The 51,049-nt window shown below is 39.3% G+C and overlaps 5 protein-coding genes and 1 long non-coding RNA gene across 7 annotated transcripts in view; all 6 read left to right on the forward strand.

Moving 5' to 3' along the window:
* The window catches only part of LOC135461955 (protein dopey-1-like), a 44,843-nt gene extending 40,194 nt beyond the window's left edge, over positions 1 to 4,649 (forward strand). Inside the window, 3 exon segments of the mRNA XM_064739259.1 lie at positions 865 to 1,029; positions 1,534 to 1,657; positions 2,926 to 4,649. Coding sequence (XP_064595329.1) covers positions 865 to 1,029; positions 1,534 to 1,657; positions 2,926 to 3,237 — 601 coding nt within the window. The 3' untranslated portion in view covers positions 3,238 to 4,649.
* Positions 4,650 to 21,237: 16,588 nt separating this feature from the next.
* On the forward strand, positions 21,238 to 23,847 carry LOC135461666 (3-oxoacyl-[acyl-carrier-protein] reductase FabG-like). The gene is made up of 3 exons (XM_064738861.1): positions 21,238 to 21,369; positions 22,280 to 22,403; positions 23,720 to 23,847. The coding sequence occupies exons 1-3, from the start codon at positions 21,277 to 21,279 to the stop codon at positions 23,845 to 23,847; spliced, it is 345 nt and encodes a 114-aa protein (XP_064594931.1). The 5' UTR covers positions 21,238 to 21,276.
* A 455-nt stretch (positions 23,848 to 24,302) lies between these two features.
* Positions 24,303 to 27,047, forward strand: LOC135469065 (15-hydroxyprostaglandin dehydrogenase [NAD(+)]-like). Its single transcript, XM_064747591.1, has 4 exons — positions 24,303 to 24,361; positions 25,249 to 25,337; positions 26,133 to 26,281; positions 26,938 to 27,047. The coding sequence occupies exons 1-4, from the start codon at positions 24,313 to 24,315 to the stop codon at positions 27,038 to 27,040; spliced, it is 390 nt and encodes a 129-aa protein (XP_064603661.1). The 5' UTR covers positions 24,303 to 24,312; the 3' UTR covers positions 27,041 to 27,047.
* Positions 27,048 to 29,896: 2,849 nt separating this feature from the next.
* On the forward strand, positions 29,897 to 35,257 carry LOC135461676 (15-hydroxyprostaglandin dehydrogenase [NAD(+)]-like). The gene is made up of 3 exons (XM_064738871.1): positions 29,897 to 29,989; positions 33,846 to 33,969; positions 35,130 to 35,257. The coding sequence occupies exons 1-3, from the start codon at positions 29,897 to 29,899 to the stop codon at positions 35,255 to 35,257; spliced, it is 345 nt and encodes a 114-aa protein (XP_064594941.1).
* A 1,231-nt stretch (positions 35,258 to 36,488) lies between these two features.
* LOC135475529 (uncharacterized) lies at positions 36,489 to 38,022 on the forward strand. Its single transcript, XR_010445061.1, has 3 exons — positions 36,489 to 36,533; positions 37,468 to 37,556; positions 38,003 to 38,022. It is a non-coding gene; the product is annotated as an uncharacterized LOC135475529 (long non-coding RNA).
* Positions 38,023 to 42,437: 4,415 nt separating this feature from the next.
* Positions 42,438 to 46,708, forward strand: LOC135482037 (15-hydroxyprostaglandin dehydrogenase [NAD(+)]-like). Of its 2 annotated transcripts, XM_064761859.1 has the most exons (7): positions 42,438 to 42,531; positions 42,930 to 43,053; positions 43,869 to 43,975; positions 44,404 to 44,491; positions 45,123 to 45,211; positions 45,850 to 45,995; positions 46,412 to 46,708. In XM_064761859.1, exons 1-7 carry the CDS (start codon positions 42,439 to 42,441, stop codon positions 46,512 to 46,514), a joined length of 750 nt encoding a protein of 249 aa, XP_064617929.1. In that variant the 5' UTR covers position 42,438; the 3' UTR covers positions 46,515 to 46,708. The 2 variants fall into 2 exon arrangements, with proteins under 2 accessions (XP_064617929.1, XP_064617930.1); XM_064761860.1 differs by lacking the exon at positions 45,123 to 45,211.
* The last annotated feature ends 4,341 nt before the right edge of the window (positions 46,709 to 51,049 follow it).

Genomic DNA, 51,049 nt, shown 5'->3' on the forward strand with positions numbered 1-51,049 from the left:
AGAGTGCAGTACTATGTTAACCACCAATCAGATAAATACAAAGCATGGTTAGGTATAAGTGCTAACTTTTTACTACTGCATGAACGTGTACAAGCAGCTGTGTACACCATTCAGTAGGTGTAGGCGGGTCGGTCCAAACTTTAACATCCAAGCCTTTAACATGGGTCATTTACTCTCCAAGAGCACTTAGTTCAAGGCAACATTCTCTTTCTAGCAGATGTCCTGGCTGTTGCAAATTTGCACTTGTTCTATTGTAAAAGTAATGACATCATGACAAGAATTATATCTGTTGTTGCCTTTTTACATGTTTTATTTTTAATATGTTACTAAGTAAAATAGGGTGGACCTGATTGCCTGAATATCGGTAGCTAAGATGGTAACTGCAAAAATAGTGACAGTAGTTTTGATTATTTATAATATCTTTATAATAACGTCACCAAAAAAGGGGATTTGGTTTGGTTTGTTTTTGGTGTTAGAGTAAAAATATCAAACAACTCTTTCTGCATGCCACACTTCTCAGTGTCCCAGAATACTGGCCTTGTTCATTGCGATAAATTGTCTTTCAGCATCTTTTGAAACAGTCACATAAACAGAACAGATTTACCTACAATGCGTACATGATGACAGCTTTACATGTATATTAAAGATCTGAGGTCAGGTGCTCATTCTGATTTTGTTTCAAACGTACAAGTATAAATGTCTTTTAAACTAGTCCCAGGTCTTGATTATCTGCATTATTCTCTGACAAATTGTCAGTTATCAGAGTTGAACCCATGACTCCCGTAGCTTCCACTGTGCTTATCTCTACATCCAAATACATGTATATCTATAAACATGTCAGTGAAGGGGTTCATGTACTTGCAGGGCTCAGTTACAGAGGATAGCAGCCCTGGATTCCACCTGGGCACACCTGGGTAATGGCCTTAACGCCCACAATAACCCCGCCTGGTTACAGCTGTACCTGAGTGCCTGTAAGCTGCTGGACCTGGCCCTGGCTCTGCCTGCTGATGTTATCCCACAGTTCCAACTGTAAGTCAGCAGTTATTTGGAAAATTAAGACTTGGTTCTCACAAAACTTGTTGTGCCCAGTGGGTGTATGAAAACATGGCCACCGGTGAAGTTAAAACGTGTTCAGCTCTCCTGCTCACCACTGGTATGCAATGTAATGAGAAAACTCAAGTCGCTGGGCTCAGTGCACTCAACTGCTGTCCATGGGCAGAGACAAAATTTAAACCAGATATAACTAAATGTACATTTTCAGGCTGTTATCAAATGGATCTGATGTGACTCCTGCATTTGAACCCTAAGGGGCATTGTTACATGAAGTTAAAATGAATTATGTATATCTTTGACAGTTGAAACGTGAGGCCACATATTTGTATGCAACTCTCAAATTTTTGGTTGTAGCTTTCGGTCAGATTTTGAGATTTGTTTGATACCTGAGGAAGGGTCGTGGTTAAAACTGACCAGGGTAATGTATGTGAGTAAGGTCATGAAAAGCAATCAGAAATGTGATGTAATGTTACCCTGTAGGTACCGCTGGGCATTCATCGGCGAGGACTGTAGTGATGAGGATGGCAGTAAGAAGGAAAATGCCTGGACCAAGCCTACCTTTGTCCCACACATTGTTCGTGTGTCAAGGCTTCTCAACACTAAGGTAATAATGTACAGGGTGACTACCACCTGTGGGATGTTATAGGTATCATTCACTAGTAACATGCCTGGGGCCCCCCGTAGTCAAGGTGATTAGTGTGCAGTGACCCAGGAGCCTCTCACCAATGCGGTAGCTGTGAATTCTAGTCCAGCACATGCTGGCTTCCTCTCCAACCATACTCATTGGTTCCTCTGGGCTCTGCCATGTCTTCACACACCATAAAGCTGGCTACCATCATATAAGTGGAATATTCTTCAGTGTGGCATAAAACACGAATCAAATACATAAATTACCATTAGTATGGTGGGAATGAAGGGTACATGAACTGTTCTTGTTGAATGGTGAAACAGTCAAGCAAACCTCTCAACAAAATCTGAGGCACATATGCATGAGGAGAGTTTCCATGGAATTTCCATTGAAAATCAGTTTTTATACTAAAGTATTATCTTAAAGAGAAGTTTGTAAAGTACAGTAAAGATACACAATAGCCTTTATGATTTTGCACAGGGGCCAGTTTCACAAATTGATTTTTTGTGTTTAAACTGAATACGTGGAATATGTAATCTGAAATATACTGTTGAAGTTATGCATTCTCTGTACGCATTAATTTAACAACATTTTAACCACAGATTATTTGATTGGGAATTTAACCCAAAATGGCTTAGTGAAAAAAGTCTTGTGTCTTGATCAGGACCTAATAGCTCCAGAACCCCAGCCTTTGGCATCTTGGTGATTTTCACTTCTTTAGTTGAGATTAGGTTCATAGCTTTGCTACTACCATGTCATGTCTGTATTGAAAGCTCAGTCCAACAGATACACAGCATTTGACTAGAGTTGAATCTTGTAGCTGCTCTTTATACAGGCTTGCTTATTTGTGGGTGAATTTTTAATTAATCAGCTTAATTAAGGCGCTAGAAGTGCTTAAGCCTCACTTGAAGACAGATTGATTTTATATTTGTCTTTACATGTATTTTCAGCTATTTAGTCATAGAAATAAAATAACCTGAACCTTGGGCTACGCACAATAAATATTCATGAAAACAAAATAAATATACCAGAAAACAGAGTAAATATACCTGGAAACATAATAAATATACCTGGAAACAGAATAAATATACCTGGAAACAGAATATATGCATGGCTGTAGTGGAGAAGGGGAAAAAAAAACAAGAAAAAACAACATTATCTGAGCACAAAATCCTGGATATTGGTTAAATGTTTTGCCTGTGTACTGCTAATGTTAGCACATTTATGTCTCTCCCCTCACCCAGGTGCCCAGAGATTGTGGTGTTCTTCAGAAGTTGCCCGGTAGCCCCCTCTTGACTATGACATACCTGCGCTCCCTGGTGGAACTCCAGCCCTTCTTCAACACCTTGGCTTCACTCCAAGAGCAGGAAACCACCCACAAGAAGAAGACCCATCTGGACGTGAGTGGGGCTCTGTCAAAGTCACGCTCCGTGCCTGAGTTTAGCCAGCTGTCCCGTGCCTCAGAGCTCCTTTACTCCACACAGTACCGCTCCTCACACCAGCTCATAGAGGCTTCCGTGGAAAGAGACTTTCTGGAGTTCCTTCCAGCCTCCTGAAGACTCGATTGAGCCGATATCACTGAGTTACACAGATGCACAGCGATGGAGAGCTGATATTGATCAGTTCTGTGGTGGAACGGCTGTGTTATTAAGCTCACTGTCATACAAGTGATTTGATGGGCTCAGTGCTAGAACAGTGCTGCTCAGAAGCTCGGAGTCTAAATTACATGGGAAAAGGTCTGCTAACTGCAGCAAAGGTACATCAGAGTGCAATACTGTCAATGGCCTGAAATGTCACCCCAAATTTTTGCCTTCTCAGAGGCAAATAAATGATATAAAATATTACTCTGTTGAAACTTACATTTTTCTTTTAGGAGACAACCTTACCTTCCAAACAAACTTTGAAACACATTTCTAAAATCAATAGAACTCTAAGAGTAAAACAGAATGAGTAATTTATTTGTCATGTTCAAAATGTTAGGTTAAATACAGTATAGTTTTGTGACTAAAAACAGCTGTATCTTTGAGCTCACAGTCACACAGTTTGTTAGATGTACAGTTAAAACCAAATAAAAAAAAACAGGGGTAGCTGACTTTAGACATGAATTGGATAAGCTTTGGTGATGGCAGCAAGATTCAGCATCCATGTAAACTACATAAGCTCCAAATCATAGTATGACTAAATGGTGAAACTCAACAACACTTGACAACAACTACAGGGAACAAGCTCACTTTGATGAACACGGAGTACAGTATATGTATGCCGATGTCATCACATTTCTGTTGTTTCATAGTAAAACATGCATGCAGGAGACGATACAACATGTACATTTTTGACTAGTATTCAACGTTTGCCATCTGTGGTTGGGCATTTTTCTTTCCAGCAATATTAGGATTACAGGGAGTTGTGATAATTAGGGATATGTTTATGTGAATTCTAATTGCTGATAGTGTCATAAAGCATGTCTTGCGTCTACAGAAGCTGATAAGTTCTCTGGAAGACATTTGTGGCTTAGAAATTGAGTCTTGACTGGTTGATCGACTGGATGTAGTTGGTTATATTTTGTGATATACATGTATATGTATATGTGGCGTTAAAAAATATTTAAGCTTTGCTTATACATATGATCCTTGTTTTCAGTCTGTGAGAAGTCAGGGAAAACAGAAAGGACAGTATTTATAGCTTGATTGGTTTATATTTAACTTGTTTGCACTGAAAACAGACTTCAGCGCAATACGTACTAAATCAGTATTTTTCTGCAAGTCTGTAAGAGCATAAATGTCATCGAATCTTATGGTTGGTTGATTTGTATAGACAGTGTGACTTGTTTGGATTATGGGTTTAAAGAGATTTAACATCTTGCACTTGGATGAAGAGTATTTTCATGTCTGTGAAAAGTAAAACGGAAGAAGAAAAAAAAAGTTCATTACTATTAACAAAATGTTCAACGGAAATTCTATCATAAACTAATCTGACTGGATCTGACTGATTCCGCAAATATTACAATGAACTTGAATTTGATAGATACGTTTCAAAGGCTTGCTAGTACATTTATGCGATGTAGAGGAGAAATTATGAAAAGTCATTCAAATGACCTGATTTATCTATGTAAAATGTTTCTACCCATTGATAATGGAGTATCTCAGACTCTGAAGGAAGCTAATTGTCAATACATTGCTACAGGGCTGCTCATTTTGCTTGAAACAATGGTAATTAGTTTCTTGAAAGTCCATGAAATACTTTTTCATTCACAAACGGGAACCCAGTAGTTTTTATAAGCATTTGTTAGTCTTGGCCATTGGGCTGGGGCAATTTATGAATTTGTTGTAGACCCACGCACATGTACCTTGACATCCTGTGAGGTATCTACGTGTATATTTACATGTTTGAGAACAAATTATAACGTGTGATACAAGATTGTAACTATCTGTTCAGATGTTATAAGACATATTTATGTAACTGCCAGTACGGTACTGTATTCTTTATGAAATGTTTTTTTTTCTCTGTTGGTGCCATCTCTGTTCATGTTGATTTACATGAAGGTTGCATGTGGCCATCCTGATATCGTGCGAACGGATATGAGGAAGGGAGGGAGGGAGGGAAGGAGAAGGGCCCCTTTCTTAGATTCCATTGCCAGAAAACAATTTTGTTTATAGCCAGGTCAATATCATCTCCAAATATTGTCAGATTTTGATAAAATTTTCTATTAATGTTTATTGTATGGAACTTCAGATGAAGTTGGAAAAGCAGCCCGATCTATACAAAAGTTTTGCATAATTAATGATTTCTGTGATTTCAATTGGTGGTTGCTGTAACAAGTCAGGTTAAAAAAAAATAGCTAGAGTTGTGCATTTTTATCGAGTTCTAGGTGAGGTGTAAAATAAGAGGTGGGGCTCCAGGTGTGAAATAAGAGGTGGAGTTCCAGGTGTGAAATAAGAGGTGGAGTTCCAAGTGTGAAATAAGGTGGAGTTCCAGGTGTGAAATGAGAGGTGGAGCTCCAGGTGTGAAATAAGAGGTGCAGAAGAAATTTTAAGTGTGAAGACTTGTTTCAGGTGCAGTGTATATCTTTTAGGTGTTGATTTTATTATAATCTACACACACAGGATTTAATACTTGTTGAAGTTACCATGTTTGATGATACATATGTATTGTATTATCTAATATAAACAGCAAAAACAGGAACGCGATGATGTACATGGATAAGCCATGTGTTTTATAATCATCTATTTTGTGATTCGAAGAAAAAAACTTGAGACCAGTATATTAAAGTTAAGGCAATGTACAGAACATCTCCTCTAATACTCTTCCAGGCCTTAAAAATCTTCATGATTAAAACTGATCACAAGTTAATTTTTGCTGATAACATAGTAAACCGTTACAATTCAAAGTCTGTATTGTTTATTTTCTTGTATTTTCGTCTTTGGCAGTTTGCGGTCCACGATTCAGATTGATGGTTCCATTCGACTACTTACATATATATATTTATTTGGGTGCTTGAGGTAAATGTACAGAGAAAGAATTAAAAGTATGTTGATCGTCTGGAAAAAGGGAAGATTTATTAGACTTACATGATATGTTTTACAATTTTACAAGCAGAGCAGAGGATAGGTATTCCTGCTTTAGTGATGTTTGAGTGCTTAAGACTGATTCATTGTTAACTTTGCGACAAACACAGCATGCTTATTTGTGCCATTCGCTCTCTTGTTTGTTGATAATCTTACTAAATCTACATTGTATGTCGTAAACTCTGCGTGCTAGTAATATTTACGTGTGGTATGTGCAATCTTGATCATGAATAATGGGAGTTGACGGCCAAGTGAAAGAAAACTAACAAAATGTGAACTAGATACATGTGTGTTGGGTTATAAGCTGGCAGCAGACTCTGTGTTGTATAGGTGTGGTAGATATAACGCTGCATGTTCATGTAAGTTTGGTCACCTTTCATGAAACCGCTGGTATGGAAGTTGACCCATATTTTTGCCTCAAGAAATTTCAAAATGGTTAACATTGGTATTGACTACATTCAGATTTCCTGTCGATTTGCAATTTTCACAAAATTATGAAACATTTTTTCTTCGAATCAAGCTGCCCCCCGCTCTTGATATGTACATGTATTCCACCACATAGTGTGTTAACTGTAAGGAGGTTTGTTGTTTTTCTCCTCCCAGGTGCAAATATTGTGTTTCTGTAAGGATATCCCTGTGAATATAATTCAATAGTTGTGTGAATATGAGATGTGAGATATCCCAATTGTCAAAAAATTAACTTATAAGCCTTGAGATAAATATCTATTTTTGATGGTAATGGGCTTAGAATTCGAAATAAATGATTATTCTGTTTCACAAACGAAGTTTGATGCGTACTATGTTTTTGTTAGTTTGTGTCTTGTCGTATAATGGTAATACCTAGGGAATTTGCAGACTCCTTGGCTATTGCTGTTGTTTGTATGTATGCTTAAGGTTTAACGTCCAACTTAACAATTTTTAGTCATATGACCACAGGGAGTCATCAGGTGTGTGTACATATATTTTATTCTTGTGATAGGGCGGGTCCATATCTGCCAAAGTGATGCCACCACTGAAGCATCATGCCGAAGAATGTCGCTGTTTGGTGAAAACAATTGGTATATGACACTAGAATGGCACCGTTTTGCTTTGACGAAGTGCTTGTCTGCGTTTGACCAGTCACATATCCGTCAGTGAAAGTGAGCGGGATCTGACTTTCTCGTCTGGTAATCTGTCTGCATCAAGTTTTCAACGCAGGTGTTCTTTTATGTAATAGTCAGTTAGCGCACTAGCGCAGCGTAATGACCCAGGAGCCTCTCACCAATGCAGTCGCTGTGAGCTCAAGTCCAGCTCATGCTGGCTTCCTCTCCGGCCGTAAGTGGGAAGGTCTGTCAGCAACCTGCGGATGGTCGTGGGTTTCCCCCGGGCTCTGCCCGGTTTCCACCCACCATAATGCTGGCCGCCGTCGTATAAGTGAAATATTCTTGAGTACGGCGTAAAACACCAATCAAAAAAAAAAAAAAAAAAAAAAAAATCTTTTATGTAATGCAGTGTTTACAGTAGGTAGAGTGAAGAAGCGTAGCGCAAAATAAATGCACTGCTCACGTGTTACATATATGTGTTATGGCAAAACAATTTGAAAATCTTTGGCAGTGAACCACGCATCACATGGATGTTTATAAATTTAATTCCAGTCTAAAATTGCTTGGTGGAGTGTTAGGGAATCGTTCAGGATTGAAGCCGAATTGCTCTGGGTGTTTATCGTTACCGGGACAACCTGAAAAGTGACATCTAACCCCAATGAATCAAGTAAACATGCATGCAAGTAAACAGTCTTATACGCCATGAACTTTGACTGAATCTTGTCTTCAGGAAACTTGAAACCTTGCCTGTACCGGTACGTGCCACGTTAAACCCCGCTGTATACCATTGGTTTAAGTTACAACCTTGACCACGATGGAGTGCATGGTCTCTTCGTAGCTGATTTTGCTTCGATAAACCAACTTCTTCATTACCACTGATCGAGGTGGTTGCCGTTGGGTGGATGGCCGGATGTTGTCAGCTTAGAGGTGTGCTGTAGTTTTTCGTGAGATCTGTAGGGTTTCCTTTTTCTATAAAGCTAAATGGCATGATATATGCGTGAAAAATAGAGCTGAATAGACGGCGTGAAACACTGATAACTGTACTATTATCATGGAACTATATGTATATCCTGGACATTTGGAAAATGAGAATGACACAAGATCTGATGAAAGTCAAATGTTTATTGAAAAAATACGATATAAAAGATATACACAATCAATGTATAGTAACAATTTGTGAGCATAGATAAAATAAACAATATAGATATATTTTTAACCACGTGACATGCCAGTTTTCTAAAAATGATCACAGAATCCCTGATTTAAACAATGTGAAGTTGTGATCATGGTAAAACTGAGTTTGTTTTGAGATCTGTTTTACAGTATTTCATTATGGAATGTGATTCATACCAGTCTTTGATATTTAGACCATTAAGTCAGCTTGGTTTTTAGATGGACATGCCTGTTTACATGTCATCAACTCGAATCCCAATCATCTCGTATCGACAATTAGGATTTGACTCTCTCTTCCGGATGTAGCGCACGAATTCATAAACGGTGTCAAAGGTCAAGAGGACTGCAGTTCCTTCCAGGGTCATACGTCCGATTTTGTTGTTACTGTGAGAATCGAAGTAACGAATTCGACCCTGACTGTCTGTAATCACAGCGCCGCTGATGTTGCCGACGGTGAGAATAGCTCCGTCAAAGTTTTCATAAAGGACGTTCTCCAGGGCCTGTTCCATGGGAGTGTCTCCCAGATCCGCACAGTCCATGGGGTTGCTGTGTTTGGCAGGATAAACCGGGCCATAAAACTCCGCAGATTTGGACAGAGTCAGGGACTGGGTGTGGGGATAATCCTGGGAGAACCATTTATCCCCCTGACTGGGGACAGGGACCGTGTAAGTAAAGTCTTTGGCAGCGGGGATCTCGTGCAGGGCCATTCTGGGGTCAGTGGACTTCCGGTTCACTCGTGAGATGAGGTCCTGGTGAAGACGGTCGCCGTAGCGGAGCAGTGCGTCCAAATCGGACGTCTTCCAGGCGCCCACAGGCAGGCTGGTGGAGGTGAGGACAGCGGCCAGAGCCATGGACGTACACTGACTACCTCTGTATTTGGACAGACCTCGCCGGGAGGACTTCTGGTGGAAGCTGGCAGTGACGGTTCGGGCCGGGTCAGGTGAAATACGGTAAACCTGAGCGCCGTCATCTGAAAATAAGGTACGCCGTTAAACCCCTAGAATACTTACATACAAAAAACAACAAGAGATGTACAAATAAATATTTAGAAACCAAAAAAACCAAAAACAAAAAGAAAAAAAAAGAAAAAAAAAAAAAAAAAAAAAGATATAATTATTTATTAATATATCTGTGTAAAACTATAATTGTAGTACGACTTCAGGCTAACGTAGGAATGCTTGTGTAGAGGACAGTTAACTTACCAGGCTTTGTCGGCAGCTTCCGTTTCTTGTCTGAATCAGTTACTTTGTCCCCGCTTTCAGGAGCAGTGATGTAACTACTAACGCTGTTGTTGTTGAGATCTACAGTTTTTGTAGTGGTAGGGGAAGAACTGTAAGTGAAACACCAGACTGATGATTGCAAACAGGAAATATAAGATTGAAGAATGATGTAGCAAGCAATATGAAAAGTTCTGTGCCAATGTTAGGCTAAAGAGAATGGCAATACTTAAGGCTTGAGTATATCTACAGAATATATTGCATATACTTCAATATCACTATATCCACTGGTTGTTATCTAAAGTATACAGCGTTTGTTTTAGGAAAGAAATCGTTGTCTACAGTCTTCATACGATATAAATCGTATTGAAGAACTGCAGGCCACATGTATAATTCAAATGAAAACGGATATACACTATTGGCCGATGAAATTTAACAGAACGGAACAGTCTGTTATAGATAATAGATTCCTTACGTTTCAATTTTCTGTTTCTTGGCACCATCATGATTGGTAGAAACAGCTCTCTGCAATGTTAGATTGTAATATATGATAGAATAGACTCACGGAATAGAGCAATGAGCACATGATTCCACTGGTAATGAGATATAAAAGTTTTCAAGGATACCAAAAAAGGTAATTGATCTGTATTATAATCTGCCTTTGTATCAGCATCTAGTAGATAAATGGCAATATGGCCAAACCTGCAATTCATAGACATAATCGCTACATGACCAAGCGAAAAATGTGGAATCGTCGTATCACATGTGAATGTATATCTGTGTTGTTTTAGCATTTAAATGCTGAGGTACCTTTTATAAATATAATTATGAATAGATATTGTGATCTCAGTGTGAAAAGGCGAAACATTATCAATGCTTTTGTCTCTACATGTCAAAAAATTAAGACTTTGTACATATAATTACCTTCCTTTTCTTACAGATTATTGCCATTTACTGATAACAGAGAACTTACACACAAGATTTCAGCTGTGTACGGCATGAAATATCTTGCGACTGCATGGCGAGATATCAGTTTTGCTTTCCAGTGAAGGAGTCGAATAAGCTCTGGAGCAATTTGTTGTTCCATCTTTGTTGGATTCCAATGTTGGCTTCCTGAGTTGTGTACGTTTATGACGAAACAATAACGCGACGTCAGCATGGAACATTGATCACGTGGTCTGAGCGCAAGCTCGTCAACACTTCCAGCAAAGTCATCTTGGATTTTACATTGTGACGTCCATTTGGGCACGTGGGTTTTACGTCAAATACTCGAGACTTCCCTTGCCAGCACGGTGTGTGCAGTTTGTAGCAGGCCGACATATGTATAGTGATGCCTCATTGTAAGGCCATGCGGAAAACACCAGATAGGACACCCCACCCAGTCATTTTATACTGACACCGGGCAGTTTAGTTGATGTACATGTGCTTGATATATATCTGGTATGTTGAGCGCCAATAGTTACCTATTTTAAAGTGTGATATGAATCCACTGGGTATGTATATTATGTGAAGGTGATACATGGGCGAGTGAGATCCACCATATACATCGTTTTAGTTTGAAATTAACACTATTTTCATGGTGATGTTTAACTTGGTTCTCCTTTCACATAATAATATATTATAAACGTAATTCAAGAGGGGAATGTATATTGTACCACAAAATAACGTGTTTAATTGGGATAAAATCGCATACAAAGGTTTCCCCGTATTTTCCCGAGTGATTGAATGTATCTACATAGTCCGGGAGTACACACATGTAAATGTCAAAATCTTTACACCTCGTGTAATTTTTACATCCTATTAAAAAAGTGTCTGAGATGATAACGTAACAAAACACTGAGTAATGTGAAACATTTGTATTATGGGTTATAACTGGCGAAAATAAGAGAGACAGTAAATGGCGTTTGTTGGAGAATGGAGGAAACGTTCAGGGTTGAAGCCGAATTGCTGTCGGTGTTTACCGTCACCGGGACAAACCTTGAAAGCGACATCTAACCCAAATGAATGAAGTAAACATACATGCGAGTAGACAGTCTAATACATCATAAACTTTGATTGAATCTTGTTTTCAGGAATCTTGAAACGTTGCCTGTACAGGTACGTGCATCTTTACAACCCGCTGTATGCCACTGGTTTAAGTTACAACGTTGACCACGATGTAGTGTATGGTCTCTTAGTGGCTGATTTTGCTTCGATAAACCAACTTCTTAATTACCAATGATCGAGGTGGTTGACGTTGGCTGGATGGCGGAAGGTTGTCAGCTTAGATGTGTGTTGTAGTTTTCCATGAGGTGTGTAGGGTTTCCTTTTTCTATAAAGCCAAATGGCATGATATATGCGTAAAAAATATAGCTGAATAGACGGCGTGAAACATGATAACTGTGCTATTATCATGGAACTGTATGTATATCCAGGACATTTGGAAAATGAGAATGACACAAGATCTGATGAAATAGTTGAATGTTTATTGAAAAATACTATATAAAAGATATACACAGTCAATGTATGGTAACAATTTGTGAGCACTGGCAAAATAAATTAAACAATATAGATATAGTTTTAACCATATCATATATATATATATATATATACATATAACATTTGTATATCTTAAAATGAAGTTATATGTGGTGACTTAGACTTGCCAGTCGTCTAAAAATGATCACAGGATCCCTGATTTAAACAACGTAAGGTTGTGACCAGGGTAAAACGGAGTTTGTTTTGAGATCTGTTTTACAGTATTTCATTATGGAATGTGATTCATACCAGTCTTTGATATTTAGACCATCAAGTCAGCTTGGTTTTTAGATGGACGTGACTGTTTACATGTCATCAACTCGAATCCCAATCATCTCGTATCGACAATTAGGATTTGACTCTCTCTTCCGGATGTAGCGCACGAATTCATAAACGGTGTCAAAGGTCAAGAGGACTGCAGTTCCTTCCAGGGTCATACGTCCGATTTTGTTGTTACTGTGAGAATCGAAGTAACGAATTCGACCCTGACTGTCTGTAATCACAGCGCCGCTGATGTTGCCGACGGTGAGAATAGCTCCGTCAAAGTTTTCATAAAGGACGTTCTCCAGGGCCTGTTCCATGGGCGTGTCTCCCAGATCCGCACAGTCCATGGGGTTGCTGTGTTTGGCAGGATAAACCGGACCATAAAACTCCGCAGATTTGGACAGGGTCAGGGACTGGGTGTGGGGATAATCCTGGGAGAACCATTTATCCCCCTGACTGGGGACAGGGACCGTGTAAGTAAAGTCTTTGGCAGCGGGGATCTCGTGCAGGGCCATTCTGGGGTCAGTGGACTTCCGGTCCACTCGTGAGATGAGGTCCTGATGAAGGCGGTCGCCGTAGCGGAGCAGTGCGTCCAAATCGGACGTCTTCCAGGCGCCCACAGGCAGGCTGGTGGAGGTGAGGACAGCGGCCAGAGCCATGGACGTACACTGAGTACCTCTGTATTTGGACAGACCTCGCCGGGAGGACTTCTGGTGGAAGCTGGCAGTGACGGTTCGGGCCGGGTCAGGTGAAATACGGTAAACCTGAGCGCCGTCATCTGAAAATAAGGTACAGCGTTAAACCCCAAGCATACTAACATACAATAAACAACAAGAGATGTAAAAAATGTCAAAATATATAATAAACATATAATTATTTATTAATATATCTGCGTAAAACTATAATTGTAGTACGACTTCAGGATATCGTAGGAATACTTGTATAGAGGGCAGTTAACTTACCAGGCTTTGTCGGCAGCTTCCGTTTCTTGTCTGAATCAGTTACTTTGTCCCCGCTTTCAAGAGCAGTGGTGTAACTACTAACGCTGTTGTTGTTGAGATCTACAGTTTTTGTAGTGGTAGGGGGAGAACTGTAAGTGAAACACCAGACTGATGATTGCAAGCAGGAAATATAAAATTGAAGAATGGTGTACCAAACAATATGAAAAGTTCTGTGCCAATGTTAGGCTAAAGAGAATGGCATTACTTAAGGCTTGGGTATATCTACATAATATATTGCATATACTTCAATATCACTATATCCACTGGTTGTTATCTAAAGTATACGGCATTTGTTATAGGAAAGAAATCGTTGTGTACAGTCTTCATACGATATAAATCGTATTGAAGAACCATAGGCCACATGTATAATTTAAATGAAAACGGATATAAACTATTGGACGATGAAATTTAACCGAACGGAACAGTCTGTTATAGATAATAGATTCCTTACGTTTCAATTTTCTGTTTCTTGGCACCCTCATAATTTGTAGAAACAGCTCTCTGCAATGTTAGATTGTAATAGATGATAGAATAGTCATAAAATAGAGCAATGAGCACATGATTCCACTGGTAATGAGATATAAAAGTTTTCAAGGATACCAAAAAAGGTAATTGATCTGTATTATAATCTGCCTTTGTATCAGCATCTAGTAGATAAATGGTAATATGGCCAAACCTGCAATCCATTGACATAATCGCTATATGAACAAGCAAAAAATGTGGAATCGTCGTATCCCATGTGAATGTATATCTGTATTGTTTTAGCATTTAAATACCGAGGTGTCTTTTTATAAATATAATTATGAATAGATATTGTGTTTTGAGTGTGAAAAAGCAAAACATTATCAATACTTTTGCCCCTACATGTCAAAAAATTAAGACTTTGTGCATGTGATTACCTTTCTTTTCTTACAGATTATTGCCAGTTACTGATAACAGAGAACTTACACACAAGATTTCAGCTGTGTACGGCATGAAATATCTTGCGACTGCATGGCGGGATATCAGCTTTGCTTTCCAGTGAAGGAGTCGAATAAGCTCTGGAGCAATTTGTTGTTCCATCTTTGTTGGATTCCAATGTTGGCTTCCTGAGTTGTGTACGTTTATGACGAAACAATAACGTGACGTCAGCATGGAACATTGATCACGTGGTCTGAGCGCAAGCTCGTCAACACTTCCAGCAAGGCATCTTGGATTTTACATTGTGACGTCCGTTTGGGCACGTGGGTTTTACGTCAAATACTCGAGACTTGCCTTCCCAGCATGGTGTGTACAGTTTGTAGCAGGCCGACATATGTATAGTGATGCCTCATTGTAAGGCCATGCGGAAAAGGCCATACCACTGGGTATGTATATTATGTGAAGGTGATACATGGGTGACTGAGATCCACCATATGCATCGTTTTAGTTTGAAATTAGCACTATTTTCATACGGATGGTTAACTTGGTTCTCCTTTCACATAATAATCTATTATAAACGTAATTCAAGAGGGGAATGTATATTGCACCACAAAATAACGTGTTTAATTGGGATAAAATCGCATACAAAGGTTTCCCCGTATTTTCCCGAGTGATTGAATGTATCTACATAGTCCGGGAGTACACACATGTAAATGTCAAAGTCTTTACACCTCGTGTAATTTTTACATCCTATTATATGGTTACGAAAAAGTGTCTGAGATGATAACGTAACAAAACACCGAATAATGCTAAACATTTGCATTATGGGTTATAACTGGCGAAAATAAGAGAGACAGTGCATGGCGCTTGCTGGAGAATGAAGGAAACACACAGGTGACTGTGCGATAAAATCCATCACTGCACCTTAAGATTGACTAATAGATTGTTGCTGAACGCCAGGCTCAAGAATTTTTCATTTGTACTATATGACAATCGTTTTGATGGGTGGAGAAAACCAGAGCGCAAGGGGTAAACCAAATTTGGTAAGTTATAATTTTTAAAGAGGTTTTCCACGTCTGACGTAGGCCTAAAGCCTTGGATGCAATATATTTTCGTGGAAGATATTCCACGATCGAAGGACAACGGAAACAGTCGCAGGGGCGCCATTTAGTCACTAAGGTCACTAGATGAACTGAGGTTGTTATATTGTATTATGTCATCGTGTAAGCCAACCGTTGTGCGTTTTCAGGAAACTTGGATGTTTGCAATTAATCAAATGTATGCACATTTTAAAAATAATCTTCAGTAATATATTCAGTTTTCTCACATACAGTTACTCATATATCCCTGCAGACTAAATTGAAACGTTTGAAACTTAATTCTTCATTTTGTTTTCCAAAATTTTGTTTGTAAAATGCATTACGCACTCAGCTGAAAGTACTTCAGGGATTATCTTTTTCAATTGTCCTTGATATAGTAGCCTACACTTTGACTTATTTTTTTATTTGATTTCTAGATTTGCGCCATACTCAAGAATATTTCACATATACTATAACGACAAACATTATATTGTTGGGGGAAATCGACCAGGGCACGGGGTAAACCCACGACCATCAGCACGTCGCTTGCAGGCTTTCCCACGTTGGCCTCCGACCGGAGAGGAAGCCAGCATGAGCTGAACTTGAACGAACAGCGATTACAATGGTGTAAGTTTCCTGGGTCATTGTCCTGGGCAAGCACGCTATACCCAATAAGTCACTTTGGTATTTCACAAGGCCGCCATTTTTTTAACAGAAATGTCGCGGGATCTCGCATAACACGGGAGCTGGGTGCTAATTTTCACTCAACAGCTATGTGTTAACCTAGCAGCAGCATGATTGCTACATTGAATATCTGTTTCATTGAAATTCTGTAGTGGAAATCGTGTCCCCATTCGCAGTAACTTATGGTAAAAACAATGGATAAACTGAAGACGCCACGTAAAAAAATGTGACTTTGAAAGCTTGCCGTTTTATTGGCTGTGAAAAGCAGAAATTTTAAAGGCCACTGTCCACAAATGGGTGCAAATTTGACCACGGCCGCTCTGTTGTGGCGAGTGTAGTGGCGCGAAAAGCGAAAGTCATTTATAAGTCACTCATCAGGCCTATCCTTTGATTTATTTGATTTATTTATTTGATTTGGTGTTTTGCGCCGTACTCATGAATATTTCACTTTTACGACAGCGGCAAGCATTATATAGTTGGATGAAATCGGGCGCATCCCGGGGTGAACCCACGATCATCAGCACGTTGCAGGCGGACCTAGTCACGTACAACGGAAGAGGAATCTAACAAGACTTGAACTAACAGCGACCGCATTGGTGAGTGGCTCCTGGATTATTGTGCTTTGCTAGCACGATATATGCACTAGGCCACTCATTACCTTTTGATTTTATTTTTTCATTTGAGTAGTCTTTTACGCCGTGCTCAGGAATATTTATCAAATACCACGGAGGACAGCATTGCGGTCGGAGGACATTACCCTTTGATTATACCAGACGTTAGCGTGTTGCAAGAAAAAGCGATGCTTTTTTTCTGATGTATTCTCATAAAAATTATTATCCTAGCATAAAAAAAAACATTGAACCAAATACAGATAATGACACGGACGAAATTCTTGGAGAGTCTGTGATTGCGAGGAGCTTAATTGAAGGTGAGAAACTCTCCGGGCGGAGGTGAGACAACCAGTGTTGAAATAAAACCAGTAATGAAGCAGCTCACCAAAAATAACCAGTAGTGAACAAAAAAGACACCCAATGGTGAAATAAAACCATTTATTACCAATAAAAACATGACCAGTACTGACATACCAGCTATGAAACAAAAATCAAACAGTAATGATATTAATCAACCAGAAACGTATCTCTTTCATTAGTGGTTGAATTTTATTTCACTACTGATTCCGGTTTATTACAAGTCCCTTATAGTTTATCATATTACACAGTAGGGCACAACAACATACATGTACAATCGTTTGGATTTCTATCCTTCACTGTAAGAGACGTTGTTTCGACATTGATTACTATTATATAAAGGCTAATATACATTCACGTTATGTACACATTTATAACGTACAGTATATGGACCTACTCAGGCTAAATTAAGTATAACTTATCATAGCTTGTAAATGTTTTATTCTTGTATTGCCAAATTTATCGACAACGTGATTGTTAAAAACTCGGGAAGTCATTTTTCTGCTCAATAGAGTCATCACAATTACAGTGTTGACAACCCTTCAAAATGCGATCTAAACAAACACAACTTTGTCCTAAACCCAAAGTCGTTGATAACGCCTTTTCCAGGCGCAGTGTGTAGTATAAACATTTATATTTCTTGCTGGAACATACAATGCTAGTTAACCTATTCGGATGATAGGCAAAACTTTATATACAGCATGACCAACAGTTTCATGTCGAGTTAGACAAATGACCCAGTTTTTTCTCCACTCGTCAAATAAAACATAAAGAAAATACGTATGCTTCATGTTCCCACAAGCTAAGTGGCGTAATTAGGTAGGGGGTGGGGTGGGGGTGGGGGGGGGGGGTCGTTGGATAGGGGGTGGGAGATGATTTAACTTACCACTGGTTCTTTGAGAATGTCCATTTCAACAGCCACTATAATCGGCACGGTACAAACTCAAATCGATCGCAGAAGGGTAATTAAGGTAACTCGTGGCTATTATGTGAATTACTTTTAGAAAACGTTTCTCATCAGTGTATATTACGCCAATCGCGATTGTTGCTTCGCGTTTTCACCCTTCATTTCATTGCCCATAAACGCAGCAATGGATATACAAACAGCTTTCCAGTGACCTCTCTTTGAATATGTCGGGCCAAATACAAACCCCTCAGTGTCCTCTCGTTTCAAACCTCGATTCAGCAAAACTACTTTTGACATCATGTTGTTCGCCATGTGACAGGTGTCACTAGTATGTTTCAAGTTATTCACACTGCATTCTTTTGTGATTTAGACGACAGATTGGCTATCGAGGGTGTTTTCAGCCAATCACAGACTTCAGTTCCAAGTGCTTATTGATGAAGAAAACGTCTTCATACAAAGACAGTAGGGGCGAAGCCAAAGCAACTGTGCTCCGAGTGAGCAGACATTGATTGACAGGTCACCGACCATGTGACATAACAACGGCCTTTTGGTTGACACACTGACAAGACCAGTGACAGGAAGAGAGGGCGTGGCTACGCTTCGCTCCGCCCCGTCTTTATCGTGAAGACTTTTCATTATGGCCTCAATCATAATACTTGTATTATGCAAGACAATAAACTTTTCAATATACTTCTTTTTGAGATAAGATGAAGCCATTACTTCTCTCGTTGATCATTATTCTCTTGTGTTTGAGATGTTCAACTGCAGGCTTCCGTCCTATAGATGATGACGATGAAATGGTTGGAATCCTTCGGAGTAAGCCATTAGCACCTGTAAAATGTCGTACGCGCGTTCAGACGAAAGCCATACTATTTCAATTGGAACACCACAACAATCTCGTTCTGCACGGCAAGAGAGCCACTTGGGTGTCTGATGACAAAAACTTGATTACACACGCTGTCAAGGAAACGAAAGCAGCTGGCGCAAGTTAACTATAGGCCTAATTATGGTTGGCTGATGACGTGCACGGTATCAGTGAACGAACTGTAGGACAATTTTACGACAAATCAAAAGTATATTCCAGACTAAACGCCCATTTTGTCAACAAGATAAACCTCCAGCCAATTCTTACAAACGCCCCTCTGAAGAGACTACCACTCGATTTAACAGATTTGAAAGCGCCCAAGGTTAAGTATAACAGAGACACATACTTCTATGTGTTGACTCTTATAGATGTATTTTCAAGGTATTCATGGCTGCGTCTCGCCAAATAACTATGTATTTAGAAGATATTTTCAGTGAGCAGGGGCAACCAATAATCCTTCAGTCTGATAACGGCAAAGAATTCAAGGGTACTGTGAGAAAGCTTGCAGAGAAACTTGAAATAAAATGCATTAACTCTAGGCCCTATAGACCCCAAACCAAAGGAAAAGTTGAGCGATCACAACGATCAGAAAAAAAATTACCTTCGATTTCCTCACCATGTCTTCTAAAACTTCAAATTGGGTAGAAAATTTAGGAAGTTACGCGAGAATCCTGCTGACAAGTCCTGTTACTCATGAGGAAATAAATGAGTTTGAAAAAAAAAACAAGAACAAAGTGGAGATCTGCAGTAGGAGCGCCTGATAGACGAATTGCCGCTAGAACTATTACGCGCAATATGGCAAAACATCCACCATCAATTTACAAGATAAACGAGAAAGTTCTTGTCCGACTTAAGGTAAAAGGCAAAACTGCATCGCGCATCAGGGTGGCTGAAACCACGATTTTGGACCGAAATTTACGTATAGCTCGGTACAGGATTCGCCGACCTGATTCGGGGTCTACACAGAGGGTCTCTGTCAAGGAAATTGCCAGTCTAACGTGAATAAAGAGAAAAACCCGAAGAGGCAAAAAAATGCAAAAGTCCCTCCACAAGGCCAAATATTATTTGCCGTTAGAAGAGTCGGACATAATGGATGGATTTCTTGAAATCGGGTTTTCTGTATCATTTAACCCACTGTGGAACGGCGATTGCCAGTTTGCTCCCCATGATGACCAAAACCTGCCAATGTTTGTTCTGGGTTATCTCCCAGAGCAACAAGGTGGTCACTACGTGGTTTTGCAAAGCGGACACCCAAACTTCTGTTCAAGGAATCGACAATAATTCCAGCATTTCGAGTGTTGTCCAATCTGAACCCACACTATGTACTTCAGACTCTGGCCATTCTTAAATTGACTATACACTTTCAAAAGATGACAGAATTCTTCGGTCTCCTAGTCCTTCCAAAGTTCACTGCGAAATACATGATGTCGAGAGTTGTTCGTAGGTACAGTAGCCTGTCTACGGAAATACAATCCTTATTTCACGTCAGTTCGCAATGGTGGAACGGTATCCTTACCAACGTCCCTGAAGGACCCCACCACCCAGGGTGGTATTTAATTGTGGACATAGCGCCAACCACGCGTAACAGGCGATGTTACTAGAAGGTTGGTACAAAGGTGGCCTTTTCATCCTCCATAATGCTGGCTGCCGTCGTATGAGTGAAATATTCTTGAGTACGGCGTAAAATACCAATGAAATAAATAAACAAATAAATAAAGACGAGAAAGATCCCGTCACATGAAAGCAGTCAGAGGGGCAGGTGGCATAGGCCTATATAGGTATATCTGAAAATTCAAAACGAGAGGCTTGCGCGCGGATGCGATCTATAATTTGACACTGGGTTTGACATGGGATTTGACATGAGGATTTAAGGCTGTTTTATTAGAAGTTACAGAGAACTTCCTAACACTACGTCACAACCTGAAATGTCACCTTCAAATGTAGGAGCACAGTGTACACATTTCGCATTATTAACGTTGTCCAGGACCCTGTTTGTATTATCTCAAATTTCACTAGTTTACTAAACCGATGCTTCTGAATATTATCATACATAAATATGCGAACACATGCACGTGGTTTCTAGGTCGAGGTAAAATATGTTTCAATAGGGGTGATATCTGTACGCAACTCCTCGCATGCACCGAGAACCAGAAGCGCGTCCCATATACATACATATATATATATATACATACATATATATATATATATATATATATATATATATATATATATATATATATATATATATATATATATATATATACACTGTCACCGGAACAGTCCGGTTATTTATATACATACATACATACTTATATTCACATTTGAAAAAAGGGGACTGTCCTGAGAGTGTGGCAGTGTTGCCGGTTGGTAGAGATGCGGCTAGCTGGCAAAGTAGCGCTGATCACTGGAGCAGCCAGGGGCATTGGCAAAGCCACTGCAGGCCTCTTCCTGAAAAACTCTGCCAAGGTAAGACATATAGGTTGAAGTGACGGAGATTTTGTCTGTATGGCGGGGTGAACGTGTTAACAAAATTGTGCACGATTATTATTTATTACTATTTACATATTTGATTGAAGTGTCACCCCGTATATTCGGGAAAATTTCATATTATTTGGTTTGTATATATGCCAGACTCTCAGCTAAATGTAGTAGGAACGTACGCTCTATATACAAGTTTGTTGTGGTATTGGCTGTTTCCTGCAGAGAATACAAAATGGTTCTAGGCTTACCAGATTTGGAGATGTCATATTTTGGTAAAACTACAGGTTTCACTTTAAAAGTCAAAATTAATATTTGACTCCGGTTTTGTCCACAGACGTAAATAATTCGGTAGAATAGAGAATCAAAGGTGATGTCAGACACTGAAAATAAGCGTTTCGTTTTTCAACACGTTTCTGCTACAGTTTAATAGCGCGTCCTGCCATTTATTCACGAAAGAGCTTTGTTTAGTAACTTAAGAGATGTGTTTATTATATTAAACATGTGAAATGTTTTTAATGTGGAGGATACTTTCAATAAACACAATTATGAACATGACTTTGTGTTTTTATTACCGTAAGTGCAAAATGCCGATGAACATATAAACGTGTTTACTGTAGTAAACATATTTACATATCTATGGGCATTATATACTTAATACAAACGAAAAGTCATGTTTACTGGACTAATTCTGTTTATTGGAAATAAAAATGTCAAAAGAAAGGCAAACAATGACATCCACACTCAGTCGACCAGTATCTGTACCTGTAGGCAGGACACCAATTAAGTAAAAATGCACAAATATGTACCAAAGTTGCCAGTTCTACAGCATTGTACCTATACAGACTTATCAGCTCACGGATGCAAGTTGATGTTACTTTTCCCCATCTTTATACAGGTCTGTGTACTTGATATAACCAAAGATGAGTTGAATGCAACCCATACGCAACTGAGCTCTGGTCATGGGAAGGATAATGTGACGTCATTCATCGCTGACGTCACGGATGACAAATCTATGACAGGTATACTCATTTAGGAGTCTTCTTCTACAGATATGTAAACATGAAGAATGGGAAGCAGGTACCGGGACGTCTTACAGTAGGGAACAGGCACATCTTTGCGATAGGGAGCAGGTACAACTTTACGATAGGGAGCAGGTACATCTTTACGATAGGGAGCAGGTACATCTTTATGACAGGGAGCAGGTACATCTTTATGACAGAGAGCAGGTACACCTTTACAATAGGGAGCACGTACATCTTTACAATAGGGAGCAAGTACATCTTTACGACAGGGAGCAGGTACAACTTTACGACAGGGAGCAGGTGCATCTTTACGATAAGGAAGCAGGTACATCTCTATAAAAGGAGCAGGTAGATTTGTACGATAGGGAACAGGTACATCTTTATGACGGAGAGCAGGTACATCTTTACAATAGGGAGCAAGTACATCTTTACAATAGGGAGCAGGTATATCTTTACGACAGGGAGCAGGTGCATCTTTACGATAAGGGAACAGGTACATCTTTATAAAAGGAGCAGGTAGATCTTTACAATAGGGAGCAGGTACATCTTTACGATTAGGAGCAGGTACATCTTTACGACAGGGAGCAGGTACATCTTTACGATAGGTAGCAGGTGCATCTTTACGATAGGTAGCAGGTGCATCTTTACGATAGGTAGCAGGTGCATCTTTACGATAAGGGAGCAGGTACATCTTTATAAAAGGAGAAGGTAGATCTTTAGAATAGGGAGCAGGTACATCTTTACGATTGGGAGCAGGTACATCTTTACGACCGGGAGCAGGTAAATCTTTACGATAGGGAGCAGGTGCATCTTTACGATAGGGAGCAGGTGCATCTTTAAAATAGGGAGCAGGTACATCTTTACGATAAGGGAACAGGTATATCTTTACGGTAGGGAGCGGGTAAATCTTTATAAAAGGAGCAGGTACATCTTTACTACATGGAGCAGATACATCTTTACAATAGGGACCAGATATGTCTTTACAATAGGGAGCAGGTACAACTTTACGTCAGGGAGCAGGTACATCTTTACGGTATGGAGCAGATACATCTTTACAATAGAGAACAATTACATCTTTACGGTATGGAGCGTAAAGATTCTCAGTGACGTAAGTTATACCTAACTACTCTATACTAAAGTAGGTCATATATCTTAACGGCGTGGGGTCGGATTTTCTAAATGATTACTCTTAAATGTTATACAAGTTATATTTTTGATACACTAAATTTGTGGACGTGCAGAACCATCTGTATGAAAGATTCTTTCGTGTTTATTCACATCATGAATATTATGCATCCTTGTTTGGCTTTCAGATGCGTTCAAACACACTCTTCAGAAATTCGGAAAACTCAACGTGGTAATAAATAACGCATCTATTCTTAACGAGTCCAAGATGGAAGCAATGCTCAGTATTAATATGGTGAGTTGCTATACCTTGTAATTCTGCCTTAAATTTGTGGATAGATCAATGAGCTCTGACTTTCGCGACACTATTCTGTTTGATGTCACGTGTATAAAACTCGGCCTAAACCACAACACCTGTGGTCACGCTTTGTTCTGCTTTTACTTTGTGCACATTTACATCACCAAACAAACTCGACACACCTGTTCAATCCACTTATGGGAAAACAAATATTGTTTAAACTAAGGAAATGTCAGCATCATTTATTTATTTATGCTATTGTTGCCCGATATGCATATTCTCTGCGTAAAACGGATAAATTTTTCAGACAATCAGTACATAGACATGTGTTAAATTACCTGTCTATATAAAGCTATTTTTCAGTCTAAGCATTTTGATTTTAACATTCCGTGTTTTTTAGTCCTGGTATCAAGTCCAATCATTAATTATCTCTCTATTCAACAGGGCGGGGTGGTGCGGGGTACAGAATTGGCTCTGAAACTCATGGACCGTTCAGATGGTGGAGTTGTAGTTAACATATCCTCAATGGCAGGTAAATTATAGGAATGACCCACGGAAGCCGATACAGAGGACTTATAGCTATCTTGACCTTTACAATGCAAGGCGATGCAGAGACGTAATTTCGCTACTTGACTGTCTGATTATCTGGCTAGCCTGCTGTTTGGCTATCTCCAGCCTCTAGCGTAATATCCTTTGTTTGCCACCACACCAAAAATCCAGGATTCCAAAAATAAGCTGTTACATTTAATGTTTAGGCCAACGTATATAGTTCTCAGGAAAAAAATGCCATCAACAATATCACTTTATAAGTTGGCTTTGGTAATCATCATATTTCTTTGTTTAATTTTTCCTTTACATCAGTTTCGGTAACAATAATATTATTTCGTCATGAGGGAGCGGGCCGTGATCTAGTGGTTACCGGCGATTAAGGACACACAGAGGCGGGTTCAAACCCAGCCATGGACAGGGAATGTGTACAGTACCCCGTTTTCTGTGCTTATGGACCCTTTTTTTTGACAGTAATACTTGTGTTCCACCAGTAAGGAATGCATATTTGTACGTGTGGGAATGTTCGACAATTACTTGCCAAAGGTGAGTGGTTTACGCCGAACACTTCAATTTCCATTATCCATGGAAGTGACCACCATGACATACGTGAAAAATTCTTGAGTATGACGTTGAAGAACAATCAAATAAAAATCGGTTTTCTCCACCCATATTTCTGATTGACGTTATAAAAGTGAGCCGGTGTTAATGTTATAAATAAATACGTAAATGAATTGTAAATACTTTAGACTAACACAGTATACCCCAGCTCTTGACCACTATAAGGTTAGTAAATTCTTTGTTAAAAACGAATGTGAGGCAAGAAGTCATGTTAACCACTGTCGACTCCTGGTGTTATTGACTGATCGACAGGTGCGTATTATGCAGAAGGCCATCGTCACCTCATGCCTATCTACGCAGCGTCCAAGGCGGGAGTTCTCGCTTACACCAAGTGCTTGGCTGTGAGTAAACAACTTGTGTTGTTTCTGTCTTTTTATTATATCGCGCTTAATCTGGCCACATAACAATAGATTGTGCTTATTTTGTTATTCCTGCAAGCGGACCTCAGTGTTCGAACTGGTCAAGCAGTTCCCCCGGAAGTAAACAAAAAGTTGACCAATGAAATCCTGTGTTCTTATTAACCTAGCTCTGTGTTGCTCAGTTGAGGCCTTGTGTCAAGACTTTATACGGCCGGAAAGAGGCAATGGTTTCTGGAAGGCTCCGTCTGGTTTTATTTTAGACCTTAAACATGGCCTAATTAACAGATAAATAAGTAAGCATTGAATTAAATTGTTATTTGGCGAGAACATGTTTGCAATTTCTGTTTTTCATTCAGGCAGAGTCTACTTCTGAACGATATAAAATTCTGGTCATTTTTGCTTATACATATAATTATTGTATTTTTTTGACTTACTCATATGATGACATAACACTACAGAATTTAAACGTCATTTATTGGTTGCCTAGATATATTATATATCAGCCTGGGATAAATCCGTTATGGAGACGTTATCTGATATATACAGATAAGTCTGTCCTACGAAATGAACCCTTGGTTAAAAAAAACTATTCCAGGTCGTTGATAACATTGCAAATAATTGAACGGAGACAATAGTAATACAGAAATGGAAGACGAAGTGATTTCTTGATACAATGAGTTTTAGCTTTAAATGTTTTCGTCATTTTATCTTTTTTCTATAGTTGATAATGTGGAGTATAGTGCTATGAAGCATACACTAATGACAGCTTTGTTGCAGAAATCACCGGAAGTTATCAAAAGTAATATCCGTCTCGTCTGCGCATGTCCGAGAGGGACTGACACAGACTTGTTGAACGACCCCGATCCAGCGAGGTGTCGTGATGTGAACGCATATCAGAAAGGTGCTCGGGAGGCAGGTGTTATGAGGTGGGCATTATACGGAAATAAGTGTTAAAATAAATATATATCCTGTAAAAAATGTAGATCATAAGTTTACCATTCACACAGATTTGACCAGGACAAGGAGACCTGGATTTTATTTTTACCACCATCACAATATTTTCTGTGTTTTCGATATATATATATATATATATATATATATATATATATATATATATATATATATATAGATATATATATATATATATTTGAGGAAATAGAGAAAAATCCCCTGGTGAGAAGAATTTACATAGGAAAATAAACTTCATGTTTGAAACTGCAGCTGGAATATAACAGAATGTAGAAAGTTGAGAAGGCGTTTTATTATTTTTTCATATCTATATCATATCTATATATAATTACAGGAGAGTATTTACATAATGCGAGGTCCGTGAGTCACACTCATTTCGCCTTTTCATAGGTTGCGCTTTCCAAGTAAGCTCAGGAAAATAAAACTCAGAGCCAACAAGCTTGCTTCAAATAGCAAGCTATCAAGCGTCTTTTAGTTATAAAAATAGTTTATAGCTGTCATTATTCTCTGAGGAGCCAGAAAATTAGGTACATCTGCAGTGTTGATGGACGAAGTGGAGGTACATGTACTTAGATTTAGATTCTGAATGAGCAATTTGTCTGATTGTTTCTAGTGCTGACGAGGTGGCGGCCATTTTGATGTCCTTGGTAGAAGACGACACGAATCATGGGAAAGCAGCCGCTATTCTTGGTGCTGAAAAGTACTCATACATTTGAGATTTTTCACATTCTTTGAAATTTGTAACATTTAACAACATTTGTACAGATGATTTCTAAAAAGAAAACAGTTTTGTTTCTTAGCATCGGTCTTTTGTTGTGTTTAAATGTCTTTAGTAGAGTGAAAACAATTGATATTTCGGGATATATTCCTGGATCAGTGGGGTCCTTCAATGGCGACTCGTATCCAAGCTGGCCTGACCTAAGTTCTGTTGTAATGAGGACGTAATACGTTACGAATTTGCCCACAAAACGTCATCACATAGGCAGGAGTGAAAAGCAGACACGTACATCGGAGTTTAGGGCCGAATTACTTTAGACAATATCAGACTGTGGTCGCTGCTTTGCTTTTACTCGCTATGCTGTATGTCTTTAACTACAGGTCTATCCAATTGCCAAAGGCATAGAATTCTATGTAACTTTCCAGAAATGTAATATAATAAATGCATGAAATAGGCAAAAAAAAAAAAAAAAAAAGAAAGAGCATTTCCCAGTGTTTGCTGACCGACATTCTTATATGGGACTGCAATATTTACAAGCCAACAAACTACAAACTATGGTGGATCTAAATTTAAACTGATTTTCTGAAAACTAATGCCCACCGTTTGGAGCGAATAGCTACAACAATCTCCAAAAAGTTACTTTGTAATATGTGAAGTCACTTCAGAAAGCTCAGTAGGTTGCATGATTTAGTGCAATCTAAATTTGGCCACGTGGTTGATCAGCCGGGAATTTAATCGGAACCGTTTTAACAGTGCTGGGCTTACTTTCGAGGTCGCTTAATCTTTCTAGCCGCAAAAAGTGGAGTACAGAGATTTCAGTGGCATAACAGACAACCATGTTTGATGTGCTGTATCGCTAACCCCATCAATATGGTCTGTAAAGTCTGCCATAGAATTTCTGAATATTTGACAGCATTTTAATGTATGTGGGAAGGCCTGGAAACAACCTGCGGGTGGCCGTGGGTTTTTTTTCCCGGAACTTCATTTTCCTCCTATGGTAATGCTGGTCGACGTCGTATAAGTGAAATATTATTGAGTACGGCATAAAACTTCAATTAAATAAATCAATAAATAAATAAATAGCATTTAATAGTTAACGTTTGAAAACCATTACATCAAACGACCCTATCTAGTGATGACTATTCCAGTTCTTTACTTCTTGTGATTTTTCTAAAGATAATGTAGTTTATGGCAATTATTAAGCATATATCACTAATGTGCAGCCGCTGACAAAACGTTATCGGATAATCTTATCGAATCGTGCGATGAATTTACGTCAAGAGACAGATATATAAGATATTACCTGTATATGAACATAAATTGTGTTACACGGTCAACAGGCGACGAATATAAAAGGCCAATGGCAGTCGCGTCTGGCTCATTCAACTAATTTAAAATCTGTATTCCCGGCGCAAACTCCTTACATCGCATGCACCGCTTTGAATGGTCGCTTCACACCACTGTCACCACTAGTAAATTTCGTACAGAAATTATGAACAAGGCAAGGTGATGAGGCAGGAAGTGAATGACGTCAGAAGACACAAAAATCTCTGTCTCAGTATCTATTTCTAATAATACCACATACCAGTACCCACTTAATCTTTTTGTCTAAGTTATATGCACAACGTGATTCTAACAGAACGTTTATCTTAAACTTTTATTCTTTTATTTAAAAAAAATACTGATTATTGGTGCGCATGATGGCAGCAGTGAGTGGTGTGGCTGTGATGTAAAGCGTGCGCAGAGATCTGCACATGTGCTAGCAAGCGTATGTTCTCGGCGCAGCCAATCCTTAACCAATGCGATCGCGACTCTTAGTCTGGAGATTTGTTCGGTACCTAGCGAAGGAAAGTAATTTACACTGGGTACCCAGGTGTCTGATATTACGATTTACACCGTTAGCCATTCAAAGGGTTTGAGGGTCACAAGTTCTTTAAAGACATAAAATTAATTTAACCAAAAGTAAACTCTGGTTATTGTAAACAAATTTCCGCTAAATTAACGGAAGGAACACACCAAGTTCAATGAATGCAATTTTGACTTAAGTTTAATATCGCTTCATGATTTCGGGGCCAGAATATTCTTTTCGTTAACACTGTAATGTTCAAATTATGAATTTCATCCACGCTAGGGAATGGCAGTCCCCGTACCACACTGTTGTAAAATCGAGTGCAGATTCTTTTTATCGGATCGCCGTATATAAGCAGATGTTAGACAGACAGGAATTATTTCCGATTTCAACAGGCTGGCGTCCCAATATTGCCAGAAAAGGCCACTACAGAATTCCAGCATTCAAATATATTTTACTGTGTTGAAAAATTCTAAATCGAACTATGTTTTTGTGGACAGTGCTTAATGATCTTTGCTCTGACATATACATCACATTAGTGTCTTCTATACCTTTAAGGTGAGTTCCAAGCGATTGACAAGTCACTTTTATCGGAATAATTGGCAGTTAGGCCTAAGTTGTTTTCAAAAATTCTTTCTTTTTCAGAATTTATATCACGATATACCACGTCTTACGGTAAGCAATGCACGTGCTGCGTAACAGATGTGCAAATAGGACATGGCATCATTATGCTGTATGACATCTAGGTAGAGAAAATGCTAACTGCTAACTGTTTCATGATATCATTGTTTGCACGATCCACGATAACGTAGGCCTAAATGTTTCTTCTCCAAGGCCAAAATAAAAAAAGCGTTTGACTTTTTACTGTATAACGGAGTGATCACGAGTGACGAAGCAAAGGTAAATGAGATATGGTTCGGATGTATTAGATATATCTCAGATAGTCGAATCGGCAGTTCAGATCAGACAAGCAAACCCTTGTATCCTCGATATTACACGCGTGAAATGTTGGTACAGGGAAAGTCGGCCGTTATAACGGGAGGCGGTCGCGGTATTGGACGCGCCATTGCCGAGCAACTGCTCAAATACGGGGCAAAGGTGAGTAGTATAAGATATAGCACCTCATCCGGGACCCTGTGAGGCGGTCCAGTCCACCACTAGGCCTTAAGCGGGTATACACTAGAGCTACGATACGTTATCGCGAATCACGATGGCGTATCGCAGCATCGTCGTTAGGCAAGTACCATTTATCGTGTGGTGTACGCTAATGTATACCACTTCATGACATACCCACGATACGATCAGAGTAAGTTTTTTTATCGTGAAGATTCACGATTACGATAGAAATACAAAATGCTGGATTTTTATTTGGCCGCGATGAAGGCCACGATAAGCATATTTTCGTCGCAGACAAGATGATTCCCCTGGTGTGTACACACTTCGCGATAAAGCTATCCACGAATATTTATTTATTTATTTATTTATTTATTTGACTGGTGTTTGACGCCGTAGTCAAGAATATTTCTCTTATACGACGGCGGCCAGCATATGGTGGGAGGAAACCGGGCAGAGCCCGGGGGGAAACCCACGACCTATCCACCAATAAAGACAGTGCTATGTATGCAAGTCTGGGCATTTATCCTGTTATCGCAGACCAGTTTGGGTTTATACCACATCATCCAACTCTTTGGTCACGAGTTTATGCTGCTGAACAAGAATACCTTGAAAGAAAAAACAGAAAGAAGGCCAGATATTATATGAGAACTACTCATCCCTGTTACTAATGCGGTCGCTATGAGTTCAAGTCCAGCTCATGCTTGGTTCCTCTCCGATCCTACCAGCGGATGGTCGTGGGTTTCCCCACGGGTCTGCCTTCTTTCCTTGCACCATAATGCTTGCGGCCGTTGTATAAGTGATATATTCTTGAGAACGGCGTAAAACTAAAATAAGTAAATAGATAAAAATGATGTCGCTCTCACGAACTCCACTTAGTAACATCTTGAATGTAATTAATTCTGGCTCTTGGCTTAATATGACAACTCTCCTTGTTTTTGCAGTATACATATATGTGTGTTACATAGATTAAAAAGATTACAAAAATCCACTTGATAAAATCTGTCCAATATGGGGTTGCAGCAAGATAGTGCATCGGAATTTTGGAACACACAACCACAGATCAGTCACAATGTTCAGATAGGGTATAACTGCAGTGGAGCGTGTGTGCATATTGTTCAAATACATGTACCAAGAATTGGTGCGATTTTATTTCGTACCTCAATGCAGGCTTTGAGCGTGTGGAATACAATGGCAACCAATTACGCCCTTATTTTACTATTATTTATTTAGACAATAGAGCAGAACAGTGTGTCCTGTGGGGGCTCAAATTAAATCTGATAGAGAATTGTCAGTATCGATAAACTGATTACAAAATAAATAATTTATTTAAAAAGTCAGTGAATGAATTATCGATATCAATAAAGGAGGTAATGACATCGATAAATCCACCTATTAATATCGATAATTTTCCTTCTTATTTGCCCTTTGATAAATACTATTCCCTCCTAATATGTGTCAATTGTTTTTATCGAAAGTTTTAAAAAGTTTTAACATTTTACAGGAACAAATGTAAAACGAGTGGAAATTACATCAATACCAGTATCACTCGTGTGATAGGGTCTCCGTCATAAGTAATGCAATAAATCACCGACCTCAGTGAGACGCCTCTAATTCCTCAGTGAGACGCCTCTGATTGCTCAGTGAGACGCCTCTAATTCCTCAGTGAGACGCCTCTGATTCCTCAGTGAGACGCCTCTGATTGCTCAGTGAGACGCCTCTAATTCCTCAGTGAGACGCCTCTGATTGCTCAGTGAGACGCCTCTAATTCCTCAGTGAGACGCCTCTGATTGCTCAGTGAGACGCCTCTAATTCCTCAGTGAGACGCCTCTGATTCCACTGCCTGGCTTTATGGATAGCTGACCCTGCTACTTCGACAACTGTATATACATATATCGATATCGCTAGCTCATTTATCGATATCTGTAAATCATTTATTGATATCGATGAATGAATTAGCCAAATCAGTAAATGATTTATCGATAAATATTTATTGATATCTATAATTCTCGATCAAATGTTAATTTGGCCATCAATCATGTCCCAAAATTCGATTTTTCCTTACGAAATCATGAAACTCCTTTCAGTTTTCAATGGGATGTTTAATAGCCAAATAGCTCCATTACGAGGTCTGGGGTTGGTGTATCTTCAGATCATATTTTTCCAGGAAGAAGTTTTGTGCAAAGATGCTTAAACCAAGGAAACGATTAGAAGAAGATGAAGACGGTTATGGCGATGATTTCGCATGCTTTACCCTCTAGATCGTGGGACAATCGTAGATCTACTGCAGCTTCATCGCATAATTTTTTTTTTAGCGTGGTCAGAATTTGTCACTGTGTGATGTGTACCTCAAAACTGTCAAATAGGCTGCGATAACACCCAATATAAACACAGTTATGGCCGCTCCAGCATGACCCACGATAACGTTTATTTATCGTGAGTGTAGGGTCATGTCTGATGTATAACCCCCCCCCCCCCCCTTTACTATTACACGATGTGGTCACAGATAGAGGCGAAGAAAACACTGAAATATGAAGTGGAGTATATATGTCAGATGAAAGACCATTAAAGACTGTCCATAAAAATAGTTCGATTCGTATTTTTTAGATTTTTTCGGCCTAGTAAAGAGCACTCCAAAGTTTGACATCTATGGTAGCCTTTTTTGACAATATTGGGACCACTGATGTCAGATTTGTGCCCCTTAACAAGCATAGGCTGCTACATTTCATCATTGAAATACATACATATATATATATATATATATATATATATATATATATATATATATATATATATTTGCTCATAAGTCAAGGTCTATATTCGCCGAATGGACCTTGAAACGAGATATTTCCAGCAAAATATATGTTTGCGACGTCACTGATACTTTCTGATTCACTACAGACCATCAGACCATTGGATTAAAACCATTGGATTCAATTAGAAAAAATCCAAAAAATTAAATAGAACTATTTTTTAGACAGATTTTAATGGTCTTTCATTTGATGTATACTTCAGTTTACAGTTTTCCTTTCGTTCAAAATTCGTAATATCTCTATTACGAGTTTACCACTTCTAAAAGTATATTTACGTGCGCAGAAAAACTGCCGATGACTTGCTAAACGAACTGGCTTTCCTTGTTGGTTGAGATTATGGAGGTTGTTGAATTCCATTCTTGAGCACTTCTATAAATACATGTGATATGGAGTCAAAGATCAAATAGGCATGTTACTCAAAGTAATCTAGCAACTTGCAAGAAGTTTCCACTGATATTACTTTGGCCTTGTCAGCGAATCAGTAAATATCTTAATGAGTGGATCAACCGTTGGCCTAACCAACCAATGATCTCAATGGCCTAATCGAGAATCAGTTGATTACTAATCAGCGAATCAGTCAATAGCCTTATCAGTGAATCAGTCAAGGCCTAATGAGTGAGCCAACGGTATATACAATGAATCAGACAATGGTCTAATAGGTGATTCACGTAATAGCCAAATCAGAGAATCTGTCAACGAGCTAGTTAATTAACCAGACAATAATCAATAATTTAATTAGTTAGGCATCAATCGCTGCCTCCACCGTAAATTAAGTGAAATATTTTATTTATTTATTTATTTGATATGTGTTTACGCCATACTCAAGAATATTTCACTTATTCAACGGCGGACAGCATTATGGTGGGAGGAAACCGGACAGAGCCCGGGGGAAATCCACGACCTTCCACAGACTGTTGGCAGACTTATGTGAAATAAGTTTGGAGTATGGCGTTAAAAAACAATCAAATCAAATTGATCTCTCGATTAAGCCTACTCAGTTATCCGATCGGATTCCTGTGATACTTCAGGTATGTTTACTGGACGTACTAGAGGCTGAACTCCGCCAAACCTGGACGGAACTCAAACAGCAATATGGTGAGTCCAACATCACAACCAGCAAGGCGGACGTTACCAATAAAGCGGAATTCAAGGGTACGTATAAGCTGGCGTTTTCTGTCATTGGTTTCATTGTTGCCATGTCAACCTGCATACGCTCTGGTGAAGCGATTTTGATCTAAATGTCGTGAGAATTGTTTGATAATCTACCTCATATTATTTAATTATTTATTTGACGGTTGCTTAACACCCATTATCTACATTTATAAAAACTGTTATAAATTATATAAGCTTTTAGTAACTTTAGAAGGAGACTCATCAACTGTTGACACATAGTTTATACGTTATCCTGTATCTGTCCTCTTCTGTCATATTATTATTAATGCCTATATGTGTGGATTTAAAACACTGAATGAAGCCACAACAATTTGGTCATATGTATATATTAAAAGGTCAAGTGTTTTACATGGTTTAGGAACAGGGGTGTTGCACGATTTAAGTAAAAGTATTCAATGGACTTACAAGTCTACGGCTTCATAAATGGGTTTAACTCGGATGGTTCCATAAGAGGTGCTTCATATGACATGGCTGCAGATCATGTGTGTAAGGAAATATGTAGGTATTTGCCATAACAGCCAAACTATATCATCACCTAAATGGTAAGTTACTGCAGGGAAACACTTCAAGATCCTTGAGTTTAACGGTAAGAATAGTACGTGTAATGAGCATGTTATGATATTCTAATTACACGATGAAACTTTGTCACAAATGATACGGTTATGAAGCTTAGCCTGATGCACAATGGGAACGGTAAAAACATACAAATAAGGTTGGTCCGTCGTATGCATGTACGATTTAAGAGATCGCAAAAATATCTTCCGGCAACTCTTAATGTGATAACATTCAAGAGAAGGTATTTGCTACAAATATATTTTGGAACGTGATATCTGGACAACGCGTGGCTTTCGTGTTACGACTATTTAGTTATTTAGTTCGTTGATTGTAGTTTAAAGCAGTAGTCAAGAATTTGGTTTTTATAAGTTAGACGTTAAATAATGTATATTTAAACCGCAGACAAAGTGCTCAGACAGAAAATACTGAGAGCATAAACGAACGTACACGACACACATATTCCCGATCCAAAAGAATCGACATAAATTGGATATTTTTTGGCCAAACGTCAGCTTTAGGTACCACTGAGGATTTTGCATGGGTCCAGGTGAGTTTTTGATGATTATTTTGCTCTTCTCTACCAGCTGCTATCCAGAACACAGTCAATGTATTCGGACAAGTGGATATCCTGGTGAACAACGCCTGCATTCAGAAGGAAGGTCAATGGGAAGCCATGCTGAACGTCAACTTGGTACAGACATCTCTGTCATGAAGAAGCGTCAGTCCTATATATATTTATTTGATTGGTGTTTTACGCCGTACTCAGGAATATTTCACTTATACAACGGCGACCAGCATTATGGTGGGAGAGCCCGGGGAAAACCCGCGACCATCCGCAGGTTGCTGCAGACTCATACGTTCGGCCGGAGAGGAAGACAGCATGAGCTGGACTTGAACTCACAGCGACCACTCTGGTGAGAGGCTTCTGGATCATTATGCTGCGCTAACGCGCTAACCAACTTAGCCATGGAGGCCACTGTAGTCGTATAAACATTATCGTAAACCACTCATGTGTTGATGGAAAGCGTAATATCTAGCTACAGCGGTACCTAATTCTAAAGACATGGTATTAAACCATGCGAAAGACAATCATATTAGTAGATATAATATAAGATATAAGATATGTAATTGTCAATATACTTGAATAGAACAGCTTGGTAATGCAGATATGTCGCAAAGCAGTATTAGAGAACATTTCAATACATCTGCATTCTAACAGCCACGCCAACATTGCAAAAATGGATAGCCCACACACCTATGTCCCAACATGCTGCTAATATCCATCTATAAACGCCAGAAATCCAGGAAGCTGTCAGCATCAACACATTGCAGCAGTGCTGGCAACATTACAGAACGCCAATACGCCAATGTCCCTACACGCGACTAATATCCGCAAACTCCAGCAATCCCTAACAGATATATCACTATCCCAACTCATTTCCATCAAGCTAACATTGCAAGCTGGACCACACTAACACACCAATATCCAAACACTCTTATAACATCCGTAAACGCCAGCAAACATCTCAAGACGCTAACATCCCAAAAGGACGAACAGGTCAACATATCACGAACATCACAAAATTCCAGCAAGAGCAAACAGATTCAGTAGATTAAGATCTTGATCACCTTAAATCCTTGCTTCGTTCAGTTTCTCATTAATTGAGACATTTTGAATACGTCAGCCATTCTTCACTTACCGAAATGTGGACGAACAGGCAGAGTAAGTTCAATACGGGTGACACTTAATGAGTGATTTATTTTCACTCGGATATTTCTATGGTGTTTCTTAATACACGGATATTTCTATGATGTTTCTTAATACATGACATGTCAGCGGCTCTTTATGTCCTGGAGAAATTATGATTTACCTTTTTAAATAATGAATGCCTCCCTTTACCCTCAGGCCGGTGTTATACATGGTACCCTACTGGCTCTAGAGATCATGAATCCCGGAGGAACTGTCGTGAACATATCGTCCATTTGTGGTGAGCGTTCGGCTTTCATTTCTTAGTTGACATGTTCTTATGTACCCTGTGCTTATTTCCAGGTGCATCTTGCACAGAAAATGCAATTATATGCCTACATGTGTGGTTATATATTTCGTCTGTAAGACTATTCTGACAAAATAAAAGTGGAAAATAATTCCACTGAACTTAGTCTATTTACATTAGAGGCCTACCTGCTGATCTTGCAGAATTCAACGAAACTTTTGCCATACTTTCAGGTTCGTTTATTTACTTGATTTATTTTTATTTGGCTCGTGGGTTTCAGACTTTCACGCCCGGTATCCTCTCACCGTAATACTGGTCGATGTTGTATAAGTGAAATAATCTCCAGTACGGCGTAAAACACCAATAAATAAAGAAAACAAATATTTTTATTTCTTGTTATTTTAGTTGATTAATCTTTCATGCCATACATAATTTTTACTCATACATGCGATGACGGCCGGTGTCAAAAGGGGTGAAAACTTCAAAAATTCCCCTGCCCAAGGCAGGGATTGAACCCAAACCTATTGAGGGTCTGTAATTAGGTGTCGCGCACCTTGGTCGCTGAACCGCGCTACCCATCTGTTTTATATTTGCATCACTGGCGGTGCTCTCTCATGCAGTCTTGCACGAAGCTCGCTGGAGACTACTTGCCTGTCACCTGTATGGGGAAGTTCGCCAGTATAGTCCGCCAAAAGCGGGTGGTTTATTCTTGGCACTATCCACAATTGTACATGTATGTGTGAAAAATTATTGATTATGGCGTTAAAAAACAGCTACAAAATCTGCATTTTGGTCGGCAATGTTGACCAGATTGCAGACATTAACATTACTCATCTTTCATAACGAACCAAAGAAGTATGAAGACAAATTTTTTTTTTGTTATTGTTATATGGTGGAAATAGTAATACCTCTTTGAATTTTTTGACAGGAATTGAGGTCGTTCACCCAGACACGGCCCTTGTACCAGTCTATACCGCCAGTAAAGCAGGGGTGGTCGCTTATACAAGATGTTTCGCTGTAAGTCAAGAATTCGGGACGATGTCTTCTTGTAAATGAGACAGTTCCTGACGATGTATTTTGCTATATATATATATATATATATATATATATATATATATATATATATATATATATATATATATATATATATATATAAAGACTTCCTTATAATAAAGACTTCCTTAAAATGGTGCGCTTAGAGCTTTCGTCGTACTAAAATCGTACTAAAAATAATTGCCGTGTGGGTTTTCATTGAATCATCGACCTTTGCATTTCACAAAGGTGTACGAAAATCCTTGAGGTTTCTAAAAGTCGATATGTTACAACCTAAATCACACAAACCCACATTTGAAAACAGGGTAACTAAGGTAATGGGCTCAATACTTAATTTCTTAATGGATTTCAATTTTAGTGAAGAAGTGGTCTATGGATTTCAAGATGTATGTGTTTATTCGTTGTTTCAGTTAAACCCCGAGGTGAAACGGAAGAAGCTGCGATTGGTGTGTCTATGTCCCCGACCCACGGACACCTTTCTCTTACATGACCACTCCCCAGACAAGTGCTGGGATGTGGACGCCTTTTACGCCAACGACAGAGGACCTGTGATGACGTAAGCATGTATAACTGCCCATAACTCAGTAATATTACTTTACGGGAAGGAGCTGCTACAATATAATATCAATATAATATCAGTATAACATTACTACGTTAGTGGAGAGCAATATAAACTATGCATACTGTGTATGACCAGTTATATATCACCTTCCACGGTTTTGCGCATGCGCATCTAGTTTCTAGACTTCCTCAGTTCAGACTGGAAAACCTTGGCAAATGAGATCGCTTGATCGAATGTTTTCCTCGCTTGCTAAACTGAGGCCTTTCATCAGCGGTTTGGCCAGGTAAAAAAAATATCCTAAATATCTGTACAAACACCAATCAAACAAATAAATAAATAAATATATCACCGCATACAGCAGTCTTGAGCCTAAAGAACCAAGAAAGCTATCGTATAGCTATAGTCCACTTTAGTGAGCACTACAGTCAAAGCACTGCTTAATTTCCGCGTTAGAGAAATAGATAATTACTATTTATGTAGTGTATTAATATTACGGTGTACTCTCTTTTCCAGGCCGGAAGAGGTCGCCTCAGTTCTTATATCCGTTGTACAGGACGACACGAATCATGGAAAAATAGCGGTTATCCAAGCCCCGGACAAATACGAGTTTGTTTAGTTTACTTTGGACCCAATCTTGCAAATACCATCACTGAGATGCAATCTTATACCTGTCGTCACCGCTGCAGATGCTTGGGTCATTCAAGCTCTTGCTTACCTAGGACAATATCCGTAGTCTTTATATGTCAAATTTGTAAAGTTCATGACAATAATTTCTGCTGGTATGTAGTTTTTGGCTCAACGGTTTGGTTAAAGAATATCACATGGGTCCTCTCGCACAAAGTGATTGTTGGCGAAGTCGATTGTAACTATCGTGGTAGTTACAATAAACTTAGACTACGGTCATTTAATTCGTCCAATCTTAAAACCACAATAGCCATCTATTCACACAATTTTTCGGTCACAACACGCCCTTTATTGGTGATGGAGAATATGAGTTGTTGTCATGGCCAAATTCATGGCCAGTCTTAACACCTACTCTTAACACAATCACAGACCACAGGGATGTTAAGGCCTATAGTACCAATTCATAGCTCAGTGTACCACCACATGCAACATTCATACAACATTGCTTGATGTCACTTCCATCCCTAAAAACAAAATACGGCGAAGAGTTGCGGAACGCCAAACTAATGAAACTTAAGTCCAGACTGAAATGAATACACCTGACTTAATTCTTAGCAAACTTTTCAACCTTTGGCCAGACCTGTCATTTAGAAATCTTCGTGCAGAGATGTTTTTGTATCTCTTAACTGCTTTTTATATTTTTACCAGAAGTTTTTAATGTGTAGATTGTATGTTGAAGCTACAAATAATTTCATGATAAAAGTAGACGATCACCTTAATGTTGTATGGCTAATTAGACTAAGGCGGTGTTAAAAGAACACCAGTTCATTTCTTATGTAGATTTTCTTAAATGGTAAAAGTTGGTCATATACATGTAGTTGCTATCTGGGCATGGGTATTAAAGCAGTAAGAACCAGATGAGACGTTTAATTCTGCGTTCGTCTCTGTGTCTCTATATGTTTATCGGGCAATCGTATTTCGTTTGAAACTTCTGAAAATCTGGGGCTGAAGCTGTGAAACTTATGAAGCTGTATAACTTTAAAGTGTTGTAGGAAAATATATATTTTCATATTTCCACCATGTGTTTTGTCTGAATTATCCCTGTCTTAAGGAGATCGGTTTCCGCTTCTATGTTAATAGGCTTTATCTCTTAGATATGTCAAGTAGGAGTATATAGTGATGTGTCTATGTAATCTGTGCGTGGGGAGAGGGGTGGGGGTTATTGTTCTCGACAATATTTGACATGATATAACATAGAAGTTATATTTATCAAAGACCGTTATAGGTTCATCAGTTAACCGGTTCAGTGCCAGCTGTATAAAGCAGTAAACAGTGACTCTACATTTCGAGTTCCATTGTTCAAAAGTGTATCAGCTAATACCGATATTACGACTGATTTAATATTCAGATATTTAAAGTGAGAGACAGCACCTGACTAATGTTTATGTCCACTGAAAGACTACCATTCAAAATATCTTAAACCGGCATTAAATAGTTTTAGAGATTTTTTAAAAACCCAATAAAAGTTTTAAAAAACTTCGTCTTGACACAGCTTCAGCACCTCTACTTTATCGAGAGAAAGGTGACGTCACGTTTACTCTTGCTCTCTAACGACGAAGGTATTATCCGTATAATAATCTAAGCAGTAGCCTATGGCAGATAAAAGGCACTAGTGATAAATATAGTTTTCTAGGAAATTTGGCTTACTGGAAGAATATTTCTTCCACTGCTTGTACTGTTGATACAGTAGGCCTATATTATTTACAAGGAACTCCAGCGACCTTGGCCGATGTATTCCTGGTTCAGGTCGTAGCCTGGCCTAAAAAGACTCCGACTCCTTTTCTTATACTGGTGTAGCGTAGTTGAGTCTTAACGCTTACAGTGTTAATTGCGTACTCAACGAAGGTCCAGGCCGATTGCCTTCATTATCGAAAAAGTGCTTGCCGCACCCACCTCACCGCCACCATAAGTCCCTTCTCGTTTTAGAATAAATTTATTATAGCCATGAATGCTTCCACGGCACAATGTCATCGGCTAATATCGCCATCTTCGCTTTGTTCCACTATGAAGCAGGACATGCGCGTAGCTGCCCAACATAGCGGCAGCGACCGAGGAGTATGTACTGTAGAAGCCTTCATGGCTACAATACATCTTCTCTAAAACGAGTAGGGACATATGATGGCGGCGCGGTGGGTGAGGTCTTTACGTTGGTGTATTTGCGCGAGACTTTATCGATAATTAAGACAACTGGCCTGGATCTTCGTTGAGTCCGCAATTGAGAACAGGAGTTGGAGTCTTTTGGACTAGGCTACGTCCTGAACCAGGAATACATCGGCCGTGCATCTGCAGCTAGGCTATTTGAACAGTGTCGCCAGAGTTCCTTGTAAATGATATAACTGAATCAACAGTTCAAGGAATGGAAGAAATACTCTTCCAGTATGCCCATTTTCGGAGGAAACTATGTTTATCACTTGAGCCTTCATCACCGAAGTCCAAAACGTCGAAAGTTGATAAAGGCAGATTTAAAACTCGACGTAGTGTTTGGAAACTCGGCGGCATGTTTAACCTGTTTTCTTAACACGCAAAAACTCCACGCACGAGGTCGACGTTGAGTTTAGGGCCTGCATTTTGGGCATGGGAATTAATACAAGTGCTTTTTCATATGGCAAATGCTGCATAATAACACCGATCGTGAAAACGTGGAATAGAAGAAAAGACAACACTTGACCTAATGTATAAAAAGTATCCCTTAAGAGCATAGCATTTTGTTCTTGTGATGTAGACCAGCCAAGATATTACATGTTAAAGAAAGCAAATCTCGCACATTGACACAATCGAAAGCGCCAGTATGTTATCAGCTTTAACCAATCAGGCACGAGTTATTTCTATAACTCGAGGACACGGCTGTTCCGCTTACGACCCCGGAATCTTGTTTTGAGTTTTAATCATAGAACCGTAAGGTACGAGTGATGCGGACATCGTGTTTCCGGTTGCTCTAACATGGTGCATCCCATTGCCTCCCTGATACAAAGCTGATTTTAGAGTTACCAAGAACGTCTGAAAAAATGTCTTTGGTCGTTTAGGCTTGTTTCTACCCTTCTTCCGAAATAACTCATATTGTATGATTATTTGGTTTCTTTTCTTTGAATGTAGGCTTATACAAATATATAACCAAGAGTGACCTAAATGACTAGGTCCAATGACCGATACAGTCGTAAAGACAGAATACACATAGCCTGCACAGCATTCATCTCGTATGTATGTATGGGGCCTGTATGGCCTATACAAGGTCGGGTTTAGATTTCAACATACACTGTTTTAGCCTATCTTATCTCAACGTCGATCAGCTCACGCACTTGGTCCAGTTGTTCATCGGATAAGTCTTTGACCTGGATTTAAAACACCGTGTTCTAGATATGGATGCTAACATGTAGGCTCACTCATATACACTGTGTTTCACATTTGTATGAGATTTTCTGCGCTTTATATGTGATTTACTTCTATATATTTAAAGATAAGTTGGTTTTATCGGAAGGGGAGATAACCCTCTCGAATGTTGCGATCCATCGGCACGACATTTATGTAGCCTAAAGTGGGCGTGCATGTAATCATGAAGTGCAGAATAGCAAGGCAGGTGTAGCATCTTTGTCAATACCCACGATGCTGGTGGAGGGTAAAGTAGCCTTGATAACCGGGGGTGCTCGGGGCATAGGAAGGGCCATAGCCGAGGAGTTGCTAAGACACGGGGCCAAGGTGAGCTAAGTTCATTGGTACGTGGTTATTCTCTAGTCCTACATTTCACGGTATTTACCGCTGTCTATGTAGGCCTACATCCAAATACCACTCTTCCTGAAAGTTAATGGTTAGAGTGTCCGCCTCAAAGTCGGGAGACCTGGGAACAATCCTGGACCATGTGATACACCAAACACTTTTAAAATGGCACTTGTTGACGCCTCGCTTGACACTCAGCATAGAGAAGTTAGAACAAGGAAACCGATCTGATTGGCCCGGTGTCAGTATAATGTTATCGGGTGGGGTGTTTATGTCCATAAAAAGCGTAAGCTCCTTCGTCTTAGAAACACACAACCTTTAGAGGAGAATCCATATGTATATCTCAGTATCACTATAATCGTGTCTTTGGTCGATTACAGGTGTGTTTGGTCGATGTTCTCAAAAATGAGTTGTCTCAGACAGAAAGTGAGTTAAAGAAAGAATTTGGTGAAGACAGTGTGATAACATCTATCGCCGACATTACCAAGGAAGAGCAATTCACTGGTAAGATGAATTCAAGGGAATGATGTTAAGCAGAAGCAGGTGAATGCGTTTTCTGACGTGATATACCTTATTGCATTTTTGTGTGCACTATGAACTAAAGATTGCCTCACTGTTACAAAAGTGACATAAGATGTGTTGGGGTGGAATAAAGTGTATAGTGGGTGGAGTGAGCTGTATGGTGGATGGTATAAGGTGTATAATGGGTGGCATAAGGTGTATGATGGATGGGATGGGGGTTGAAGGTGTCTCGTGTGTGGTATGATGAGGTGTCTGGTGGGTGGTGCATGGTGTCTTGTGCGTGGTATGATTCGTCTGGTAGGTGGTACAAGGTGTATGGTGGGTGATACAAGGTATATGGTGGGTGGTGTAAGGTGTATGGTGGGTGGAAAGAAAGTGGAATGCAAAATGCAAAATAAGGAGATACGGTCCTGTGTGTATATATGTATATATCGTGCAGATAGTTTGCAAGAAGCGATACATACATTTCTGCCTAAAGCATTCTCTACCTTGTGGACATTCCTCGGTTGACTGACTTAGCATCCTCGAAGCCTGGACCCTTTGCATTGTTTTCATGTGATTTTCATTATATATACATAGCATTTCGAGTAATTTTACACCACTGGCGTCTAATAAATTGCACTTAACATCAATGCACTTCTTCACCTAATTCTGCTTACTAGAATAAAAACTCAAACTGAGGTAAACTGACAAGATGCCGTATTTCACCAGTTACGTGTGGCCATTAGCGAACTGTAATACCGTCGTCCCTGCTCTGGCCTAACTCTTTATTCATTTAATTCCATGAACCCATGCAGTGTCCTTTGAACAGAGTGTTTCAAAGTTCGGCAAAATCGACATCCTCGTGAACAACGCTTCCATACAGAAGGAAGGATTGTGGGAAACCATGCTTAGTATTAACTTGGTACGTGAAAAGTTCAATTTCGTTCGGAAAGTTCAATTTTGTTGTTGTTGCAAGATACGACGCTTCCGTCCGTCTCTCACAAGTAAAACCCTTTTCTTTCCACCCTGAAACTGTGAACGAGGATTCCATATAAGACGTTGCTATATCTGCTGTGATACAGATATGTGCTTCGGCTAAGGCTTTGTGTTTGAAGGTTTGTCACCTACCTGGTGTAAAATGGGTTGCTCTGAGAAATCTGGTTTCTTTCAACCCAAAACTCCCCCCCACCAAATATATCATTGAAAAATTACGGTGTGCTAACACGAACTATAAATAAGTCAAAAAATAAATCTAGGGTATCCAGTGTCTTGTATTCGTCAGTTTGGAACTCTCTGACCGCCTCTTCAAAGCTCTAAAATGGAAAATCGACTGACTTTTCTTGTCACTAGGGAGGAACTATCCGCGGCACTCTGCTGGCCATGAAGTTCATGAATCCAGAGACTGGCGGTGTTGTTGTCAACATGTCATCTATCTCCGGTACGGTTGTTTTATGCTGAGTGTGTGCGATGTATGAAGTGACGAATGCAAATGCATTAATTTTGGATCTTTGGACCATTTATGTGAGGTACATGAACTCACAATAAGAAAATGTGTAGACTTTCTCGCTAGAATTCAGTGTTGGCTACACCAATAAAACTAAGGGTCATCTATTTTTAATGTGGCGTTAGTCAACAATCTAGGAAGTAAAAACAGCTGGCTACATAGGCCTACAGTATAAAATCAGGGACAGAAGGAATTCGCGATTCGTGATCTCACTTATTAGAATGACCCCCGACCGTACGTGGGAAGGTCTGTCAGCAACCTGCGGATGGTCGTGGCTTTCCACTGGGCTCTGTCCGGTTTCCTTCCACCACAATACTGGCCACCGTCGTATAAGTGAAATATTCTTGAGTACGGCGTAAAACACCAATCAAATAAATAAATAAATATTAGAATGACCCGGCTAAATATGATACAAAATGTATCATTAAAAACTACACATGTTGGACTGGACATTGAAAAAGTCGACATTGTAGCTATTACCTTTTGAAAAAAAAGAAACGTGCCTACAGTTAGTCTTACCGTCCACAGTTTGAGGACATGTGTTATGTTTCTATTTATACAACAGGTGTAAATGTAACCCACGGTCAAATGCCCCTTATCCCCGTGTACTCAACGGCTAAGGCAGCAGTCATCGCTTATACAAGGTGCTTTGCGGTAAGAACTGGGTATAGCCTGCTGTATGCGGGGATTATTCAGTTTCGATCATTAATTAATTAATGACTGAAAAGTTAATGCTGCCTAATATTTTACACTTGCCTCAGTGTTTGAATGATACCAGAAACGACCAGAAATATAAACGTCAAAAGATGCGTTGTAGAACATCAACAGTATTTTAACACCTTACTAGGAAGATGCAAAAGTAAAAATTCACCAGCCAGAAGTATATGTAAAAGCTTTCACACTAAGTAATTTGAAACTTTCAGAAAAGACAGTGCCTTATGATGAACTTCATCTTCTTGGCTTTCAAAACTTTACAGAATTTTTTTTACATATTTTTCTGTGACAACTGTGTCCTATATCATTTTTTCTATGTATATATAGTGGCAGATTTTATGTTCACTTTATCAAGCTGAGGAATATGCTTTTCAGTGTGCATATTATCATAAAAGCTGCGCAGAGCTATTGAGGACAATATCAAAAATAACAAAAAATTAAAAAGATGTAGGCGTATCAGTTGAGTTTATTAAACAAATTGCGTCCATAACCTTACTAGCCACTTACGCCCGTTTCAGGGGCTACATTTGTTGCTCCTAATTTGTGAATTATTTTTGTGTGAAATTTTGCTTCTTCAGTTGAACAAAGAAGTGATAGACAAGAAGATTCGGTTAGTGTGTCTATGTCCACGATCCACAGATACGGTGATGTTGAAGGACACGGATCCAGACAAGTGCTGGGATGTGGACGCTTTCTATTCTGTCGACAGGGGGCGCTTGATGACGTAAGTGGTATATGTAGTATATTAGTGGACAAAGCAAGCTGAAAGGCAAGAAAGCTCCTCAAAATCCAACTTTATTACATCCAAGGATTACATTTGAAAATAGCTTTATCTACTTCCAGGTGTTTTTTTCTCATTCACAAAATTTGAGGCTTTTGAAATTTAAAATATTTAATATATTTATAACTGTTTGTTTATTGGTATAATTTTTATTCAAACTATTGTACATAGGTCGATGAGAGTCTTTGTTTCGCGAGTTGCTGTGTCGCAAGTAGCTAAATAAAAAATTTTCTTGACTTCATCGTAATCTTTCTTGCCAAAGATGTCTTCTATTTCAAAATTTGGATTAAAGAAAATAAATTCGTTAGCTTTGTACGTTTTATAAAATATACTACAGTAATTTACGTTGTACATTGTAGGGCGTCTGAAGTTGCAGTCATCTGCAAACAGTTGATAGAAGACGACACAAACGGCGGGAAGGTTGCCTTGATAGAAGGAGTAAACCAGTATAAGTTTATCTGAAGACTGATAATAGCCCATGCAGGGTGCCAGGCCCTACACTACATGTCATGAGATCTCATGGAACGAAGGGTCTAGTGACATCAGCAGTTAATGCTTTAAATCCACGGATATACTCGGTCACATTCCTCTGGATGGCCAAATGAAAATACCAACGGAATTTATACATGTATTACATACTAAATAAAACGCATTTAAAACGACTGAAAATAAAATATTTCCAGACAAATATGAATTGTGAATGAGATATTCAGTATTATGCATGCTTGCTGTTTCAGATCATTATTGCATTCTATATTTTCAAGTCCAGCTCATGCTGGCTTCCTCTCCGGTCGTACGTAGGAAGGTCTGCCAGCAACCTGCGGATGGTCGTGGGTTTCCCCCGGGCTCTGCCCGGTTTCCACCCACCACAATGCTGGCCGCTGTCGTATAAGTGAAATATTCTTGAGTACGGTGTAAAATACTAGTACCAATCAAATAAATAAATTAAATTAATCAAAATCATTGAGAATAAAGAACGTACACACAAGTTTTCAGTTGTGTACGGAATGAAATATCTACTGTATTACTATAAATCTACTGTCTACTGTAACTGTACTAGTATTTTACACCGTATTCAAGAATATTTCACTTATGCGACGGCGACCAGCAGTATGGTGAGAGGAAACCGGACATAGCCCGGGGGAAACCCAAGGCCATCCGCAGATTGCTGGGAGACCTTCCTACGTACGGCCGGAGAGGAAGCTGGACTAGAACACACAGCGATGGCATCAATGATTTTCTCAAATTGGTAATAGTCTGTATGAAAATGAAGATTATTATTATTTATTTTTTGATTGGTGTTTTACGCTGTACTCAATATTTCACTAATACAATGGATGCCAGCATTATGGTGGGTGGAAACGGGGCAGAGCCCGTTGGAAACCCACGACCATCCACAGGTTGCTGACAGACTTTCCCACATCCGGCCGGAGAGGAAGTCAGCATGAGCTGGACTTGAACTCACAGTGACTGCATTGGTGAGAGACTCCTGGGTCATTACGCTGCGCTAGCGCGCTAACCAACTGAGCCACAGAGGCCCCGTATGAAAATGAAGACAGTTGCATGCAGCCCTACAATGTTTAAATTGTTTGATATGTAGAGACAAAAAACATCTATAATGTTAGGCTTTTTTCACAATGATAACACAAAAACCTTTCATAATAATTATGTTTATAAAAAGATCCTTTAGTATTTAAATAAACAAGGCTACATCTACATGTAATTAGGCGATTCCAAAGTTTTTTTTGGATCAATGTGTTGATTATGTCCATGAAATGCAATTCTGGCCACATTGTCATATACATATCAGATACTGATGCACAGAGCGACTAATAAACAAGATCGATGAACTATAGGCCTATGGTTGAATATAGATTAGTATATCTTAATACCAGTGGAAACATTTGCTCATTGCATTATTCCATGATCACATATTACAATCGGACATAACGGAGAGCTGTTTGTACCAGTCATAATGGTTTTCAAGAAACAGAAATTTTAAACGTAAGGAATCTATTATCTATAGCAAACAGTTCCGCTAGTTAAACTTCATCGGTCAACATTGCATATACGTTTTCATTCAAATTGTATACATGTGGCCTATAAATCGTGAATATGATTTTCATGAAAAAACTATGTCTTCCATGTCTTTTTTTTTTTGGCCATTTGATATATATCACATTTGTATAAACTTAAAATACTTATCTAATTATTTGATTCGTGTTTTACGCCGTACTCAAGAATATTTCACTTATACTACAGCGGACAGCATTGTGGTGGGAGGAAACCGGGCACAGCCCCGGGGGAAACCTAAACTTAAAATAAGGTTAATAAATAACAACCAGCGTGCAGAGTGATGTATGTATTAAATATAGGCCTATCCTGTAAACACACTCAAGCCTCAAAGGAGAAGAAAATTTAAATATCAATCAAATACCACTGAAAAGAGTATGCCTTTCCTCGCAGGTGCATGCCATAAAAAATTCTAATATGTACTTCATGTTAAATTATAAATAAAGTCAGCGCCAAAATCCGCTGTGGGCGATTCCATTTTGCCATAAATTACAGGGTGTTAATGTGGAGGACGCGATGGACTCAGCGATTTATGCAAGCTTTGCCGTTTTCAGGCTTTACGTGTATGGCGAGGAAAAATCGCAAAATTATGCAGTAAGCACCACCAGATAGAAAAAAAATGTGCTTTTTCAGCCAATAGTGTCATGTTTTCAGTCTTTTTCTCCGTTAAGTCACGCCAATGTCTTTAGCACAAAACTTTTTCTACTGTATGCTACATCATTCTTCTGGTCGTCATATGACCGAAAAATTGTTAAGTACGACGTTACTCGGTACGAAACTCGGTAACTCAACAACTGTTGTCTGTAAGCATGTCAACGATAGCCTTAAACTGGACTGCAATTATCCTGTTTTATATTATACACAGCTACGTATACCGACCTGTACGATTACATTATTGTGAGATAATGGCATTGCTGTGATTAGCATACATCTTATTATTTTTGGATCATACTATTTTGGTGTATTATGCATTCCGTTAAATTATTTTTCAGATTTTCAGAAGTTTTGAAAATATTTTGTACATCTTGTTACTGTCAGATGACGGTGATCAAGTTTACCGTATTTCCCCTGATCCTGCAAAAACCATCACTGCCAGCTTCCACCAGAAGTTCTCCCGGCGAGGTCTGTCCAAATACAGAGTGTACGTCCATGGCTCTGGCCGCTGTCCTCACCTCCAACAGCCTGCCACAGGGCGCCTGGAAGACGTCCGATTTGGACGCACTGCTCCGCTGCGGCGACCGTCTTCATCAGGACCTCATCTCACGAGTGGACCGGAAGTCCACCGACCACAAAATGGCCCTGCATGAGATCCCTACTTCCACAGGCTTTACTTACACCGTTCCTATCAACAGTCGGGGATAAATGATTCTCTCAGGACTATCCCCACACCCAGTCCCTGACTCTGTCCAAATCTGCGGAGCTTTACGGCCTAGTTTATCAAACCAATCACAACAACCCCATGAACTGTGCGGATCTGGGAGACACGCCCATGGAACAGGCCGTGGAGAACGTCCTTTATGAAAACTTTGACGGAATTATTCTCATCGTCGGCAAGATCAGCGGCTCTGTGATTACAGACAGTTGGGGTCAACTTCGTTACTTCGATTCTCACAGTAACAACAAAATCGGACGTATGACCCTGGAAGGAACTGTAGTCCTCTTGACCTTTGACACCGTTTATGAATTCGTGCACTACATCCGGAAGAGAGAGTCAAATCCTATTTGTCGATACGAAATGATTGGGATTCGAGTTGATGACATGTAAACAGGCATGTCCATCTAAAATCAAGCTGACTTGATGGTCTAAATATCAAAGAATGGTATGAAAGACATTCAGTAATGACATACTGTAAAACAGATCTCATAACAAACTCATGTTTACACTGAAAACAACTTTACATTATTTATTTGTTTATTTATTTGATTGGAGTTGTACACCACACTCAAGAATATTTCACTTATATGACGGCGGCCAGCAGTATAGTGGAAGGAAACCCATAAGAGACCGGGGGAAACCCACGACCATCCGCTGGTTGCCGACAGACATTCTCACTTATGGCCGAAGAAGAAGCCAGCGTGGGCTGGACTTGAACTCACGGCAACCGCATTGGTGAGAGTTTCCTGGGTCATTACGCTGCGCTAGCGCGCTAACCAACTGAGGCACGGAGGCCCCCAACTTCACATTATGCCTGCACTGTTGTGATATATTATTACAAGAATGGAGATTAAATCTCAGACGAGTAGTGAGCACTCAATGAGTATAGTGATCTATTTTAGGTTTATGCAAATCTTATACATATCATGTGTCTCAAAGTACACTATATTTTTTAAAAATGAATATATTTGGACTGCATATTTTTTATATTAAGACAATGCTATTATGTCAATAAATCATATGATTGTTAATTATGTTACCTTTTCTTCATTTACTTGTAAATGTGTCATTTATCAGTTTGTTTGATGTTTTTCGCCGCATTTTCAACTCTGTGTACATGTCACGTGTATAGCGTTGTTGAGCTTTATGGGTTGAGGAATCTCTATTTAAGACTTTGAGGGAAATTACAGCTAAGTTGACAAACACCCGTTGGTCAGCAGTTTGTATATGGTGTACGTTTTACCTGGACCCTTGCTACCTTTCCAACATAGGGCCCAGTACCAGTTATCGCCATTGCTTACCTTGTCGCTGTTTCATTGACGGAGGTTTTCTCTAGGCAGAGGCGATAAGTTCAAAATTGTTAACTGCTAGAAAGAGCACAATGGCTTGAGAATATTTCTTTTCAGAAGCATTAATATGTTCTGACAGAACCTGTTCTAAGGGAGTTCGTCTCGTTTTCGCAGTGAGGAAATCCCGTCTAGGTTTGACACACGAGATGGATATTTAGGTCAACGTTAACCTGACGGGCTACAAAACCGTGAAAATCGTG

Source organism: Liolophura sinensis, chromosome 1 (assembly GCF_032854445.1).
Source record: "Liolophura sinensis isolate JHLJ2023 chromosome 1, CUHK_Ljap_v2, whole genome shotgun sequence".
Taxonomy (NCBI): Eukaryota; Metazoa; Mollusca; class Polyplacophora; order Chitonida; family Chitonidae; genus Liolophura; species Liolophura sinensis.

Bases quoted from the DNA above. Each gene is read 5' to 3' on its own strand.
- LOC135461666 (XM_064738861.1), top strand. From the start codon at position 21,277: ATGCGGCTAGCTGGCAAAGTAGCGCTGATCACTGGAGCAGCCAGGGGC. The intron at 21,370-22,279 runs GTAAGACATATA...ATCTTTATACAG, and splicing joins TCCTGAAAAACTCTGCCAAG to GTCTGTGTACTTGATATAAC. The intron at 22,404-23,719 runs GTATACTCATTT...TTTGGCTTTCAG, and splicing joins GGATGACAAATCTATGACAG to ATGCGTTCAAACACACTCTT.
- LOC135469065 (XM_064747591.1), top strand. From the start codon at position 24,313: ATGGACCGTTCAGATGGTGGAGTTGTAGTTAACATATCCTCAATGGCA. The intron at 25,338-26,132 runs GTGAGTAAACAA...GCTTTGTTGCAG, and splicing joins CTTACACCAAGTGCTTGGCT to AAATCACCGGAAGTTATCAA. The intron at 26,282-26,937 runs GTGGGCATTATA...GATTGTTTCTAG, and splicing joins CGGGAGGCAGGTGTTATGAG to TGCTGACGAGGTGGCGGCCA.
- LOC135482037 (XM_064761859.1), top strand. From the start codon at position 42,439: ATGCTGGTGGAGGGTAAAGTAGCCTTGATAACCGGGGGTGCTCGGGGC. The intron at 45,212-45,849 runs GTAAGAACTGGG...TTGCTTCTTCAG, and splicing joins CTTATACAAGGTGCTTTGCG to TTGAACAAAGAAGTGATAGA. The intron at 45,996-46,411 runs GTAAGTGGTATA...TGTACATTGTAG, and splicing joins GACAGGGGGCGCTTGATGAC to GGCGTCTGAAGTTGCAGTCA.
- LOC135461676 (XM_064738871.1), top strand. From the start codon at position 29,897: ATGTTGGTACAGGGAAAGTCGGCCGTTATAACGGGAGGCGGTCGCGGT. The intron at 29,990-33,845 runs GTGAGTAGTATA...GTGATACTTCAG, and splicing joins TGCTCAAATACGGGGCAAAG to GTATGTTTACTGGACGTACT. The intron at 33,970-35,129 runs GTACGTATAAGC...CTTCTCTACCAG, and splicing joins CAATAAAGCGGAATTCAAGG to CTGCTATCCAGAACACAGTC.